The 72,089-nt window shown below is 36.6% G+C and overlaps 2 protein-coding genes and 1 pseudogene across 2 annotated transcripts; all 3 read left to right on the top strand.

The window, feature by feature from the left end:
• The first annotated feature begins 24,609 nt into the window (after positions 1-24,609).
• LOC125752391 (circumsporozoite protein-like) lies at positions 24,610-25,701 on the top strand. The gene is made up of 2 exons (XM_049093267.1): positions 24,610-25,067; positions 25,492-25,701. Exons 1-2 carry the CDS (start codon positions 24,771-24,773, stop codon positions 25,537-25,539), a joined length of 345 nt encoding a protein of 114 aa, XP_048949224.1. The 5' UTR covers positions 24,610-24,770; the 3' UTR covers positions 25,540-25,701.
• A 417-nt stretch (positions 25,702-26,118) lies between these two features.
• KCNV1 (potassium voltage-gated channel modifier subfamily V member 1) lies at positions 26,119-35,352 on the top strand. The gene is made up of 3 exons (XM_025450934.3): positions 26,119-26,686; positions 27,551-28,080; positions 31,406-35,352. The coding sequence occupies exons 1-3, from the start codon at positions 26,220-26,222 to the stop codon at positions 31,915-31,917; spliced, it is 1,509 nt and encodes a 502-aa protein (XP_025306719.1). The 5' UTR covers positions 26,119-26,219; the 3' UTR covers positions 31,918-35,352.
• A 1,539-nt stretch (positions 35,353-36,891) lies between these two features.
• Positions 36,892-45,719, top strand: LOC112662507 (centrin-2-like; annotated as a pseudogene).
• The last annotated feature ends 26,370 nt before the right edge of the window (positions 45,720-72,089 follow it).

Raw genomic sequence — 72,089 nt, 5'->3', positions numbered from 1 at the left:
TTAAAAAAAATAATACTCAATGTTGATGAATTTGCAGAGAAACACCTCCCTTCATATTCACTACTGATGGAATCTAAATTGGTTTAAATTTTATCACTATAAAATTGTAAAATATACATTCCATTAACTTATTATTTGTTTATGAAAACTATCCTAAATATTGATTTATGTAAATGTACAGCTATTTTTTAAATAATTTTAGTGGCATTATTTATATGGTAGTACCTCCTTATCCATGGTTTCAGTTACCTGTGATGAACCATGGTCCAGAGACAGGTGATCCTCCAATGAAGTAGAGTCAGAAGGTCAATAATAGCCTAATATCTCATCATTCACATCACATAAACTCATCCCAGTACGTATTTTATCCTCTCACATCATCACAAGAAGAAAGCTGAATACACTGCAATAAGTTATTATGAGAGAGAGACCACATTCACATAATTTTTATCACAGTATATTGTTATAATTGTTCTACTTTATTATTAGTTACTGTTGTTAATCTCTTACCATGCTTAATTAGACATTAAACTTTGTCATAGGTATGTATAGAAAAAAATATAGCATATATAGGGTTAATACTATCCATGATTTCAGGCATCTACTGGGGATCTTGGAACACATATCTTGGGGACAAGAGGGAACTACTGTAATAAAAAAAAAATTTGAACCTAAATGCCAAATGATTGTTAGTTGAACAAATAAAAGTTTACATTAATCTCTCACAGGGTTGTTTGTCCATACTTTTATTTTGTAGGAACTATTCTTCACTCATATCCACCTGTAAATAGCAAGAGAATTCTAGCCACCATTTTGTACAAGATGCTACCTTTCATCACCAAAGTTGTTTTGACCAGAGAGACCTACATGGCTCAAACCGGAGCTTTCCTTAGGAATCTAGAATCAGAACCAAGTCTAAAAAGCCATTGTCCATGCCACTAAATTATAATGTATATATTTGAGATCTATTATTTTAAATACTGTCTGCCCTGTGTACTATATAGTCAAAATGAGCCATTCTGCAGGAGGAAAATTCTAAAGGTGCATGAATAGAAACCAAGAGTATGGTATTACTCAAGTCCTGAATCCAGCTTATTCTTAAGACCACAGTTCTGTTCCCCTGTTCTTAATGATGTGGGACACCAATGTTTTCTTATAATATATTGATATTTAGCATAGGCCAGATCAAAATATGATTTTCTAACTTGCAATAAAAGGACCCTTAATTGTAAGTGTGTGCAATGATCTAGTGAAACATTGCACACTATCCCTGATGTGTGATACTATGAATCTGTCAGACAATATTATATACACACACACATTAAAATGGAAATATGTCCAAAGTATGTTAGTGAGAAAAGAAACCAGCAAAACAATGTGTAAAGCATGAGCCATTTATGTGAAAAGAGAAATTACATATGTGCCTATATGCATATGCATGTATAGTTTTTTCCCTACAAAGCAAATTTTAGAAATAATTAAATTAGTTATCTGCTAATTAGTAATCTGCTAATGATGGCAAACTCCAAGAAATTGAAAAATGGCAAAAAATTCTGAGCCCAACAGAAATATCTAGTGAAAATAATCTGAAAATGCTTAGGAAAACATCTAACATGATAGCAAAGTTGAATAATCAGGGCTTGCCAAAGATCTAAATTTTATTGAGCATATGCACCTGCACTATAAAGTGACTATGGTTGACTCATTACATCCATAGTTGTTCACCCTTCTTAGTTACCACTTCAGCAGTGGGCCTATTGTTTCCATCCGTTTTAGTACTTCCTATCCATGGACCAGTGTCTTTTGTTCAGAGAGTGGATTATTACCAATGACTAGAAAAATAGGACCATCCTAAGTTAAATTCCAGCGTATGCTTATTCAGTGTTGCTTCGAAAAAACCCTTCCATCATGTTTGGCAAGTCAAATATTTGAATGAGCATTTAATTTGATGATGTAATTGTCCAGTTATATAAGAAGCATTAGCCTTTCATAAAGAACATTACTGAAGATGAAATTTCTGAATCAAACAGCATCTGGGTATGCTGATTTGGTTTAAGAGTTCCCAAATATACAAGCAGTCTAAATGCCACATCCAAACCATATTCACCAGAAGAACTTCAGTGGGTCTATGAGGCACAACTGTTACATTGAAGCCACTTAAAATATACAAAATCCAATCTCGTCTAACACTTATAGCCCACCTTATGGAAAGACTGACTTACACCCTCCATTACTCAGGCTCACTTTGAGTAACTAAAGGCTTGACCTAACTTCCTACAGAGAATATCATTTGAGGTGCCATACTGGAGAAGACATAGATCTAAAATCTTATTCATGGAAAGGGTGGCAAATAATTGAACATAGAGATAAACACTGAAGTAAAGAGATATCTATCTATGTGTAGATCTTGTTCATAGAAAAAGTGGCAAGGAATTGAATATTTTCATCAGATCTGATGAAGCTGTGCTTACATTTCACATTATCTGTGTTGCCTGGAAACAAATCTGAAAATATTCAGAGTTTACTTCTCCTGGATGTCATACCTCTTTCCTTTGTAATTGACTTTACTATGAGATTTCTGACTGTCTTATTTTTCTCACCAAACTCCTATCCCTCTAAGACTATGATGTATATTATTATAGATGATAATATCTTTGTTATTGTTTTCTTGCCACCCCTACATTCTCTTAACATTCAGACAATGATAGTTTTCTATTCACAGTACTTCAAAGATAGTCAGTTCTTGGCCTATGTAATGCTCTCCTCCAGTCAAGCCTGTGATGTACAAAGGAAATAATCTCCTTAGATATGTGGCCTTTTGTAAAGGAGAAATATATTTCTTCAGGAAAAAGTACTAAGATGCCGAATCTGGATGAATCATCACCACCATGGTTTCAGTAATCCCAGTAGCCAAGTTATCTATACTTCTCATATACTTTTAATTTAGTCAAAGTGTGCAGCAGATATGTGCTCTGCATGGAGAGCACATAAAATAAGCTGTCATTGGACAACATCTTTGTATTACATCATCTAAATCTTATGTAAAGTCATTGTTCTTTCACCTATTTGCACAGTAGATATTTCTGGTTTTGAGCAACCTTTTCCAACTATTTCAACCCATGAAATATTTCCATGCACTTAACCACTTAGAACATCTTTTTGAATAGGAAAAAAGGTAATGTTAAAGATAAACTCATCCATTTATACATTATCCCCCCACTATACTATATATATAGCAAATACCACCATAAGATAACAATGATAAATTATTTTATGATATAATAGAAATAATGCAAGCTTGGCATCAGTCAAATTGGGTTTAAAAAATATGTTTTAAACAAGTTCAACCAAGGTAACAAATCTTTTCACCTTTCTATGACACAGTGTATTAATTAATTATAAATAGATATTATCAATGTATTAATAATAAATGGATAACTTGGGTGAGCACTTCATGCCAGGCACTGTCATAAGCACTTTTCATGTGTTAATTTATTTGATTCTCATTAAAACTTCACAAGTTATATCTATCAAAATCTCACAGATGAAATATCTGAAGCACAGAAAAATCAGTTACTTGGATTAGGTCATGGTGGTTAGACATGGCAGATCCAGGATTTGAACACAGGAAGTATGATTCCAGAGTCTATATACTGAACACAACTCTACATGACCAGTCCCAGAGTTCAAAATAGAGTTAATATTTTTTCAAAAGTTTTTTCTAAGGTGTAGATGATATAGCATATGCAAACCACTCAAGCCAATAGGCTTTAATAGAATGAAAAATCAGTATTATTAGTTGTCCTAATAATTTGCAGTTCAATGATACACAAAAATCCTCTCATCATCCTTATTGGTTAAATTATAATTCCATCAGTTTCATGATTATTTAAAAAAAAAAAACAACAAAGGACTAGTCCTAATACCTTAATTAATGGCTCTGTATGGTTTTCACGTCTATGATGTCATCTGCTCCTAATCTTGACTCTCATGAAAGAATAGAAAAGATAATGTCACTTATCAATAGCCATGAACTAAGTTAAGAGATACTAAATAATTTGCCTCTTTCTAAGAGCTAAGAAATGGCAGTGCCAGAATGTTCTATCTCTAGTTCTTCTGGCCTGAAGTGTCTACTACATTATTCTGCAAAACCTCAACAGATGACACTGAGACACTAAAACCCAGGTAACATGCAGCTTCTGAATGCAATAAAGGGCACTATCACATTACACTATACAAATGCTAAGTAGTAGGGTCTAAGTTATATTTCACTGAAATTTTAGTGCATCATGCACTTCTGACTCAAATAATTCGTAAGGGTTCATAAAATCCTCATTGCCATGAGAGTTACAATTTTTTATCATCCTATTGGATTAAGGAGCAAAACATGATTGAAACTGGGGTCAGCATAAATCACATTTTTACAACCATGATTATTGTATTTCTATAAGTTAATTTGTACAAAATACAATAAAGAAATAAAGAGGATGGGTAACTTGAGATCGAGGATGGGTAACTTGAGATCAAGAACTTGGTTTGTTTATTTCCACCCTTCAATGAACAAAAATCTGTTGCCATGGAAATGAGATAAGCCCATCCTTTGGAAACAATTTTTTTCACTAGAAAAAGATACATTCTGCAACTGGGAAATATCAAAGCAATTTTGTATTTCTGTGGTTGACTAATTTGGCTGAATTTAAATAAAACCATGGAAATAAATATTTTAAAGATTTTATTTGTTTATTTTAGTGTGAGAGAGATTGAGAGATAGCAGGGAAGGGGCAGAGAATCTCAAGAAGACACCATGCTGAGCACAAAGACCAATGTGGGACTTAAGCTCATGACGCTGAGATCATGACCTGAGCCAAAACCAAGAGCTAGATGCTTAACTGACTGAGCCACCTAGAAACCCTAATAGTTTCTATTTTAAAAATACTTAAAGATAATAAAAGAGTAGGATTAGAATTCCAGGAAAACTGAAGCATATAGCAGTTAGAGGCTAAGTGTAAAGCCTAAACTAAAAATCTTCTAGAAGAAAACATAGGAGATACCTTTGTGTTTTTGAGTTACACAGTTTTTCAGATACAACATAATAAGTCGATAAAAGATAAATTAGCTACTTGGATTTCATCAATATCTAAACTCTGCTTTTTTTAGAAGCACTATAAAGAGAAAAGAAGACCAACCATAAAACAGGAGAAAATATTTACAAACCATGTATCTAATAAAGACCTTGTATCTCAAAACTCAGTATTAAGAAAACAACACACATGAACACACACATACACACACACACAAAGATTTGGAGACTTCCCCAAAGATAGAGAGATGACAAGCATATGGAAAGGTGCTTAACATGATCAGAGAAATGTAAATTAAAATTACAATGTGTTATGACTATTCAGCTATTAGACTTTTAAAAATTATAAGACTGACCATACCACATATTGGTGACGATGTGGAGCAACTGTTACTCTCATAACACTGCTGATGGACTATAAAATGGTACAATCACTTTAGGAAGCAATGTGGAAATTTCTTTAAACTTTATTATACACTTATCAGATGACCTAGTCATTTCAATCCTAAGTATTTACCCAAGGGAAATAAATTATACACTCACTCAAAGATTTATACACTAATGTCCATAGGTGCTTTATTCAAAATAGCTCAAAACTGGAAAAATATAAAAGTCCATCAAAAAGAGAGTGGATAAATAATAATATTATTATTCCATATGTATATGGAATGGAATGAATAATATTCCACTCTATAAATGATATATCTGTAAAATGTGATATAGCTCAGCAATAAAATGAAATGAACTATGAATACATACTGCAAGATGGACCATTTTCAAATTGTTTTGCTTATAGAAAGAAGCCAAACAAATAAAAAATACATACTGTATGATTCTATCTACATAAAATTCGAGAAAACACAAATTAATCTATAGTAATAGACTATAGATGAGTAGTTGTCTGAGGAAGGGAAGTGTTAGGAAAGACCAGAAGAGAAAAATTACAAAGGGACACTTTTTAGAATAATGAATATGTTCATTATCTTGATATTGGTCAAGATTTCACAGATACATATATGTCAAATATTATCAAACTGTATACTTCAAACATGTGCAGTTTATTGAATGCCAGTTGTACTTCAACAAAACTGTTGATATGCGTACATATGTGCACACACAGCATGTAGCAAATTGTAGACTGACTCTTACCAAAGAAAAAAACAATGTCCTCAGTGAGCAGTGTGATCTGATAAAGGCATAAGAGCATGGGCACTCAGTTGATTATTGACCAGATGAGGAAAAAACAAAACAGCCATTGTAAAAACAACTTCATTTTCCTATCATCTTTTTGAGATATAATTCACATAACTTATAATTCACCCACTTAAAGTATATACATCAGTGGCTTTTAGGATACTCAGAGTTGTGTAAGCATCACCTCAATGAATTTTAGAACATTTTCATCATCCTGAAAGAAGCCCATATTCATTAAAAGTCACTCTCCATTTCTCCCAACTCCTGGGCAACTAGTCTATTTCCTGTCTCTAATATCTATAGACTTGCCTATTCTGGACATTTCGTGCAAATAAAATCATACAATTCATGACCTTTTGTGACTGATTTACTTCACTTAATATATTTTCAAGGCTTATCCACGTGATAGCACATGTCAATACTCCATTTCTTAGTCTTATTGAATAATACTCCATTGTTAAGATATACTATATTTCATTTATCCATTCATCAGCTGATGAATATTTGTGTTGTTTCCGGTTTTTGTCTATCATGACTAATGCAATGAACATTCATGTAAAATTTTTGTGTGGACATGTTTGTCTTTCTCCTCATATATGACTAAGAATAGAATTGCTGAGTCTTAGTCTTAGTCTTGTTTAACCTTTTGAGGAACTGCCAGCCTGTTTCCAAAGCAGCTTCATCATTTTATATTCTCACCAGCAGATATAAGAACTCCAATTTCTCTTTTCCTGGTCCCCTCTGGTAAACTAGCTAGCATAAGGCTTAACCTGTTGCTCTAGTGGAACTACCAACATCCTCCTAATTATTTAATACCAAAATCTCCATTTTTTTCCCAGCATACTCTCAGGCTTGAATGTACCCATACTCTGTTGCAAATAAAAGTCTGTTCCTTTTTGGTGCATTTTCCTTTTTTTTTTTTTTTTAAGATTTTATTTATTTATTCATGAGAGATGCAGAGAGAGGCAGAGGGAGAACCAGGCTCCCTGCAGGAAGCCTGATCCAGAACTCGATCCTAGAACCCTGTGATCACAATCTGAGGCAAAGGCAGATGCTCAACCACTGAGCAACCCAGGTGCCCCTCCTTTTTGGTGCATTTTCAAGCTCTCTTATGGACTGCCTCTCTGAGCCACTGCTCTGGACCTGGGGAGCAGGGATAGTGGCCTGCTTCTGTCAGAGGGAAACGCCTGGATTGAAACCCCTGCTTTAGGAATAGGGCAATAGGCAGAGTGGTATCCTGTTCTTCCTGGCTTGTATTTCCAAGCATGGACCCTCCACCCATGATGAGCTGTGGTAAGAGTGTCCCCACCCTGCAGCACCTGAGTGAGTGGGAACTGGGTGGAGGAAGGGGGCTTCTGAACTCATGATCATACCTGCTTGGAATTTGGTCTCTCAACACAGAGCTGAGGGTAATGAGAAACACTAGTGGCCTGCCCTTCCTGGAGGGATACGATAGCCCTTAACTAAGAGTTAGAAGCATAAGTAGCCCCAGTTTCCCTGGCTACAACTGTCCAAAGTGGAGTCTCCATTGCATCTAGCTGGGAATCTAGGGCCCAGGGAGACTCAAGGGATCTAGGGCCCAGGAGGACCCAAGGGCCCTAGATTCTCACTAAGCTTTAAAAGACAATAGATGCTCTCAAATACATATTTCTCCTTTTCCTTTAGGCACCCAGGACAATTTCCAGAGACCTTAAATAGTTGGATTTTTAAAATAATCTCAACAGTTATGGTAGTTTCCTTGGAAGCAATTACAGAGCTTCTCACATTACCATTCTGGAAGTGGAACTTGCCTTCAGTTTTATATGTTAAGAATTATACCTATATGGGTGATTTTTAAATTGTATATTCATATTGAATGATTGGGTTTTTTTTCTGTAAACTCACAATTAAAGAAGCAATTTTATATGGTTTATGTTAACTTGACCAAGTTTCCCATTTTTAACTGACTAAAATTTTTGAAAATATTTAGTACTCTTACATGCCACTATGTGATATATTCAAAACTGAACTTTGAAGAGAACTCACACTTACTCCTATACCGTATTTAATTATAATTTTTAAAGGAAGACCAGAAGTTCAAATAACAGTTAATTTATTCAAGTGAAACAAACTTTGTCTTTTATCACTGAAAGATGAGGTACAGAAGAGCTGCTTCAAATTTCATCTGTCTCAAAGTGCTGTCAACACTATTCTGTAGACTTCTAGGTCCTTTCAATTACAAAATCCAAATTAGCAGCAATTTAACACTAATAGCTTACTAATTAATGCACATCCTCCTGGGCATATTGTCTAGTCTATTCAAATAAACCTCAGCTCTAAAAAACATACGGGGCCTATTTACCAAATTATCTTATCATATGGAATTTCTGTCATAAAACAATACCATATGAAGCTGGCCCACTTACAAAATTCCTCTTTTCTGTTTCCTTGGATTAGCACTGAAACTCTACCCTAAAGCTAATCATAGCTAAAATTGAGAATTAGGTTAAATTTTTTCTTGAAGCTCTGCCAATTAACCTTGCTGCATTTCTTTCTCAACTCCTGACACATCTTTCTCTAAAGAGTGTCATCATATAGGCTTATCTTCCCTGGAAAATGTCTCCACATTCTAAAATGAGGCCCCCCACTGCTAAGTTCTGCCTCTAGATATCCCAGTTACAACTGGTTGATGCACTAAGTCACACTAAGTTGTAAGTAGACAACAATAGTTCAGTGCTTTATTATTCTCGAAGTTATTATTGTTTACATGCAGACACATTCTTAAATGCAAGGTACTAATGCAAAACACTGATGCTAGGAATTCCAAGATGAATGAGACAGAAAACTCTGACTTCAGTGAACTGATGAACTAGTAAGAGGGATAAATTTGTTAATAACAATATCTAACACTTAATAAGCTTCTGCTGTGTACCAGATATATGCTAACAATTTCATTGACATTATCTTTCCTAAACCTCACAGCTAGACATTACTATTACTCCATTTTATTTGTGAGAAGGCTGACTCTCAGCAAGCAAGGTTACATATCCACTAAGAAATCAAGCCAGGATTTGAATGCATATAACCTATGTTTGTCCCCAAAGCCAGAGTTACTAACCTTCATACCACAAACAAAACAAAACACCTGATATAAGAAGAAACAATTATTATGTTGCAAGCACTATATTAAGTGCTTCATGTCCTACCACAGATATTATCATGGCAACCCTCTTAGGTAAGCACCAATAGATTTTAAAATGAAGACACAAAGACTGCTTAATGTGCCCAAAGATGCATGACTGATGAGTAAGGAAATTCGGAACTCAAATTGAGGCAGAGAACAATTGTAAGCTATATCAATAATGTGATAAATTTAAAGAAAATACTAAAGGAGAATACAGATAAATATATGTACAATATCTATAAAAGCTATTCATTTATTTAAAAAGCAAATAGCCTGGGCTTATTAAACACTGATCTCTCTAGAGTAGGGGCAGAGAACAATATAGTGAACTGGAAACACTTCCCTTTAAAATGGATTTTGGGGATAGCTGGGTGGCTCACCAGTTGAGCATCTGCCTTTGGATCAGGACGTGATCCCGTGGTCCTGGAATCGAGTCCCACATTGGGCTCCTTGCATGGAGCCTGCTTCTCCCTCCGCCTCTGTCTCTGCCTCTGTGTGTGTGTGTGTGTGTGTGTGTGTGTGTGTGTGTGTGTCTCATGAATAAATAAATAAACTCTTTTTAAAAAAATGGATCTTGGTCTCCCATTGAAAAGGACGAACAGATAAACAGGCAACGACTCTGGTGGGATAAGCCCACCAGAACAGTAAAGGAGGAGCACCTAGCCTAGATTCAGCAGAGGAAATACCTAGGCTGAAAACTAGAGTCAGGCAGATAGAAATGGGAGCAGGAAGTCGTTCTATATAGAGTGTGAAGGCCTAGATCTAGAGAGAGCAGGACTCACTCTCAGAAGCAGGGCTAATTTAGGATGGCTACAGAAAAATGTGAGGGATGAAACTAAAGAGAACTCTGGATCCTAGAACACTCTGTGAGCCATGACAAGGAACTGAGAAAGCATCCGGAGATGAACCAAGAGCCCTTGAAGGGTTTTAAGCAGGAGAATGACATAAGCAAATGTACCATTTAGAAAGACCACTCTGGCTGCTAGGTGGAGAATGTGTTGGAAACTATCAGAGTGAAATTTTAGTCAGGGAATGTTTCATAATTGGCTGAATATATATAATACTATAGGTAGAGTTAATCCTCAGTAAAATAACAAGTTAGTGTAGTTTGAGAAAATAACCCAAGAAAAGAGGAAGTTAATTTACAACACAGACAAGGTTGTAATATGCACTTAGAAAAGTATAATAGCTTATAAACAGCCTACTGTAATAAAGATGCAGTTTCTAATACTTTCTACTTGATTTCCTACCTAATACATTTATTTGAGATTTGTGATATGATATAATGCTCATAAGGAAAGGCAGCTTAGTATCTTTTGCATTTTATTATACTCCACATTTTCCCACAATGACTTCAGGTTGTTTAGGCAGATAAAAAAATAAGACAAAAGTAAAATAAACTTCAGAAAAATAAGTTGGATCTATGTGAGAGACAGCCCACTTAAGTTAGGCTGTGTTCACAATTTGGTTCCAATATCTCCTAGTCATATGACTTTGGAGAATCATTTATCCTCTTTGTACTTCAGTCTCTTCATCTGTAAAATAAGGGTGATAACAATACCTATGTCATAGGGTTATGGTGAGAATGAAATGGGATAACCCACATAAAGTACTTTTACATGATAACTAATAGTAAACACTATAGTAAGCATGTGATAAATATTAATTGTGATGTTTTCAAAATAGATTTATGTGAACAAACCCTCTATATTTCAATGTCTATAAGCAACACAAATCAATTGAAAATAATTATTCTATCTGAGAATGAAAAGAATTTTATAGTGGAGATCCTCCTAGAAAGAATACCATGTAATAGAATACATATCATCCTCAACAACATATTTACAGCAAACTCAAACATGAGCTGTTTTAAGGCTCTTTCTTATGAGGTCCATCAACACAGACCTGTGAACATACACCAAAATATAACTCAGTTTAAAAACAGATTCTACACCAGACCAATTAGGCATGATCCCAATGAATTTCTTCACAGTGGTCTGACCAAATCAATGAATAAAATATAGGCTATCCAGAATAATAGGTTAGATAGTCTTCAGGCAAATGTCCATAAGTAATTTTCCCAGCATTTCTAAGCATTTAAAAGTTTTCAAGAGCATTGAGCTTGAGCATACACTGTTATAATCATTGAGCAATCTCATGTTTAAAAGCTCCTGGATATTATCTAAACCAGGAGAAAATCATTGTTAAGAAGAGGTGACATATCTTTGCAATAATCTAGAAGAGAGCAACAAACAAGTCTCCAACCCAGTCTGTCTATAGTGTGGCAATGTCCGCAGCTCTGGCTCCAAAAATTGCAATTGTGTGTGTATAAACAAATATTTCCAAATCTGAGTTTTGAGAACTGCTACACTGCACAATAGCATATTAAATCACTGTCAGCACCATCTATATTTATTAGTGCCAGTTATGTGACAAGACCTGTATTAGAGCTTGAGAATACAGTGGTGAACAGCACAGACAAGGCCATTACCCTCCTGAAGCTTCTGTGGCTGTGTGAGAGAGAAGTCATTAGGTATAAAAAATACTCTATTCTTCCCCATCGTGTAACTAATGTTAAATAAATAGGACACCGGCAGCAAGAGATTAAAATGTCTAGTCCATGTGGTTACGAATGAGTGGCTGAAGAAGTCAGAAACCTTAAAGGCCTTGGAAAGGAATTTACTTCATTCTAAGTATGATGAAAAGGGACTGAAGACTTTTAACCTGGAACCAGCACTATGTGATTTGCATTTTTTTAATGCCGTGATGCAACCTATGGGAATTTGGTAGAAATCAATAGCAGAAGGGGAAAAAAGCATTGAATGGATACCAAGAGTTGACAGCTCAGAGAAGAATAACAGTGAGGAAGTGGAGGAGTGTATGCATTCAAAAAATATTTTGGAGAGAAAACAAAGCTCTTTAATTTTTTAATGCAAACACATTTGATAAAAGAGCATACTTTTTGCAAAATACCTATTAACAGTCCAAAAGGGTTCTAGAAGTAATGTTAGTAGGAATGGCTCATCTAAAACTATATCCATTCACAGCCTTGACCATCAAAAACAAGTAGGAAGGTTTGTCCTTGCAAACACACTCCACAGACTCATCAATAATAAATGGCCTAGTCCTAAAATTAGAAGATAGGTGGCCTCAATTTAACTTCAAACCCCATTAAGTTAAAACTATGGGAAGATTGGGTGAGGTCAGGATACCCAGACACCTAAGATCTATGGTGAGCTAAAGAGAGTCAGCAGAAGGCAAAGCAAGAATAAAAGAATATTGTTTGAGATGCACTGAGGCACAGTTTCCAGCAATAAGTAAGATCCACTGGATGCTTAGATGCAACAAGCAGGTGAGTATGCCAGATGTGCAGTAATCAGAAACCAACTGGCTCTTTTTGTGCATTAGAATCTATTTTAAAAGAAGACAGATTCTGTAATAAGTGGCTAAAATCATGAAGAAAATGATTGCCTTTTGCGTGTAAAAGGCACTTGGGGGGGTGAAACTATTGAGAATTTACTACTTTTTTTGGCAAACATACAAATAGTAGTCACTAATTAGTGTTAGAGAATAGAGAGTTTTAGAGTATAGAGAATAGTAGTCACTACAGGTGTATAACACCTTTCAGCCTAGGAAAAATAATAATAATAAAATCTTTATGATTTAAAAAAAAATTTATATGTGATCTCACTTAATCTTCAAATATATAAAAAAAAAATTCAAATATGCCAGTGCCCGTAAACACATCAAGCCTTCACCACCAAAGAAAAGTTGAATGTCCCAATTGACAGACTCATTTTCTGCATTTTTGTCTTTACCTGTCTTAGGGAAAATGCTCCCATTCCATCTGTTTCACAGACAAATAAGTTAGATGAACTCTCTGCAAATGCTGTTTCTTAGTCACCTAATCCTGCCATCCCATTTAAGATTCTACCTTCTAAACATTTCAGCTGCCCATTTAGTTTGGTTGTTGTCCTCTAGTGAATACACAAAACCCTCGTCAGGTAATCATTGGCCCCCTTTTGGTCCATTTTTAAAGACTTTCTTGATTCAACTACCTAAGCTGTGCCTCGTTGCAGATTTCTGGACAAGTGCCAGAGAGCAAAATGCACTGAGTTTCCAGTTCTGCTTCACCAATGAATATTATATTCATTGTATATTATATTCATTGTATGGTATAATTCCAGACTATGCTAAAACTAATTACTCTAAATGGTTATTGGTATCTTTGAACCACAAAATGCACCCCCATTCAATTTTTCCTAAATCACTATTAAAGTGATGCCAAATGAACACCAATAGTCACCAAAATTATGAATAATGAAAATTAAATATATATATGTATGGCTAACTCAAAACAAACAATGTTGCTATGTCTTAACTTCAAAAATAAGTAAATCTCTGACAAAGATTATTTTATTTTAAATTTGATATTTTATAAAAGATAGAGAAGATACACAACATATTGGATATTGTTATGGATTTTGCAACACGTGTGCGAACACACATATCATTGTCATCTTCCTAAATTAAAATATCTCTAAAACTTCCACTGACTGTGAATCACTCCAAATTAATTCACAACTCAAGAAGTATCTGTCATGCAAGTCCTTTAATGTTCTCTATGAAAAAAAATCAATTCAAATGTGTTGCTCTCATCAGGCATAACATATGCCCATTAATGAAAGTATTTGGAAGAAAAAATATGGCAAAATTAAATAAATGGAAATGGTAAGATAGTATAGAGAAGTTACAGAAGACCTACTTTTGCAAATGTATCACATTCCAATGAAAAATATCCAATCTGAATATGTGAATTTTATGCATCATTGACCTCAACAATCATAATAATATAAGTTGTAGAGAATTCCGATGCCCAAATTCAATGCTGGGCCAATAGACCTCTAGGAATTTTGTATGATTGTTATGCATATAATATGTATTTTATTAAACAAAGACCAAAGTTTGGAATATCTTGAGTGAACAGTATCAAAAATATCTAAAGGATATTTAGCTAATTATTTGCAGTCCATTTTGTTATTTTTAAGTCCAAACTGTTTTCTCACATGTGAGGGAGTCAATTAATAACCTGGGTAATTAAAGGGAAAAGCAGATTGTTGAAGTATGGGGAAGTGAATGGAAAAGCACTGCAGAGACCTTCTGGAAACAGCAACTCTTATTTGCAACTTTGGAGGTAAAATGATCTTCTGGAAGCTGGCAAGGAAATAATTTTGGGTATTCTGTCCTTGAGAAGGCTAACCAAAGGTATTTTACAAAGTAATTTCAGGGGATCCCTGAGTGGCTCAGTGGTTTAGAGCCTGCCTTTGGCCCAGGGCGTGATCCTGGAGTCCTGGGATCGAGTCCCACATCAGGCTCCCTGCATGGAGCCTGCTTCTCCCTCTGCCTGTGTCTCTGCCTCTCTCTTTCTGTGTCTCTCGTGAATAAATAAATAAAATCTTTTTAAAAAAAAAAAAAGTAATTTCAGCTTTTTTATGATTCTTCTGGAAACCTTGCCAGTTCAATTGTGGAGTATACATGACAGGCTGTTTTTGTGATGTGTGCCAACATCTATCCATAAGGACCTGTACCGTCTTTACAGTTATGACAAGGAAGCAATGCTATTTTGTTGTACATTTTAAATAAATGCATATATATTTATATATTTAGTTCTTCTGTTTAAGTGCCATCCGTATGCAATGGTAGTGTAAAAAATGATCACAAATTCAAATATATGTACATATTTCATATAATGATAGTAGTATCTTTTGTATTTCTGGTCCATGACATTTTGTGCAGTCAGCTCAAGGCATCCACCTGGAGGATTGAGAAGACTTAGATAATTCGTGTTGTGTCTGTTATTAGAGACCATGGTTAGGTTGTGAAGCTGCCTTCCCCAGGTTCTGAGAAATTTGTATCTAGAGCAGTGTTTCTCATGAGAGCATTACTAGCATTTCTGGAGTAGCAATTCTTTATTGCCCATATATTAAAGGATACTTAGCATGTCTGACTCCCAGAGAGTAATTGTCAATAATATATTCTCCAGCCATGGTGACAGATTAAAAACAACACCCCCTCTCCTACAATCATGGCCACATTTCCAAATGTCTCTTTAATGAGGAAGTACTAACACTGAGAACCGATGACTTAAACATTAGGGGGAAAACATGAGTAATTATAAAGAAAGAAGGCAAGGAGGGAAAGATAGAGACATCAAGTGGATCAGCTTTAGGGTTCCTATATCCTCCATAAACACAAACATGTATTGATGACAAGCCCCTGCAGGTCTAGGAGAGGCATTTTGAAGCTTCTAGGAGGTATGAAAAAGCCTAGGAATGTGTGCATTAACGCTTTACCATTCATTTTAAAAGTGAGAAGCTACAAGCTCTAGGAGGTGCCCCAAAACCAACCACTTTTAACCTGGGGCAGGTATGATTATGTGGAACAAATAGTAGAAGATGATAGAGAAACCAGAAGTTGCTCCATGCATTGCTGAGGAGAGAGCGAGATGAGAGGCTGAAGGGGACTGATTAACCACTTATAACCTGAGCTAAATGAAAGAGATAAAGGAGGAGGAATTTAGAGACCAAAAGAAAATGGCCCAACAATGGCCTGAAGCAGTTCACACTCATGTATAACCCAGCAGTCATTAGTCCAAAACCTTCCTCCTAGCCCAGGATGATCCAATTGATTTCACTTAAACTACATAGGAGAATCTCATCTTCCTGGGCCATTCCTTGTCCCTCTAGAGTGAGGCATAAAGGAAGCCAAAAATCTGAGACTGAGCACAGATTTTTTTTTACCCAAAAAGGCTACCTATTACCTTAAACATTTTTAAATTATTGCACTATATTAAATTTACTTGATTAAAGTAAAAAATAAAGTTTAACTGATATCCCATAGCTCGAGCCAAAATTAATTTTCTCTTCATATCTGAAAATATATGTACATTCATATGATCACATTTCTGTGTGTGCATGTGTGTGTATAAATTTTATATTTAGGTTATGTGTCCACTTATCCTATATAGTATGTATCAGGATACAGGAAATTTTTTGATGAAACCTTGCAAAACAGAATATAAAAATCCTATACTTTTTTGTATAACTCTCAAACATGTAAACATATATCCTGTGTTTAAGTTGTCAAAATACATATATTCCCTATAACAATAGTTTTCAAAATGTGAAATCTCTGAGGTTTATGAGACCTTTTAGGAGTTCTGTTTTTGTTTGTTTTTTGTTTTGTTTTGTTTTAAAGATTTTATTTATTTATTCATGAAAGACACACAGAGCGAGGCAGAGACATAGGCAGAGGGAGAAACAATAATAAAAGTTACTGATTTTACTAAAATATTAATTTTCTTAAATCTTATCACGGGCTGTGTATTTTTAGCATTTGATTTAACCAAATGGGAAGTGTACTGAAGCTCTCTGTAGCATGCTTCAGTACCATGCTTGTCTCAAGGAAAAGCACTTGTGTAGTTATTCTGAATTATAAGCTGAACAAACCCACTTTTTCCTGAGGGTCGCCATTTTTGCTTGAAAACATGACTGTAGGACAAACTATTTAGATGCTTATGAATAATTTTTAAAAAATGAATGAATGGATCCTGTTACTGTCAAGGAAAACAGACAATATTTGTTGCTGGTAACAAAACTTGAGCTTCCAAGTGAAAATTAGAATTTTGGAAAACTTATTTCTACCACCATAATAGCTTTGATAGCTTCCTGATACTTAAAATTTTTCTCAGTTGGTTAAGCGTCTGACTCTTGATTTCAGCTCAGGTCATGATCTCAGGATTGTGAGACTGACCCCCTGTCAGGCTCTGTGCTGGATTGAGCATGGAGCTTGCAAGATTCTCTCTCTCCTTCTGCCCCTCTCCCCACCCTCTCTCTTTTCTGATGAAATTGGAGGCAATATTAACAAAAGGGATTTTTTATATTGTTTATTTAAATGTGTCACTTTTTGGAGAAACCAGCATTTTCCAAAAGAATAATGTATGACATAACAAAATCATGCATGGATTAAAAAAAATAGCAAGGTCAGGATAGGCCAATGGATTTTAATATAACTGAATATGAAAGCTCACTGATACAGTTTCAGATCCTACTTTGAAACTAACCTGTCAAGTTCTAGTTAGCACAGATATATATACAACAGTATATGCAAAAGTTGTTAAAATGTCTCTTTTTTCCAATTACCTATCTGTTTGACACTGGATTTTCTTTATAAACTTCAAAAGAAATATCAAATTGCAATAGTTTGAATGTAGAAGCACATATGAAAGTAAGGCTATCTTTTATTAAGCCAGCTATCAAGGAGATATAAAAACTTGTAAAACAATGTTATTATTCTTACTAATGATTTTGCTTTGGAAAATGTTTTATTTAAAAATTATTTATTTTGTTAAGGATTATCATGTTTATTACTGTTATTTTTAAATGATTTAATAAATAAATATTTTAAAAGTTTTTGCTTTAGTACGATAAATATCAATAGATACAGCCCACATCAGCAAAAGTTTGGGATCTTCAATAATTTTTAAGAGTGTAAAGGCGTCCTGGACCACTGCTTTGAGGCATGGGTCAGCCACCTTCTATTATAGCCATATTTGAAAACCTGCAACCTTAAAAACACATTCCTTATCCAGTACTTATTATATAAGAAAGTCATCTCCACTAAGTCACTGGAGAGAGGCCCACTCACTTTGTCACTCTTATTGCCCTAGGGACAGATTCTCCTTCGAATAGGAGTTGAAAGTTGCCATTTCTGCAGTGAGTATGACTCCAACCGTGGGCATGGTTTGCTCATATTCATAACATGAAAAGGCCACATGTTCCTCTATCATGGTCTTATCCCTATCTGTATAAATACACCCAAACTTGCATTCTATTTTACAATTCGTCATTCAATAAATATTTTCCAAAACCTTCATTGCCAGTTGGGGATACTATCAATAGAATAAAAGTGAAATAACACAAAAATTAACTCTATAGGGAGTCTTTTTGAAATTTTTGCTGAAAAATATTTGTGATACTTTCCTATTTGTTGGGCATTATTAAATGAGGAAGCAGTTCTATATTTTTGGCTTAATTATTTTTTAAAATATCAAATTAAAATACTTGATGTATACATATAAACACCTACTCATCCATAAAACTACTTGCTATTCACCAAACTTCCAAATAGTCACTAATTGTCTGTTCTTGATTTTTCATCAGCCTTTGCTCTCAAAAGTAAAACATATGTGGCCTAGAGTTGGTGAAAATTTTGAATCCATTACTAAGTTTATATTTCATAAATTCATTTTAAAACCTCTGTCTTATTTCTATTCTTTCGCAAATTATTTAACTGGGACTTTTTTCATTTCAAGTACCATAAGCGGTATGGAACGGGATATTTCTCACTGCTGTCATGAAAATAAAACATTCCAGTTGCTAAAATGGATAAATTTGACCTTAGAGAAATTAAAAAAAAAAAAAATCTGGCCAGGACAAATTTGCTATGCTTCGACTTCCCTCTGGATTCCCATTTGGTTTAGTTTTCTGGGAAATCTGTTTGTGGGAGAACTGGGAGGCCAGGTCTATAACTGATCTGTCAATCAGATGCAATGGTGAAAAGGAGAAGCCATATGGCTCACTGCTATTTTTCATGTTGAAAAAATGACAAATTTTTTATATTCAGTTCCCACCAATTTAATTACACTGCATAGAGAAAATACACTCTGCAACACATGCACTGATCCAAGGCTCTTTTTTCAAATTAACCAAATTAATGTGTACTAACTAAAAAGCCATATTTCTACTCTTTTGAACCAGCAATACAAGTGTAAGCTAAACATACAGTTAAGTTTAAAAAGCAGCAATTTTGAACTCAAACTAAATTAGGTTTTTCCCATTTATGTGCAATGATTTAATATGTAAAATATTTATTTAAATTAACGTTCTATGTATTCATACAGAGATTAGAATAATAGGTATTTTATACAGGCTTACAATCTAGTTAACAAAACTACTTTGGCATAGAGTTCAGTATATGTGTCCTAAAAAATTACTTCATATTTTTCTTTAATTAGACCATGTTTAAAATGCAGAAGGATGCTATTTAAAGGAACTACACTATGTAACTAAGAGCCATTTTGTAAAGAAAAATTGCCTTTCTTTTTCCTTATCTCTACTATTTTCCTTATATTGCTTCTGATTTTTCACTACTTCTCTTGCATTGCAATAACAATGTGACCCACTGACAGAGTAATCAATGTAAACCTTACTATATCATTAGTTTTTTATGTGTTTATTGTGTCCATTCATGTATGTGATATGAATTATGTATATGATATGCAATACACATTCCATCTGTATATACAATGACCACCACCAGCATTTGCCAAAGTGCATTCCTATAAATATTTACTGATTGAAAATCTTTTCAATTTGAGTTTATTCCAGAAAAATCAAGTAAATATGACATAAAAAAAACCTTATAACACATATGAAATGTAAAGATTATCTCCCTTCCAATTACAGAATGGAATTCAAGTTTACTGTGTTCCTTCATAATGGAAGAAAGCACTAAATAGAGTAAGAACAAGTTTAAATGCAATTTAACTTTTAATATTAATAAATCACATATACTCGATGAGAACATTTTCAACGGTTCTGTATGACTATATCTCTATCAACATAAGTGAATTTGATAAAGCTGGGTTAAAAGGATTTAATTGGAATTTTCAAATTCAATATTGGGTTCACTTAACAGCTTATAGAACCTGATGAACAGAGAGCACTTGCCCTGTGTTTGCTCCACTGCTTCTAAACGTTGTTTATAAAAATTTAATTTCAGTGTAATTATATAAGCTAATCTAGTGAACAATAAGTGCCTGGTTCTACACAGTTTCTTAGTAACTCAGGAAACATTTAACTATGTCTTTTGCATATTGTAGTGGCCTGGTGAGAATCATTGAATGACCAAATCAATCAAAAGTCTTCTTTACAATGGTTAGAAGAAAGATCCAATTTATTAAAATGAAAATCACATGCAATATGATGGTCATGGATTATAAAATATATAGTCATCTCAATTGTTTTAAATATAGAATAGAAATTTTCTGTATAAAATAATTTTTACAGAGGAGACGAGCATTTCTAACAGTGATGTCTCATCATCGCATTATGTTCATGTTAATACCCTTCAAAGCCTTTGAGTCAAACAAAAATGTTCAAGTTTGTTTCTACTATCAACATGACACTTGAGAAATTATTTAAGTACTGTGATCCCGGGTTCTTATCTATAAAATAATAACGATAATATTACTCTCCTCATTGGGTTATATGAATTATAAACGAAGTGAGTAAGTTTTTAACATGGTGATAGGTGACATCCTATGTGATAGGATCACATACTAAGTGCTCAGTAAGGAGGAATCAGGAAAACATTTCTAAAATATAATAGTAACAATAATAGTGACAACAAAAACAATGACACGGCACTAAACATTTACATGAATTATCTCATTTAATTTTAAAACAATAGCATAAGGTAAGTACTCTTGTTACCCCTATTTTACAGATGAGGAAAAGGAGATACAGAGGGGATTAAGAAATTTGTGAATGCCACACAGCTATATAAAAGAGCAGAAATTGACTAAGTAAATGTACCAGCTATTATTATCATATTATTATCCTCATCATCACCATCATCAACCCATTCGGTGATCTCTGCAGCAGACTAGGCTATAAAAATGAGTTCTTGGGTACTTCCAAAGATAATTGCCTCCTTTTGGAAGGAATCCAGAACAAGCCCACATTAAGCTAAATTCTGCATTAGAGTGGGCTGTTATGCAGTTGGGAGGATTTATTCCAAGCACCTAGAAGACTCATGGAAGATGAATAGATAGAATTTGTCAGATTTTCCTTTACCTTTAAACATATCCCAGTGCAACGAGGAGGACAATGTCCATACACAAAGGCATTTTTAAACATCATTACAATGAGCTCATCTGGTTGTCAGTCCCTGGGAAATTAAGCAGTGAGTCAAAGATAGGCATGCATACCTTATATGAAATAAGGTCTGCATTGCTAAAAGTGATAAAAATTAAAGGGATTTTAGTGTAAAGGTATGAGTCTACACTAAAGCAGTTGAAAATGAAAAGGTAGAGTCTACTCGAGTTGAAATCTCTAAAGCTATCAAAAGTATTTACTTGTTATATCTCCCCCATCTATCTAATTATTAAAAACAAATGCAAAGTTGTATTTTTTATATAAATTAATAATTAATGCACATTTTTCTAAACATTTTTCAATAACCTATGATCATATATGTATAATCATTTTAAAACATTTTTATAAAAGATGAGACAATGATTTCACAGAGCATCATAATACATTATTTAAAAACATTACAGAAAGACAAATACAATATTAATATAAATACATTCTCATTATTTTTTCAAAAACCTAGATGAATGTTCCCACGTTTTGATAAAAGAATTCCCAATATGCTTCAAGTTACCTTTAACTTTTATTTTCTTGTTATCAATAATCAGTTCTTTTTTAAAAGTTTATTTATTTATTTTTAAATATATATATACGTATAACATGTATATATATATATATAAATATATATAGCATGGTGCTAGAACTCACCACCCTGAGATCAAGAGCCACATGCTCTTCCAACTGAGCCAACCAGGGGCCCCTATCATCATCAATAAGTAATCAGACATTTGAAGTATGCTGGGGTTTTTTTTCTTTTAATCTAATTTTAAAAATGACTGTTAAGAGTACATGTTGTTCATTAATAAATTTAGAAATACACAAAAGTGGAAGAATTAAAAACCCTAGTTGAACCTGGAAATTTAATATTCAAATCAATCCTTGGAAGACTTGATAGATAAAGCCAAACACCAGGAAAGCATTTCTTAACAAGACTACTAATGGAAAATCACCTAAATATAACAACTGATGACTAGGGAAAATACACCCAAAGCCATTAGAATGTTGAGTTTTCACATCTCAGTACTGTGCTACCTCCTACCTGACAATCACATTCCTCCCATGCTTTGTAGGAATGCAATCGAAAGCAAGACCTCATCACCCCCAAGTACTTAGCAGCAATTCTCCTTTCACTTCTTGACATATTTTAGGGTATATCTCAGGTCAAGATCAGGGACCAGGAAGGCTATCCTTTGAATGGACTTATTTCCACTCTTATTTATCATTTCCTTTTCATTGGCCTCTCCGACTCAAATCTGGGTAATCAGTGGAGGAGGAGAGACAATAGATCAAAGGGAACAGGACAGGAAAGGAGGCAGAAATTTTTATTACTCAAGAGACTCTATATTTTTAAATGGGCCATTTGTGTTTACGCATTGTCGGTTAACTAGTTATCAGCTCTCTAGTTATGATTATTTTATTTAGTGGAAAGTATTTCAATCACAATTGAAGCCCAGTTGAAGATTTTAGGCTTTTAGCAGCTGAGGTGAAATCTGGAGTCAGAAATACCCCAGTTTTGATCCCTCCCTCTACTCCTTCACATAGTCACCATATAACAAGGGAAGTTGCTTATCCTTAGTGCCTGTGGGCCCCTGAGCTGAGATCTGTAACTACGGAAGACAATACTTCAGGGGATCATTATGAGAATTCAGATGCTTAGCTTGGGCTTGACACTTAAAAGGTGGTTATTATAATTCCCTCTGCAGGATGCCACTAACTACCCCTAAGTCTAGGGTCCTGGTGGAAGTGTAGGAGACCTACAAGCCTCAGCTACCTTCTGTTAACCTCTGGTTACCTGTCCAAGATCTCCCATCTCACTGAAAGCTGTCATTCTCCTCTGAAAGTTTTCCTTCTTCCTCATCACAATCTGTAAAGCCAGGGTAGACCTTTAATGTTAATCACTTGATGAAAGTTATTTACCCGAAGATATGAATAAGGCTTAGCGGGTCTGTGGACTTTTGCCTTTTTCAATGCCCAAATAATCTATAACAGAGATGGTGTGGGAGTTTTTCTTCTTGTGTAAGAGAAGCTCTGCTACCTTTTTTTTTTTTTTTATCTTTTAAGATTTTATTTATTTATTCATGAGGGACACAGAGAGAGAGAGGCAGAGACTAGGAGAAGCGGGCTCCCCATGGGGAGCCTGACTTGATCCCAGGACCCCAGGACCACGCTCTGAGCTGAAGGCAGATGCTAAACCACTGAGCCACCCAGGTGCCCACTCTGCTACCTTAAATAAATTCACACAGAACCTAAAAGTAATGATGAAGTACTTACCAAGATAATTTTAACTTCTCCATATTTTCTGTTTGGAAGAGTTCTTTACAGAGGCAAAAGTTAACCAAATGGATAGCTGTCAAAAGAACCATAACCTATAAATACTATACCGGGTTTTTTTTTTTTTAATTTTCACTAAAGTTGCTCTTTATTCTCCCAGGAAAAACTTTAGTTCTACAAGGACAAAGATCTTGTCTGTTTTCTTCATGTATCTGTCTGAAGCACCTAGGATAGTGTCTGGTATATAGTGGATGCTCAGTAAACATTTGTTGAAAGATCAGGAAAAAGATACCATTAAACTCCTGCCCTCCTTTGGAAGTTTGCAAAAATAAATAAAAAAGTCAATAAAAGCAAACACACTCTTATTTATTTGAAAGCCACGCAAAAATGAGATGTCCCAAGCATTGTATTTATGAGGGCAGCCTCTGGTAAATTAGTCCTGCGTTTAAATTGGGACTGTATGAACCTAAGTAAATCACTTGATTTCTCTGTTTTGCCTCAATTTCCTCCTTCTGTACAATGGGTATGCTTGCTACCTCATAGTATTGTTATGATGATTAAATGAGGCACTGTAAGGAGCTTACAAAAGTTGCTGACATAAAGTAAGCCCCCGCTCACTGCACGTCGGGTGTTTTTACTGAAGCGTGAACTGGGGCTGAGGAAGGCACTGAGGCCCGTGGAGTAAACGACCGCGGGGGTCCCAGGGCCGTTGGCCCAGGTCAGGGCCGAACCGCGTCGTTTCAAGTCAGTTTATGAAGTTTTCCCCACTATACCAAGCTGCCTGCTCATCTCTTGGTAGATACTTTCTAAAACTTCTTACAAGGGAAAACCCCTCTATCATCTATCTAGATGTGCTCCACGCTCCCTTGCAAAGACTCCTGAAAACTGCAGGATTCCCAGATGCTCGCTGGCAACGCTGGAGCCCCTGAGCGTCCGCCGCACGGCGCCCTCGGTCTCCCCCAGCCCGGAGTGGAGCACACTTGTGGAAAATTTTGTTCTTGCGCGTTGGTGAGCGCGCAGATCGGGGAACGCGAATCCGAGCAGCAATCCTCGAGGTGTCCTGGGGATGAATATCACACTCGGAGTCCCTCCCAGGGTGCCTCTCTCCCTGCGGTCTCACCTCCCTCGGCTCGCAGCGCTCCCCGCAGCTGGCGCTGGCAGCCGCGAGCCGCTCGCTCGCGCGGGCGGGGGCGGCCGAGGGGCCGGAGCCGGAGGCGGGGAGACGAGGCGAGGCAGCCAGCGCCGGCGCCCGGCTCCGCTCGCCGCACAGTCTCCCTCCGGGACCCGTCCAGGCGGAGCTCACGTGCACGGCGGGAGCACCCGGGGGAGGCCGGCCCCGCAGCGGCCGAGCGCGGAGCCGAAGGTGAGTGCCCGGGCCCCGGGCCCCGGACCCCGGACCCCCGACCCCGGGCCCCACCCCGCGCGCGGCCAACAGGTTGGCGGGGGCGCGACTGCAGGGCCCCGGCGGGCTTCCCCCCCCCGCGGCTCCCCCCGGGCAGGGCGCTCGGCCGCTCCCCTCCCCGACCGTCGTTACTATTTAAACTCCTGCCGGCCCACGCCCGTTCCCGTCCTCGCCTTTTTCTGCCTTCCCTTCTCCCCAAACGAGAGCTCGGCCGTGTGCCGGGGAACGAGCCTGCAGCGCCCGCTTTCCGGGGACACCTGTCCCGGCAGAAGCGGCTCCCCCGAGGGGCGCCGGGGGCGGGGCCGCGGTGACCCCTCGTTCTTAGCGACTCCCTGGGGGGACTTCGGTTAGAAGTCATCGCCCATCATCCTTGTTCCTCATCCAGGAGGCCAAAACCACGGGGAGAGAGAAGAGGAAAATAGAGCGCGAGTGACGATCCGACTTGAGTGAGAATGAATGGGAGCAGATGACGCGGCCCCCTCCCCCGCGTGCTCGCGCCCCCAGCGACCCCTCCCGGGGAGGCCTCTGAAGCCGCCGCCGAGGCACACGACGGACGAGTACGGCCCCCCGGGCCCCCGGCCCCCGGCCCCCGGCCCCCCGCCCCGAGCCGGAAGGAGCTCGCGCCCGGCCACCACGTCCCCGCGCTCTGGGCTTCGCCTCCTGTGGGTCTTGCCGTCCCCCTCGCTTCTCGCCTCGCCGGGCTCCCCCGAGAGTCACCGCGCCCTGCTCCCCGACTCCGCACCGCCCTCGGCCCCCGCCCGCGCTGATCTGCGGCCCAAACTCCGCGGGCAGGGCCGCCGGCCGGGACCGCGTGGGAGGGAGCCTCGCCCCGCGCGCGCCCCCTGCTCTCGGCCCGGCCCCGGCCCCGGCCCCGGCCCCGGCCCCGGCCCCGGCCCCGGCGCCCGGGCCCCGCGGCGCTGCTCTCGCGCGCTCGCCGCGCCCTAGCGGCCGGAGGCGACGAGCGCAGGGAGCGCAGGGGGCGGGGAGCCGAGGGCTGCGCGGGCGGAGGGCACCCCCCTCGGGAGTCAGGGAAACCCCGGCCGCCACCCTCGCCCGGCCGCGGCTTCCGGCGCGCCCCCGACCCTGTGGCGCCCTCGGGCAGCGGCGGCGGGGATGGAGCTGCCTCCCCGAGGGCGGGCGCCGCCGGACTCGCCGCTGGACAGCTGCTCCCTGACCTCGCTGGAGTCCAGCGTCTTCTGCAGCGAGGGCGAAGGGGAGCCCCTGGCGCTCGGGGACTGCTTCACGGTCAACGTGGGCGGCAGCCGCTTCGTGCTCTCGCAGCAGGCGCTGTCCTGCTTCCCGCACACGCGCCTCGGGAAGCTGGCCGTGGTGGTGGCGTCGTGCCGCCGCCGCGGGGCCCTGGCCGCCGTGCCCAGCCCGCTGGAGCTCTGCGACGACGCCAACCCGGTGGACAACGAGTACTTCTTCGACCGCAGCTCGCAAGCTTTCCGCTACGTCTTGCACTACTACCGCACCGGCCGCCTGCACGTCATGGAGCAGCTGTGCGCGCTCTCCTTCCTTCAGGAGATCCAGTACTGGGGCATCGACGAGCTCAGCATCGACTCCTGCTGCAGGGACAGGTACCGAGCGGCGCGCGGCGGCTGGGCGGGGGGGCGGGCGCCGGGCACAGAGGGAGGGCAGGAGGGCAGCGGAGCTAAGGATGATGAGCGTCGCGCTAGCCTCGCTGAAGCCAGGCCTGAGAATACGTGAGGCCACCCCTGAGCTCTGAGATGGGGTGGCGGGGAGATCTGGAAAGCGCCAAAGACAGCTTGGGATTGGACCTTTTTGAACCTCTTCCCCCTTTTTTTTTTTGAATGAATGAATGAATGAATGTGTGCCATATTCGTTTTTAAGGCAAAGGGGGTCAGGCCTGAAACACCTATTTGGTGATTGAATAAATGAGTCAGAAAACCTGGGATCCAAAAGATGCACGTATAGAGATGGAGGTTTCAATAGGGAGCGTTATCGTTTATCAGACCTACAACACTCACTAAACTTGGGTGTTGAACTGCTTTGAATACAGAAGATAGAAAATTGGTTCCTTGACCGTGAATGTCCGTGGGACTTTGATGATGACTTTGCTATCATCTTGCTATGAGTACTATTTCTCCATGAAGACCTTCCCATTACACACACAAGAAAGTTCCATATGGCAGACTTCTGTTCTCGTTACAAGAAAAATGGGTGATAAAAAGCATTAAAGTAGGTTTGCTATGTATAAATCCCTTTGTCTAAACTACCAGGAAAGCGTCATTTTAAAAATAATGATCCTAGCTGAGAAACTTTGAGTACCGTGGGCAGGAGACAGCCTGGGTGAAATATGAATGGACGCTGTCTGCCTTTTACTGAAATAAAAACCGTGACCTCATTGCTAAGTTTAATTTTCTTTTTACGTCTGTATTTTTAAAAAGTGAGACTAATCACCAAGTTGTTTTCTCTAAAAGATACTTCAGAAGAAAGGAGCTGAGTGAAACGTTAGACTTTAAGAAAGACACGGAAGACCAGGAAAGTCAACATGAGAGTGAACAGGACTTCTCACAAGGACCTTGTCCCACTGTCCGCCAGAAGCTCTGGAACATCCTGGAGAAACCTGGATCTTCCACAGCTGCTCGAATCTTTGGGGTCATCTCCATCATCTTTGTGGTGGTGTCCATCGTCAACATGGCCCTGATGTCAGCTGAATTAAGCTGGCTGGACCTGCAGCTGCTGGAGATCCTGGAGTATGTGTGTATTAGCTGGTTCACCGGGGAGTTTGTCCTGCGCTTCCTGTGCGTGCGGGACAGGTGCCGCTTCCTGAGAAAGGTGCCAAACATCATAGACCTCCTTGCCATCTTGCCCTTCTACATCACTCTTCTGGTAGAGAGCCTGAGTGGGAGCCAGACGACACAGGAGCTGGAAAATGTGGGGCGCATTGTGCAGGTTTTGAGGCTGCTCAGGGCTCTGCGCATGCTAAAGCTGGGCAGACATTCCACAGGTATTCAAATTTCAGTGATGCTTTTTAATTTGCCGTTGTTTATAAACATGAGTGCTTGACGATAGCCTAAGAGAAGTGACTGTGAATGGATACTCAGAATTACCAACTCCCATCCTTTACCCAACCATGATTCCAAAACGGTATTGGGAAGCAAAACCTTGAATTGTTGTTATCATAGGTACAGAGAAGATGCCTCTCCCATTCCTTCTTTCCATAAGATGTGTGAAAAACAACTTGACCACTTGTTAGCCTCTATTTTAACCCACTGCTCAGAAGTTGTACAAAAATTAAAGACACTCTGCCTCTAGAAGTTTCTAGATGAAATATGCATAAACAGCACATAAAAAGATATGCGTAAATTATTCATGATATATAGGGACATAAGCCAGTTTCTCTTCTGTGTCCAAGGAAGGGCTTACCAAACTTGTTCCTTGGCAAAAAAGAAAGTCAGCCCTGCAGGGCTTTCTCTAGCCATGCAAAAAGTCAGATGACCAGGCACTGGTGGCCTATCCCATAATTTTTGAAGAAACCGTGGAAATATTTGCTTTGGAAGAAAGCAGAAGACACTGACTAAATGCTTTATCTAGTATCTGAGAATTTTCTTGTCCCTAAACTGAGATGCATGAGAGAGATGGTAACAGGAATTCCTTAGCTAATATAAAGCCTTGAAAATCTAATGAACACTCTCTGTAGAAAAAATGCCAAACAACGCTCAGTTGTGCATGAAAGTTATAGTCAATGTCAGGGGAAGTCACTCAAATCCATTAAAGATGGTCCTTGTGTTCCTGAGGGCAGCGATTCTCAATGCCTGGTCCTGTGGCTGTCAGATGTTTTGAAGTAGGTATGTGTTCCCTAGGTTAGATTTTAATGAAAATAAGAACCCCTTGAAAAGCTCGTTAAAAGGCAAATTCTAAAACCTGACCCGTGAAGAGTCAGATTTTAGTATTTGGCGTTGCATCGAGGAGCATACATTTTAACAAGCTCACGAGGGAGTTTGGTGGACTGCACTTTAAGAAACACTGGAGTAGGATGCCATGTTAATACGGTACATATTAACGCTATACACAAGAATACAAATAATTTAGCTAGAGAGTCCTATTACCACCTTATTTCTCCAGATACGTGCTTGACTAGTCACCTAAAAGTCATTGCATCTCCCTATTAAGATAGGGCGAAATTAACTTCAAATATGTTTTTTTTCCCCCCACATGGCTGAAGTAATTAGGACTTAACATAATTTTGGTAGTGTATTTTCCTAACTAGTCTCACATAGCAGGGATTTGATAATGGGGTTTCCAACAACTTTTAGAAGTACCACTCTTTGTTTTCTGACACACATAATAGGATGCTTTCTTCTAGTATTTATAAACTCCTCACAAGATTCGATTTAAAAACACCCAGTAAAGACTGCATTTTTTCCCAAAGAAAGGAAAAAGAAAATAATAGTAATTTCCGCAATGTCACCTCTTCAGGGGTTTTATTTTTTTTTTCAGTTCCAGAGCAGTACAAAGTATTAATAAAGCCTTAATTTATTGAAAGGATATGAACGCTTACATAAATATTTGATGATTTTATCTTAAGCATTACATTTAGCAAAATGCAGACATAGGTGACGTATTTCCCCATGTAGAACTATAAATATAAGTTGAGAGGTATTATAGAATAACAATTAGGAGAACAATGATCGGCTAGAGAGCCAAAGTTTAAATCCTGGCTCTGTAGCTTTGTCCTAGATATGCCACTTCTCTGTCCCTTGGTCTCCTCATCTGTAAAATGGCATAAAAATTCCATCAATCTCATATTGTCTTTGAAGATTATCTGAGTTAATAGATGTAGCATGTAGAAATTCAAGACCACTTTGTGTTTCCATACAAAATGGTTTAGAACATTTCATCTTGAAATGGAAACAGTCTCCATAAACACTGCTTTTCCTTATATGCTTACAGTGTATTTCAGAAATACAGTTCAATGCAGACACATCAAGGTTAGTTTTCTAAAAGGTATTCTAACACATTCTAAAAAAAAAAAAAAAGTCTTTGGAAGTTAAACCTCAAAATTAATATTCCTTAATCTTTAAAAAATAGCTGGTAAATAGTTTAAGAATATCTCAAAAGTTTAAGAACAAACTTTAAAAATAATGAGAGCACAAATGGCATTTTAATGCAATTTCGAATAGTCTCTAGTGAATAAAAATGAAAATAATTCTAGGAGGTATTGCTTTGACCTTTAGAGACACTGTGACTTCAGGCTGATATGACTTCAAAATGCTGGATACACCTTTTGCAGTGTTCGGGAACTCTAGTGTCAGGGGAGATACCTTATTCAAATGACAGTCCCATTATGGGCTCATCTGACTCTTCTTAGAACTGAGTCTCTGGAGATGGAACTGGACTCTCTTGGGTATGTCTCCCAGGGGTTCATTGAATCCTCAGAATAGCAGTAGGGAATGCACCAATGCTTCAGAGTAAGTGGATTTCCCAGTAGCTCGAACCCCCCATACCTTCTTGCAGTGAAGGAATAATCTGTAGTCAGGTCTGTCCCCTTATGGAAAAGCAGAAACTTTCTGTACTCAAGGGAAATATTTCCCTGTAGCTTTGGTACTAGGGGTATGACTTTCAGTAGGTGTCGAGGGAATTCAGGAATGCCTCCTGATTAACCTTTAAGAATACCCTGTGGATGTGCATAGGATGTTCTCATGTCAGTGCGGTCACTGGTGCCTACCTTGCTCCTGCTGCGTCACTTCATTCTCATGGTGGACATCTTTTACTGCTTCTGGCTTTCAGATGATAATGCCCTGGTTATGTTCAGCTTCATTAGGAGGGTGAGTAGAGCAGACACATAAAATGTAAGGAGACAGCCTGAAACTGGCATAGAAAAGTGTGCCAAAGTGATGCACTGAAATGCACGTCTGGCCAAGCGAGCCCTCCGCTTGCCATGCTGCAAAGGCCTCCCATTTTATGGACAAAAGTATAATTCCTGTCATACATCCCCTGCCTGCCTTGCAGTCTCATCTTTCACTTTGGGTTTTTTGTACAAATAGTAGGTATTTAATAAATACCTAAGTGGATGAAAGAATCTAACTATATTTCTCTCAACCGTTTTAAATCTGGCCCTACCAATCAGACTATGAGCTCCCTGAAGAAAGAGATTGTGATTTATCATCTCTGTATCCCCAGGACACTGCCCAAGGCCGGAGACGTATTAGATATGAAATGCGTGTTTGTGGGCGGACAGCTAGGAAGGAAGGAGAGGGGAGGAGAGAGAAGTGGAAGGTGATGAGGGGAGGAAGGAGTGCCAGTGATTGACGGCAGTTGTTCTATTACAGGATTACGCTCGCTCGGGATGACGATCACCCAGTGTTACGAAGAAGTCGGCCTACTGCTCCTATTTCTGTCTGTGGGAATTTCTATATTTTCAACTGTGGAATATTTTGCTGAGCAAAGCATTCCTGACACAACCTTCACAAGCGTCCCCTGTGCGTGGTGGTGGGCCACAACATCCATGACTACAGTAGGCTATGGGGACATTAGACCAGACACCACCACAGGCAAAATCGTGGCCTTCATGTGTATATTATCAGGAATCCTTGTCTTGGCCTTGCCTATCGCTATTATTAATGACCGCTTCTCCGCTTGCTATTTCACCTTAAAGCTGAAGGAAGCTGCTGTTAGACAGCGTGAAGCGCTGAAGAAGCTGACCAAGAATATAGCCACTGATTCATACATCAGTGTTAACTTGAGAGATGTCTATGCCCGGAGTATCATGGAGATGCTTCGGTTAAAAGGCAGAGAAAGGGCAAGTACTAGGAGCAGTGGAGGAGATGATTTCTGGTTTTGAATTCACTTGCAATTTATTTACAAAAGCTTGTGTACAACTAACTCAACTGATAAAGCCTTGATATGGATGTCTGTATACTGTTGAAGAGTCTCTTTTGAGTACTATCCATGTTAGTTTTTACCAATCTATTGCTTGGTCTGCTAGAATAGTTCACATCTCCCAAACGAACTGCACATTGAGTCTCAAAAATAGTCCTTTAACACCACCCAGTACAAGTAGGTCAAATGTCTGAATTGTCAAATATAAAATAATACAATACCTATGACAAAGTTAAAAATTTTATGTATCACGAATCATAGAAGTTCTTTGCACCATTAACGTAAGAGAATGGGAGTTAAACTGCATAGCCCAGAGAAAAATGAATATTTAGGAACATACTGAACAACTTTGCCATTTAAAGACATTCTCCAAGTAAATAAATCATTCCTTTCTCCATCAGCTAAAGCTGTTAAATTACAAAAATTAGCTTTGCAAGCAACAATCCTGATTTGCCGACCATAGATGGTGACCCCCTCTTCCTTCTGGTGCAAACCACTGGTCACAGAGGGACTAAGTTCTGATTTCTATCATTATTATTGGAGATAGGAATCCCCAAACTGCTTAGCCAGCAACAGAAGAGTGCTGTATAGAGGCTTCAAGAATTGTGCATCCTCATTCTCCCCACTGAGTGCAGTAGTGTAGTCTAAAGCAAGAGTCTTCTGTACCCATGGGAAATCAGATGGTCTTAAAAACTCTTTTTATTGATGTAGTGTTCAAATGTCTTTAAAAATCACAAATACGTAAAGGTGAAGTAGTGAATATCCTAAATATATACACTGAAATTCTAAACAGTCTTATTTCATAAAATGAGAATGATATGTTGAATGATATCACTGGTTGAACTTGTAGATCTTTTATTTGTTAACAAAACATTATGGATAGCTTTCTGACTGTTGGGGCAAATAGCAAATGTTCAAACTTTGCACGCATTTTGGCAGCATTTGACAGTCCTCCGTGACAATAATAAAATTCCTAGACATTCTGTTATATGATTAAAACCAAAAGTTCTAAACCTAAGAATTAGTTTATGATTCCCAATATTCTAGTAAAGGATATTTTAAACTAAGAGTGATACGGAGTATCACTTTAACACCTGCATTTTCAGTGTGTTTAATAGTGCCCCCCAAGGAGCACTATTCTTGGGGGCAAAAATATCAGTCCTTTTTTTCATAAAACAGATATATACACGCAGTACCTGAACAGATATAGACTATATCTATGGTGTTAAAATTTCATGGGGTGGAAAATTAGAAAAAATGCCTAAGAAGCTCTTTGCCAGGGTTGGGTGGTGATAAGAAATACACATTGAGAAATACTGCTTTAATATATGGCTATACCATAGTTCATCAAGTCTATTTAAAATACCCTATTATATTATCAACCACCAAAAAAAAAGGGAGGGAAGGAAAAGGAAGGAAAGAAGAGAGAAGCCAGTCAATTATAAGAGGCCCCTGATTATAAAAATGCATCCAGATTTTGGATATATAAAAATTTTAAATATGCATCTTAATAAAATATCATATATAATACTTCTAGTTTTCTGGCATGCATGCTTAAGCTCTGAAAACATTTTCAGTGATGTCATGAGTTTTAGATGGTATGCTAAAATATTTTAATCCACTTGGCTTGTTTCCACTTCTCCCAAATATTATGAAAGATTTAGGAGATATGAATAGTAATAAAATAAATATTTTCCCTCTTACACAATTCACAGGTGCTGAAGCACAGCATAGGGTCACTAATTCTAGTATAAATTCCATCTGTAGTCTGAAGGTGAAACAGAAGTTAGATACAGAAGCCAAACGTACCGTGGCTTCTCTAGAATTCTCCCCACTAAGAATAGTTGCTCTGGCAGGTCTGTGCTCTATACTCATCATGTATTGTGTCATTAATCCCAAAATGTCCCTATTAAACAATTATTACTATACTATTTTAAGTATTAGTTTATTACATTTATTCATTCAACTAATATTCATTTAGAACCTGTCTGTGGAGGGCACTAGAGATTCTTATACCAGAGTAAGTCCTATTCTCTTTTATTTAATATTCTATTCGAGGATGTGAGGGGAACACAGATGATAAAAACTGAGGCGTAAGAAGGTGCAATAACCTGCTTAAATTCACATGCCCCGTATATAGGTGACAGAGCCAGGAATGAATCCCAATGTGCTGGACCCTGAAAATGATACTCCTAAAAGTCATAGCTTTCATTATTGCCACACAACTTGTGAATAGGGATTCACTTCGTAAGCAGGCAAGCCAATTTCTTGTGGATGGAGAGGTTTAATATGCCTTAAGAAAAATTTCAGCTTATTCTCAGAGGTGGAATGGTGCTTATAAGGAACAGTTGTTGTCATGCTTTATAGTCATTATTAGACAAGAAAAACATTATCTTTAGAATAATTAATAGCTAGAAAATAAAAAAGAAAAATGAAAAAACTGTATGTATTCCGTAGAGATATTTTTTCTACCACCAAAGATTCTAAACATGTTCTTCACAAATGTGGTATGTTAGCAGTATATATTTTGTCAAGATGTGGACATTTCAAAAGGAAATTTTAAATACCATTGCTTAGTCAACTTTGCTGTTAGATAAAATATCAGCGTACTTATTCAACAATGTACATATAAGAAAACCAAGTTTAATTTAAGTAACATATGAAATAATTTTATATCCTTTCATTTAAAAAACATTTGATATTTTTCATAAATGTAAGAATTATTGCTGTAAAACAATGTATTTAATTTGGAAATATAAATAATGGAATTATTGGCTTTCTTTAAGCTATTTAGAGAACACAAATTAAAAACATTTGTGTGCACAGAGGTAATGCTTGAGCACCTAAAAGAGCAATTTTAAGAAATCACTATGGCATCTCTAGTAGAAGTGGCATGATGTTCATGTTTTAATGTTTTTTTCCCTATATATACAAAGAATTGTTGCATTTATCATTTTCATGCAAATTAGTATTAAGTATAATGTATTAGATGCACAAAGAAGTTAACTGAGGTAGAAATCTCAGTGCTGTGTTTCAATGTGGAATTCTTACTCTGATTAAAATCTTTTGACTAAGCTCTTGCAGAAAATATATATGCTGGCCCAAGTTATCCAAGCAAAATATTATCATTGGGTAAAATGAATGCTTTGACAAACATTTCCGCTGAAATATTTTGTTAACATGAAAAGCCTATTCTTTTGAAATATTAGCCATTAATATCTCTGTCTTACCAATCCTTCAATTCAGGTCCAAGATATAGGTTGGCAAATGATGTGTTTTAGTGCTTCTCCTGGTGATTTTTCCTTCACAAAGCACCACCACCCCCAAGCCTCTTTCCAAGCCATGCTGATACATGAAATAAAAATGTCATAAAGGAGAATTTTACTCATAAACCTCACTGGCAGTTGCTTCTGTGATATGTCTTTAGGGCTAATGGGAAACATCCTCCTTCGCCTTATATTAGAATCACTCCCTTGCTTATCTCCTCAATCTCCTCTCTTCCTTCCTGGTATTGAATCAGTGAGACCCAAGTCCTAATGAAATCCAATCTACTGCCTACTTGTGGCTGCCCCCAAAGAGCTGATCACGAGCACAGAAAAAAACCAATGTATGCAGACTGCTTTCATTTTACATTCTCAACTACAACCCCAAATGGGTTCTTAATGCTGCAAGGCAATCATACTGCAATTCCTGAATGTATTCACTCTCTCTGGATAAATATAGACCTCTAACACCTCCTTTTCATTGCACTTTCATTCGGAAAATAGAATCAAATTTTCCACAAGGGCCGACACCCACATTTATCCACCTACTTCCACCTGTGCCTATTCACTTTGCCTTCCCTCCTATTATGTGGACTAAACTGTCCATCCTATTTCTCCTCTCCAATTCTAAGTCATTGCTTCAAAAAGCCTATCCCCTCTCCCTATTATACCATTATTTTTCCCCCTCACTACTGGATCATTTCTATCAACATATAAACTTGATTAATTTTCCCATCTTAAAAATAAAAAGCAAACAAATGAATTTTTACAACTCCTAGAATCTATGTCATCCTCTAGGAAACACCCTACTCCCTGGTCTCCTTTATGGCAAAACTCCTTGACAGCACTTTTATACTCACTTGCTCATTTCTATATTCACTGTATTTTCCCTATTCTTTCTTGAAAATCTACTCAAATTACCCCTCCACCCCTACATATCCTAAAATCATTCTTCTCAAGGTCAGCAATTACCACATCATTGCTAAATTCAATCATTAATTCTCAAAATTCTTGTTACTTGATTCATCAGCTGCATTTTCCAGGATTAGCAACTTCCCTGGAACACCTTCTTCACTTCACTTTCTGCCCGTTGCACTCTCCCAATTTCCCCCTGACCCCCAGCTCACTCATCTTTTCTGGTTGATGTTCAATCACGGCTTAATCCTCAGACCTCTTCTCCTCTCTATATACATTGTCCATCCTGTTTCATGGCTTAAATATATCACTGATAGTCAACCCCCAAATTTCTATCTACAGACTAGCCCTCTCCTCTCACTTCCTACATCTTCAGATTTGTGCATGTAACTGCCTGTTCCATATCTACACCTGAATGTCTGATGCATATCTCATGATTACCACATCCACCACCAAATTATTTATATTTTCTCAAAGTCTATGTTAATTCAAGTCCCCTGAGAGGCAGATGCCAAGATGGGTGACTATTGTAATACTGATGACATGTAAGACATTTACTTGGGGGTAAAAAAGACCTTTGAAGGATAAACAGGAGTCTAGGGAAGGTGGGAAGAACCTTCAGATCATGATGTAAATCTGGCATCTGTGAAGAGGAAGGATTAGGTAAAAAAAGAGTCTCTGATAACAGGCCAGTTCTGAGAAAATGTCAACCAAGTTGACAGAGAGTCGTGAGAAAAAGTAGTCCATCTCTTTTAGAAATGGCCCTGCACTCAGAAGACAACAGCTCAGCCTGTCAGTCAACCATGTTCCATTCAGGAGGAGATCTTAGCAGTGGATTTTTATGGCCACCAACATCAAGCCCCGGAACTGCTTGGGTCAGTTTCTCCACACATCTTCAGAAGTCGCCCCTCCATGAATACCATGGGTCTCTCTTTCCAAAGGAAAACTTAGAAAAAAAGAGTTGGTGGGTGACTAGAGCATTCATTGCTACAGTTGGTCTCAGAATAGCAGCTAGTAGTCATCCTCTACCTCCTCCACTATCCACAGCATCTCATCACAGCACACTATTTACCCCACTGGACCCTTGCATCCAAAGAGTTATAATGAGAATTCTCATCTGCTTATGCTTCCTTTTTTATCACTATTGTGTACTGAAGTGCACCAAAGTTAGTTATGCTGCACAAAATTTTTATCGCATTCGGGGTGACCGGGTGATGGGCGCTGAGGGGGGCACTCGCCGGGATGAACACTGGGTGTTATGCTATATGTTGGCAAATTGAACTCCAATAAAAAAAAATTAAAAATAAAAATAAATAAAATAAAATAAAATAAAATAAAATAAAATAAAATAATAAAATAAAATAAAATAAAATAAAATAAAATAAAATAAAATAAAATAAATTTAGGACCACACACAAAAAAATTATCACCATGCTACTTAATTTTATATTTCAACAAGGAAATAGTATTAATAAAAGGATATTTCAGGGAGAGATTTCAAAATAATTTAAATCCTCTTTTATTCGTTTCTGACAATCACACTGAATATGATAGTATTTTAATAAAGCACTAGTAATAATCCAATTATTCTGAAAAATACTTTGATGTTTATGTATTAACTCATGTAAAACCATTGAGGTAGATAAGCACATTTAGCTTTCAACATGATACAACTAAATGTGAAGTAACAGGTTAACTTTTGGATTTTCTTTTCCTGTTCTAAGTTGAGTGACATTTCTTCCAATTATATGCCATTTATCATGCCTTCTTTAGAATGTCTACAGTCTAAGTGGCTTTGTAATTAAAGGAAGATAATGGTCATATATAAACTTTCTACATTATTCTATTGTTCAATATGCAAGTTATTTTCAAGGAAATAATAACTAAAAAGTTTTGACAAGTTTGGTGCATGCACGCACACACAGAAAGAGACAAAGGGAAAGAGAGAAATAATAAAAAATTTAGGACAACAAATGAGATTTTCAAATTATGGGTGGTAGATGTTTCTTGGCACGTAGCAATAATCACACTGAATATATAGGTAGAATTTCAATCATCTAAGTAAGAAAACCAAATTTTCCTTAAAAAGTCATTTCAGTTTCTGCACACCAGGACAATTTTCCTGAAACCATGTCTTTATACACATCTTTGCTGTACAGCCAATGTTTTATCTTAAAGTCTATAATTATTATTGTCAACTAATTCTAAATGGTACACGTGAAAATAAAAGACAGTTACAGTTGCTATGGAAACTATACTTTGTAGGAAATTCATTTCAACAAGCCTTGCTCCCAAAGTTAAAAAAGAAAACAAAAAACAAACAAAAGCATTTCATATACAATAGTGCCACCTTGACCACAAGCCATCAGAAAAAGACAGAATAAATGGATGAAAAGATTTTAAAAAAGTACCTCTAGCTGTACTTCTAGCTTCCTTTCTCACATAAGCTAATTATCTTTAAGATTTCATACAAAGAAAAATAACTACTCCCTGCAAAAACTACATTGCATAACAGTGGGATTTCTTTTTTAACTTAAAAGATAGAATATTTAACTTTGTAATCATAAGTTTTAGAAATGTATCATCACTGGACATTTAACAAATTATTTAACTTAGTACTCTTCTATTCTTTTTAAATATTCGATACATTTTTCACACCAACTAATAAAATGTGCTAATAACAAACCAATTTGTTTGATTCCACATCCTCAATGCATGGACAAATAGATCTTATCTTGTCATGTGGCATTCATCATATTATCTTATAATAAATCTTCAGAGAAACTTTGATATTTGATAATTCAAGTAGCAAAATGATCTTTCTCACCCATTTCTAACAGCTATTTTCTAGAACTGTTTTTCAGAGCACAGAACAAGAGTTTTTCTTTTTTTTTTTCTTTAAGATTTTATTTATTAGAGAGAGAGAGATAACAGAGGAAGAGAGAATGGGAGGGAGGAGGGACAAAGGGAAAGAGACAAGCCGACTCCACACTGAGCAGGGAGCCCAAAGCAGGGTTCTATCCCAGGACCTTGTGATCATGACCTGAGCTGAAGGCAGACACTTAATGGACTGAGCTATCCCAGTGCCCCAAAACAAGAGTTTTTCATTTATTTATTTATTTTTTGAGTTCTTCATTTAATTTCATTTGACATCCTTTCAAGGACATTAGATATATGCAGAGGGAGGAACTAATTACCTGGTACTTGCACAAACAGGATAATTTATGATCTAGAAACCAAAAAAAAAAAAAAAAAAGTATTGCGACACAATTTATCCAATCCATATCAGAATGGGCAAGAATATATAACAACAGTCTTTTGCTTCCCTCTTTCAAATTTTGAAGACTGGTAGATTTGTGGATCAAAGAATGTTTTATCAAAGAAAACATACATTTTGGGGTCAGATAAACGTAACTTTTCTAAAATATATACTATACCCATGTTTTATACTTGTGTAGTATTTTTCTGTTATCATTTTAAATCCAAAACAATATCTCTATTAGAAGAAATTACATGACTCTTACTCTTAGATTTGGGAACAACTTTTGTTGTTTTAACGTATAAAATGTGTCATTTTTAAAAAATTTTTTTCAAAGATTTATTTATTTATTTATTCAGAGAGAGAGAGAGAGAGGCAGAGACACAGGCAGGGGGAGAAGCAGGCTCCTTGCAGGGAGCCCGATGTGGGACTTGATCCACTGTCTCCAGGATCACACCCCGGGCTGCAGGCGGCGCTAAACTGCTGCGCCACCAGGGCTGCCTGATTTCTTTAAACTGCATATCAAAAACCATTAATGGATGATGAAATAAACTGAGTTGGGACTACTATTTTTTTAATAAAGTGGATGGACTATGATGGAATGGAAGTAGAATAGAAGAATAGAATGGGATAAGATGGAATATAAAACAACACAGCATAGCATATTGTAAGCACCCCTTACAAGTCCAGAGGAAGAAATAAAAACATCATAAAAAAAAAAAAAAAGCATTGCAGTAGATTGTAAGAAGACTGGGAAGGAGACCTGGGAGGAATGCACTCACTGGAAGCACACATTGGCTGGAAAATGATTAAATTTTATTTCTTGATTTTGTCTATTATAACTGGCACATTAAGATTTCACAATTTAATTTTGTATTACCATAATTTACAGTGGCTTGTGAATCAGGAAAATAATTTTTACCTGCTAGTGGCAAAATCGTGTATTCCAAGGAGATTTTTGTTACAAACTTACTGTGCATTTTTTAAAAGGTTTATGGTAGTATGACAGTCTCTTAGTTGATGGTCAGAGTACTATTTTTTTTCAGAGTACTATTTTAATTAAATTGAAACAAATTGTCCATAAAAAGATTGCTTTATTATGTTAAATATGATAACATGAAAATTATAGGATATGTTTAAGATATAATACTGGGACTTAAAGAGTAAGTAGTGACAATAGTTGAAACAAATTACTCTGTACCTCAGCAAACTTCTATTTCATTTCATTTGAACTTCATGCTTTAAAAAAAAAATTTGATCATGACAAATTTAGAAAATAATTTTATTACATTTACAAACCTCAATAAAAAGAACAGATTACAATATATGAATTTTAATGATGTCCACAAAAGAAAGATTTAAAACTTGGAAATTGAAAAAATAATTGCAAAATACCACAAACTGACTTGTTAATATGTCCCCACATGACTTTCAAAAAAAATTATTCTTTAAAGTATGAATGGAAATCTAAAGTATGATTTTTTAAATGATATATTAGCTGGAAAATTCAAAACTATACAACTTAGTGATAAGATGATATCTAATATTTTTGTCAAAGATTAATTAAACTTCTTATATCACCCTGAAATATATTGATTGTCCCAGGACTTTTCCTGAGATTGTGTTCGAAGACAATTTGCCATGTGTCTCTTGCATTTCTGTATATCTTGCAAACAGAAACACAGATAGTTTTATTCCAGAATATCTTTTCAAGGATGTCTGGATTTCATGAAATGCTGGCAAACAGAGATGGTATCTCCTCTGAGACAAGAGAATTTGTATGATGTCCATATGTCCATGATAATAAAGATAATGCCTTCCTTTCAGCCAGAGGTTGGACATGCTTACTTGAAGCTTTTTAAAAAGATTAATGTTTCTGGGGATCCCTGGGTGGCTCAGCGGTTTGGCGCCTGCCTTCAGGCCAGAGCGTGACTCCAGAGTCCCGGGATCGAGTCCCGCATCGGGCTTCCTACACAGAGCCTGCTTCTCCCTCTACAGGTGCCTCTGCCTCTCTCTCTCTCTCTCTCTGTCTCTCATGAATAAATCAATTAATTAATTAATTAATGTTTTCGAGTTTCTTAAGTGTGACACACACATCTACTGCATGTGCAGCTTTGACCACAGCCACTTTCATGTCACCCCCATGGGATTTGGGAAGCAAGAGAAATATGAAGCTCATGCTACCTCATTTGCCATGAGTAATAAGGTCTTCATCTCTGTCCCAGGAGTCTCCTGGATTTTACTAGGAAAAGGGCAAAATCTCAGACACCTCAAAATTCTTGACAGATTGGGAGCTCAAAAGTGAATTTCACGTTTTTCTAAATGTAAAGCAACTCCAGTTGGCAGATATTTTCTATGTGGTATTTTGGTAATAAAAGTGGTATATTTAACTGGCATTTCAAGCATTCGTTATGGACTAAACTTTTGAGGGAGAAATTAACAATATTGTCAACATATGTGAAGGCTTCCAAAAGTATCATTACTATTATGGCAAACAAGACTCAAAGTCATCAACCCTATCTTCCACATGTTCCCAAAATATGTTGTATCACATTGAAGAGGACCTTAATAATGAAGGAGGTTTGAATGAAATAAAATTGGAAATATATTTACATTTTATTTATCAGTCTCAAACTTTTAATCATTCCTTTATTGAGGAAAATAGAAAAACTTTTAGAAGAAAATTCTATTGACTATTCAAAACTCTGCATAAATAATTGAATTAAACATCACACCTAAAAGGACTAAATTATTACAACTCATTCATTGTTAGAGTTCATTACAATGATTACAATTTCATTCTTTATTTACATTGAAAAGCGATTGTCAGATATTATAGTGATTTTAGATTAAGATTAATTCATTCCTTATACTGTGAAACAGAGAGAAAATTATTATTATTCACTACTTACTTGACTCAGAATTTTCATCCTTGATGAAGATGGAGAAATGGAAGGAAAAAACTCAACGAGGCATATACAGTGTACATGACTTTATCTTTGTGTATTATGGACAGCCAGACATATTTATCATGTTAAGTTAATTATTTTCTAATTTATAGAAAGTTGATTGTTTCAGAATATTTCTTATGCTCTAATAGATATTGATAAAATGATATTTGATATGAAAATGGTTTTGCAGAAAAGGCAAATTTTATCTTACATGTATATGTATACATATATGGCAGTGGAATGGTTACTGGGTCACTATATAAAATGTATTTCTTACTGCAGTGTCTTTAGTATTTGAAAACAGTAATATAAAGAAACTATTGGTCAAGGTTCTCCAGAGACATAGAATCAATAAGATATATATGTGTTTGTGTGTGTGCATATATATTTGTGTATATATATATATGACATGTATATATCTGTGTATATATATTCAATATGTCATATATGTATGTATGTATGTATGAATTATAATATGGACTTTGCTCCAATGTGATTATGAAGGCTAAGTCCCAAAATCTGTAGTTGACAATTCAGAGACCTAGGAGAGCTGATGGTATAGCTCCAGGCTGAACGCCAACAGGCTCAAGACACAAAAAGAACAATGTCTCTTTCCAAAAGCAGGATAAAACTAATGTCTCAGTTCAGAGAAGAGTTCCCCTCAGTCTTTTTGTTCTATTCAAGACTTCAACAGATTAGATAAGGTCCATCCATATTAGAGAGGGCAATCTTTACTCAGGCTACTAGTTTAAAATATTAACCTTATCCAGAACCACTCTCACAGACACACTCAGAATAATTTTGGTTAAATATCTGCATTCCCCATAGCCTCATCAAGTTGACACATAAAATTAACCATCATACCATGTAAACAAGTGAAGAAACCAGAGTACTTAGATGCACAAAAATTTATCCAAGGCTATACCATAAGGGAAGGACCCAAAAGGTACCCCTTGGTTTACTTCACTTTAAATCATTATTTCTTCTCTTTCATCATTCTGCATTAGAGCCAAATAGAATTGGGTGTTTCTCAGTATTATAGTTAGGGGAAGCATAAGGTAATGTCACAAAGAAAACATTCTTCCTAAAAAAATATGCTCCTGAATCTCATAGTAATTACTTCTGCAGTTACTAAAGAAAACTACAACTCACATAAATTGTAAACCAGCAAGGATGTTCTTTCTCTAGAGCTATGATAAAAATCTAGAAATATAATTAGACATAGCCTACCTATGTCCCTACCCCCACATACCATAATGTTGCTATCATTTTCCCTAATCTAGCCTTTGAGGTTAAGCTATACTGAGCATGGATAGGAACTACTTAAGATTGAAAAACAAAGAACACAAGAGCTATTAGCACTGAAAAAAATATATACTATAATGGGTATCTAAGTCACTGTGACTCAGATTTGTCTGATTTATAAATCATTCAATTATTTTTCATCTTCAACACTAGGACAGACAAGGGTTTTCCAAAGAAATAGAACCAATAAAGAGAGAATGAGAGAGAGAGAGAGAAAGAATGTGTGTGTGTGTGTGTGTGTGTGTGTGTGTGTGTGTGTGCAGAGAGAGATTTCAAGTCATTGACTCACACTATTATGGAGACTCACAAGTTCAAAATCTGCAGTGCAGTGTGCCATCAGACTGGAGGCTCAAGGGAGAGCTTCAATTCTCTCTTCTTCTTCTCTCTTCTTCTCTGCATACTATGAAGAAGATGGGAGAAAAGGTGCTGACATAAGTAAATTTGGAAATGAATGGGTTCTGAGACTAAAGGCAGAACGAATTGCACATGAGGGCTGCAATCTAGTGGACAAACCTGTTCCCCATGGGGGATTCCTAATTTTAGGCATTCATAATTTTAATGCTGCTATACACTTATATTAGACTAGGACAAGTAAATAAATAGATGGCAGGTGACGCAGCTGGGTTACTCATTGTTGGAATGGAACTTTACAGGTAAAGTAAGGAGCAGGGGCTAGAATGATCCATGTGATATTGATTAGTCTTAGACATATCAGTAGGAGCCCATGTTTAGCTGAATAAAGTATAGCAATATTTTTATATTTGTATACATAAATGGGTTAGCAAATACACATATACTTCTTTGCTCAGTCAGCTGGCAGAGCTAAAAGAAACAAGGCTCCAACAGCAGAGAACACACCTAGCAGACTATTTCTACTACCATTCTCCAATAAAAAGAACCATGGGTCATTAGAAAAATCATTGATTCTAGGCCTGAGGCAGGAAATACACAAGATGAACCCAGAGCACTTTACAATGCCAGAAAGGATGAAAGTAGAAAAAAAAAAAACAAGTACGTGTTGTGGGTCTATGTCAGAAGGGCACAGAAGTCAACTATAAGAGCTTCCAGTGACCAAAGTTTGAGTAATCTGAGCAACAGTAAATCAAGTAGCATTATATTATAACCCACAGTATAAAATAAACATTTATGGGTTCATACTGATATAAAATAAATGATTATATAAATGAATAAATGAGAAAGAAGAGACAAATATTCCATGCAGAAAAATTCCAAATAATGTATGTAGCTATTCTGTCCTAAAGAACAAGGGATAGAGTTGCCATAACAAAGGGCAGTGGAGTCCATCAGCAAAGGCCTCTAACTTTAAGAAGACAAGCATGGCATCATCTAACCATCGACAAAGGAAAGGATGAGTTCTAAGCTGGAGCTGACAGAAGAACAGAAACAGGAAACCCAAGAAGCTTTTGATCTCTTTGATGCTGATGGAATTGGGACCATAGATGTTAAGGAACTTAAAATGGCAATGAGGGCACTGGGCTTGGAACCCCAGAAAGAAGAGATCAAGAAAATGATGAGAGGTCACCTGGGTGACTCAGTGGTTGAGCCTCTGCCTTTGGCTCAGGTCATGATCCTGGGGTCCTGGGATCAAGTCCCACATCGGGCTGACTGCAGGGAGCCTGCTTCTCCCTCTGCCTATGTCTCTGCCTCTCTCTCTCTCTCTCTCTCTCTCTCTATCTCTCATGAATAAAAAAAACATTTTTTTTAAAAAAGAAAGAAAATGATAAGTGAAATCGATAGGGAATGGACAGGAAAAATGAACTTTAGTGACTTTTTGACTGTGATGACTCAGAAAATATCTGAGAAAGATACCAAAGAAGAAATTCTGAAAACTTTTAAGCTCTTCAATGATGATGAAACTGGGAAGATAAGATTCAAAAATCTAAAGCATGTGGCCAAGGAGTCGAGTGAGAACCTCACTGATGAGAAGCTGCAGAAAATGATCGATGAAGCTGATCGCCATGGAGATAGAGAAGTCAATGAGAAGTTCCTGCACGTCATGAATAAGACCAGTCTTTACTTAGATCAGCCTCTTCTTTTCATAATTGTGTGAAACCTGGGTTCTGAGTACATGAACTATTTTCTCCTACTGACCTCCCTGTATAACTTTAGTAACAATCTTGAATCTCTTTCAGGTATTTGAAAGTGTTCTCGGACATTAAGTTCTTTGTAAGGTGACTTGCAGATTGCTTTAATTCCCCAAAGCAAAATGAGAGCACATTAGGGTGGTGGGAAGGGTCTTAAAGCTTTCACCCACCTGCATTTCTTTCTTGTATCACTTCACTCTTGTCATATATTTCCACGTTTATGCCACCACAAAACAACTTCTTAGATAAGCACATGTTGTACCCATGCCATCAGAAGCAGGGGACATCTTTATGTTTCTAGTTCTAACCAACACCTGAGTGCAGCTTTCTCATTTATAAAACCCAGTGAACTTACTCACTTGTGTTCGGATGTGTGTTTGTAGTATTTGTTTTATCTTAAAAATAAAGTTTTTCTTATTTAAAAAAAAGAACAAGTGGTATAGCTCCACACTCATTAAGTGTTAGCTAGGCATAGAGATAGATGTTCTTGGAAAGATTACAGCATGGACAAGGGGAGACAAAAGATTTACAGTGGAAAAATTTGACAAACACATCCATTAAGTGTCAACATCAATAATCACAAATCCTATTGATAGTTTGTACCCTTGATATGATGTGATGAAAATGAAACTTTACTTCTATGATCTGCCTCCCTCATAACCCCTGCCCAATCATGAGAATAATATCAGGCAAATTGAAAGAGAAGAGCACCCTGCAATATCCCTGACCAACCCTCAAAATGCTCAAGGACATCAAAAACAAGGGAAAATATGAGAAACCCTCACAGCCAGGCAGAGCCAAAAGAGACATAATGATTATGTCTCTCTTTTTTTTTTTTTTTTGGACCCTCAACTTTATGGTCAACTAATATTAGATAAAGGAGGAAAGACTATCCACTGGAAGAAAGACAGTCTCTTCAATAAATGGTGCTGGGAAAATTGGACATCCACATGCAGAAGAATGAAACTAGACCACTCTCTTGCACCATACACAGAGATAAACTCAAAATGGATGAAAGATCTAAATGATTATTGTCTCTTTTACATCACTAATGTAATGTGGTATCCTGAATGCAATCCTGGAACACAAAAGGGTAGTAGATAAAAACTGAAGACAAATGAGTAAACTATGAACTCTGGTTAATAATATGGCGTTGATATGGGTTCATGAAGAGTAACCATGTGCCATAGTAAAGCAAGACGTTGATAATCAGAGAAATTTGGTAAGGCTGCATGTGAGCACTCTTTACACTATATTCTTCATTTTCTGTAAATCACAAACTGCTCTTAAAAAGGAAGTTTATGGGACTCCTGTGTGGCTCAGTAGTTGAACATCTGCCTTTGGCTCAGGGCGTGATCCCAGATTCCCAGGATTGAGTCCCGCATCAGGATCCTTGGATGGAGCCTGCTTCTCCTCCCCCTGTGTCTCTGCCTCTCTATCTGTGTCTCTCATGAATAAATAAATAAAATCTTTTTTAAAAAGGAAGTTTATTCTCAAAATGAAGTGATTTGAAATATATGTCCATTTGTTTCTGTCTTTAACAATATCTTGCATCAAAATATATATTATTTCTCTTCTATAGAATAAAGAAATTGAGTCATGCAAAGGAGATATACATGATTCACTGAAAGTCTCAGGTTACTTCTCTAAATAATTCACTTGATACTTAAGGTGATCAAGATATGAATAATGCTTAATAATGCAGTCTTTTAAATTGCAGAGATGGGAAAGTCACAATTTCAATGAAATATAGGGGTTATCTAAAATTTCCTTCCGAATTACATTTTAATTATTAAAAATAAAATGCTCATTTAAAATTTTAATCAAATTCTATATCCACACTGCATGTAATCATTTGATTCTAGATGGATTTCCTCTTTCAGGCTTACTTGGTCTGTCCTTATATCAGTATAATTACAAAGGGCACTCGTTACTTCTTTGCTTGTATTAAAAGAGATGTATCTCCAAAGAAGCTCACAAAACTGTTACATGGATAAATGTAGATCAGTTTCATTTGGTCTTTATATTTAAGAAAATATTCTTATTGTGTTGTTTATTCAACAACACTGTAATCCTCCTGATCAAGATCAATAAAAGTTCTCATCTATTTTCCTTCAGAGGAAGATTGGAGTTTCGTCATCTCATTGCACAAAATTGATGAATTAACATGTGGTTCTGTAAAAAGCACTTGCTTACCTGAAAGACAATTCTCTTTCGGAACCTCCCTTTTTCGCTGCTTCTTTCCATGTCATTCTGTCAAAGATTAGGTTTTATTTTCTAGGCAAGATGGAAATTCTAAAATGCCATACAAATACAATGTATTATCATTATATCATTAGTATTCTCTTTTTTCATTTCTTATTTATTTTTTAAAGATTTTATTTATTTATTTATTCATGAGAGACACAGGGAGAGGGAGAGAAGCAGAGACGGAGGTAGAGGGAGAAGCAGGCTCCACGCAAGGAGCCCAATGTGGGATTCGATCCCAGGACTCCAGGATCATGCCCTGGCCAAAGGCAGGCGCTAAACCGCTGAGCCACCCAGGTATCCCTCACTTCGTATTTAAATAAATGTTTGTTTCTATCTATGTAATCTACCAGACTGGGGCTACCACACAGAGGCATTTGGAGGAAAACAAAAGAACAAACAAATATCTGTACAGGATTTTTAATCATTTCCTTTTTAGTGCTTTTATTTTTGTTGTTGCTGTTTGTTTTTTTCCTTTTCCACTCTTTTCCTCCTGATTTTAGCTTTTCCCTTTACTGATGCCATCATCCTCCTTGGGAGCCCCGGACATTATAAGCAAAAACAAATTCTGCACAGACCTACACCCTGGGACACCCCTCAAAGTATTCTTACTTTGGATAAACCTGCCTAATCTGAAGTTAATATTTTCTTTTTTTTTAATTTTTTTTATTTATTTATGATAGTCACAGAGAGAGAGAGAGAGAGAGAGAGAGAGAGGCAGAGAGAGAGGCAGAGACACAGGCAGAGGGAGAAGCAGGCTCCATGCACCGGGAGCCCGACGTGGGATTCGATCCCGGGTCTCCAGGATCGTGCCCTGGGCCAAAGGCAGGCGCCAAACCACTGCGCCACCCAGGGATCCCCCTAAGTTAATATTTTCTAAAGAGAGCAAAGGCTAGTCAGGAATAACTAGATCTTCACACCAATGGAGTGACCAATATGCAACTTGCATGATTAATATAACAGATCTAATATATATAAGTAATAAATCATAGCATGCAGATATAGCTAGTGTTTAATTCTATCATTATCTAGAAAGAGAACCCTTAGCATTTGCAATTGCCCACTGCCGGAGCCCTTGGATTCCACAGGTACCTAAATATAACAGTGGATGACAAGGCAGTAACACAGATGGAACCTAGGTGCTTCAACGATCTTGTGCCACAGAGCCATCTAGCCACCTTGCTGGACCTACCTCCCTATTGTTATAACAGAGCAAAATAAGTTTATCTCTCACTTGAGCTTCAGTGCCTACTGGTTATATTCCTACCTAATAAAGAAATCTGTACCTAGAAATGGGATAAAACAGTAACAAAACCTAGGATAGGAAGCATGAGTCAGAATTGGACAACACATAGTGAGAAACAGGAGGGAGACCTGGCAAATCTGATCACGCCATGGCAGACCATTTGGTAAAATGGTTATTTGGAAAGCTGGTAATGTTATTTCCTGCATCTCTAGATCTAGGGAAAGTTATTAGAAAATTTCAGAGAACTTTTTTATGTTGGCTACTTACTGTTGCTTTTTGCAAGGCACGGAGGAATGGGATGAAACTAAGCAAGACTTAAGGAGTCTGCAAGCAGAGATGGACCAGCCCTGCTCTGAGGCACTTTCTGACCACTAACCACAGTAAGATATTGACAGAGTCCAGTAAGCAAGGGCTTTAGAAGATTGGACAAGGCAGCAGCATCTGTAGCTTAAATAGATGAAGATAAGGCTTCATGGTGACCTTTCTTTATTATCTCACTTTTAGAGTTCTCTGTCAGTGAAAGCAAAGCTTTTAACTAACTAATGCTAAGTTTTTTCAGCTCAACTGCTGAAAGAATGAAGGGCCAAGGACAGAGATCAGGAAATGAAGAGATTCTCCAGTAAATTGACAAGATCCTTGGCTATGGAAACTTTTTCACATAACTCACAAGACCAAACAGACTGGATGTTCTAAGTTTTTAAGAAAATTGTATGGTAAATGAATTCACAAGCCTGGCTTGCAAAAGCAAATAATTACTTTAAAGCAATCCCAGATTCTAATCCTTGCAGAAAGGAATTTCTAAGACGTTCCTAAATTTTCTCTGATGAGTATATCATAATTCTATCGTCAAGCAATAGAATAAAAAGGATTTTCTTGTGTTTAATTGTGTAAATATGAAAATTCAAAAATCATTGATGTTTGTAAGCATTATTTATAGTAAATAGTAATTCTTGAAGGCTTGGCTTCATAAAGCCAGGAAGCAGATATTCTGCAAGAAGCACAGTCTATAAGAAACAATGCATATGAACAACCAAGTATATAAAATATAATAATGTTTATAATAATGTTCCAGGAAAAGTATGTGCAAAATGGTATGAGAGTATTCTAAGTGAAGAAGTTAAAGGGAAGAGTTAAAAAAAAAAAAGAAAGAAAAAAATCAAGAAAATCGGGAAAAATGTGTATATAATAGGAAAAAAATAAAGATAGAAACTGAGATGAGATTATAAAGAATCTGGCATGTCTTGGACTCTGAAGTCTGGGTTTTACCTTTTAAGCCAATGTGTCCCACTGATCAATCAACATCCCACGGATGATTCATAGAAAATTTCATGAGGAGTGTGACAGTATTGTCATTTTAATGATTTTTTATTTTATTGGATATTATAAAAATATGACCAGCACATAAATGCTGTACTTTTGTGACTACTATTATTTAGGATGGTATTAATCTGGCTACTGCTATTGTAACCCACCTTATGCAGAAGTAAAGGTTGTGTTCACACAAACATAGAAATGTTTCACACTTTCAGTGGTTAAGCCATCCATCATAACCAGTTGGAAATCATTACTTAGGTGATCAGTTACTAGAATGTGAAGTATTAGTTTCTATATAAATGGCCAATTTAAAATTTCCAGACACTGACTGCAATTGGACAAGGAAATTTTAAATTCTGACAAGGGTTATGGCAATTAAGTAGACAATATGGAAAAGAAAAAAACCAAAATTGCTTACCATCTGTCAAAATAAATGGACCCTGTGTATAGATTAATCCAAAAGTCCAGAAACATAAAAAGGAAAATAGTCAATCATTCAACTGGATGACACATTTAAATGACCCAGCTCTCAAAATCAATGCAAGAAATTTGTAAAAGGGTGGCAAAGGAGGAGAAGTTATCTGAGAGCAGCCTTGGATTTTAAATACCAAAAGTTCAATCTTCAATGGAAAGGTTCTATGTCAAAAATTCATGTGGAATGGAAATAGGAGCAAGGTCCCTATAAGGATGAAAGCCTGCCATCATGCAGGAAAACACTCTTACACATGACTGAACTCTCCATACAGTGGGGAGACATATCTTAGCCATAATTCATTCAACTCAAATGTTTTGCTCATTTTTTTCAGTATTTACTGCCTTTCTGAGATCTTACCCTCCCAATAAAACTATTTATATTTGGACTATACTAAAAAATCAAACTGAGAAGTTCCTGTTGCAACTATGCTCTCCGATATGTGAAAGCTTACAAATCTTTCAGCCTTAAGGGAATAAAGCCATATCATTTTAAGAATATGCAAATCCAAGTGAATGTCAGGGGGAAAATAGAATCCTCTTTTCCAAATCTAATCTTTGAAGACTACAGATTTAAATACATCTTTAATTTACTATTCCAATAATGTGAGGTAATAGAATTATATGTAATTGAATGTTCTCTGTATTCATGAAAATTAAGTGATGTCTTAAAATAGTTATTTTTAATTTGAAATCTATTTATGCTGCTAGAAAACCTCTACTGGATTTCTGGATGGAAATGAACATATGAGACCATCACCACAGCAACCAAACCTGTAAATAATATTGTGCTAGTCACAAGGAGTACAATATATGCTGTTTCTAATATTTCCACCTTTACCTCTTATCATCACTAATTTATGTGCAATCTAACTCTAAATTTCGCATGTGAAAATTGTCCTATTCAAATTAAAAATTACATAGAAGTCCTAATCTTTTTCAAATGTAGATTCAAATTTATTCCATAAGACGCTAAGTAGTGACCTTTGCTGATTAATCATAGTTATTAATATAATACTTTATTTTTTTAAAGATTTATTTATTTATTTATTTATTCAGAGAGAGAGAGGCAGAGACACAGGCCGAGAGAGAAGCAGGCTCCATGCAGGGAGCCCGACATGGGACTTGAACCCGGGTCTCCAGGATCACACCCCAGGCCGCAGGCAGCACTAAACCGCTGTGCCACCAGGGCTACCCAATATAATACTTTATTGAGATGCAGCTTGGTGCCTTGAAAAGTAACAGTCTTTGGAGTTAAGATAAATCTGGAAACTAATCACAGTTCTGCCATGATGGCATTTTTCCTCCTCTGAAAATATGAATAAAAGTATAATCGTTATGAAGAGTAGGGATAATATATACAAAAAGAAGGGTACATATTGAATACTTAGTACACAATATATTTCATTATATTGATAGAAAAATAAGTATGCAGTAGTTTTTAAAGTACATGAAGCAACTTCATCGACTATTATGATTCTGTTACATTATTCTCATGTATAATTTTTAAGTTTGGGACCAAAAATTGATCTTTCCTACTTTCTTTTTAAACTTTTTTTCCTAGAAAATAAGAACCACTGTCCCACTTTAATTCATCCCTGTGGAGCAGTCAGTCACAAGTACTGTCTCACCATGGGAACATAGTTCAGGCTCAGCCTATCAAGGTCCTCCTCTCTCAGACCTCACACTGTATCACTGTGGATATATGAATCAAGCCCAGCAGTCAGTACCTGAAAAGATCATCTCTCAGTGGAGTTGCCAATGATAAAGGATCTGAGTCTGGCACTATTTTAGGCCATCTCATCCACCTGCAAGAGTGAGCCTATGCATAAAATAAAACTGAGCATGAGCTAGCAAAGTGATGGAGATAAATGTGGTACATAGGATATTTGAGGTCTATAATCCAGATTTTTCAATTATATTAACCAATAAAGGCCTCTTTGCTTATGTTCATTTGAGTTGAATTTCTGTCATTCACAATAGGACATGATGGTTCTTTCAAAAAGCTTTGTTACCAGTTGACATAGATTTACAGTCAACTTGGAATTAATGTTTACATATGATGTGAAGTAGGGTAGGTCAGAGTGATGACTTTATTTTTTACAAAATATACAACAGTTCAAAACATTATTAAAAAGACTCCAGGGGCACCTGGATGGCTCAGTCGGTAAAGCATCTGATGGGCTCAGGTCATGAACCCAGTGTCCTGGGATCAAGTCCCGTGTGGGGCTCCCTGCTCAATGGGAAGCCTGCTTCTCCCCTTCCCTCTGCCCCCAATTCATGCTTGCTCTCTCTCTCTCTCTCAAATAAACAAATAAAAACTTAAAAAAAAATACTCCATTTCTCTGATTTCTGTTGAGTTTACCGTGTTCATAAGAACATGAGTTGGTTTCTTTGCTCCCTTCTCTGATCTCTAGGTCTAATTTGCCCATCTTCTGTCAATACCACCCTGCCTTAGTTATAGTAGGTTTATAGTAATTCTTGATACCAACTAGAGAAAGTCTTTTCATTTGTTGTTCCTTAGGATTACCTAGACCATTCTTAACATTTTGCATATTCATATACATTTTGGGATTGTTTTGTCAATCCATTATTTTAACTTCTGGAATGTAATGAGCATCACATTGAATTAATTTATCAATTTGGAAGAGTATCTTTAAAATAATGAGTTTTCCAAGCCATGCACGAGCTCTCCACTTATTTGGATCTTTTGACATCTATCAATTGTATTTTATTGTATTTTATAAAGAAGACTTATGTTAAATTTATTCTTGGGTATTTTATGTTCCTGAGGCATTTTATAAATGCTGTTTATTTTTGTATGTTGCTTTTCTGTCCAGAAATCTTGTTAAATTCACTCAATAATTATATATTTTTTTATTATCCATATACCTAATCATATTACCTATAAATAATGATGTTTCCAGTCTTTCTCTGTAATGTTTATATCTTTTATATCTTCTTCCTTTTTCAGTGCACTGGATGAAAACTTTTGTTCAACATTAAATAGCCGTGGTGATAGTGAACATCCTTGTCTTGGGTAGCCTGGGTGGCTCAGCAGTTTAGTGCCGCCTTCAGCCCAGGGCCTGATCCTGGAGAACCGAGATGGAGTCCCACATCGGACTTCCTGTATGGAGCTTGCTTCTCTCTCTGCCTGGGTCTCTCTGTCTCTCATGAGTAAATAAATAAAAATCTTAAAAAAAAAATAAAGAAAAGAATACCCTTGTCTTATTCTTTTCTCAAATGAAAGCCTAATTTTTTTCAATTGTTGGCTCTAGGGAGATACTACCTAGGACATCCAAAATAAAGAGGAAATAATTTTTATAAGGAAAATATGGTAGGTAGAGTATAAAGGAAAATGGATGTAATACATTTAAAAAAAAAAAAAGGAAAAAAAGAACATAGAACAAATTTAGTTTGGGTATAATTACTAAAAAGTAAAAAAGTCCTTTCCAGTTCTCTTGAACATTTTAATACTGATAAATGTTATAGCTTCCAGGCACCATGATTTAGAAAACAGTATTTTGGGGCAGCCCGGGTGGCTCAGCAGTTAAGTGCCTGCCTTCAGCCCAGGGTATGATCATGGAGATCCAGGATCAAGTCCCAAGTCGTGCTCCCTGCATGGAGCCTGCTTCTCCCTCTGCTTCTACCTGTGTCTCTCATGAATAAATAAATAAATAAATAAATAAATAAATAAATAAAGCATTTTTTCATGCAACTTTCAATCAATTTTTTCTGAACAAAGACTTCTGGTCATTTCAATTACTATAATCCAGGATATGTAGAGATGTTCACATAATCAATCCAAAAAGAGTTATTAAAACAATAAAGTCTTAAAATCAATTAGTTTTCCTAATATTTTTCATCTTCTGTGACTCAAATCTCACTTTCAAGACTAGATTTTTAAGCCACTCTCTTCCATCCAAATTAGGCTTAGTAGTATCTTTGGTAGCCGGCTTCCCAGATGGTCACCGATGACTCTCACCAAATGAGAATTCACACTTTTTAATAACACTGACCCACTCAACTGCATTGAATAAGACTGACATGTAACAAGCAAGATATTTCAGGAACTAATGGTGTCCTACTTTCAGAGGTAAGTCATAGAAGGCATTGATATTTCTTCTTTGCTCTTTCTTAAATCACTTATTCTGTGGGAAGCCAACCACTATATTGTAAGGAGACTCCACAGCCTTATGGAAAGGCCTCTTGCTAATAGCCACTACCAATTTGCCAGTCATGTGAGTAAACTGTCTTGGATGTGGACCCTCCAGATCCACTTAAGCTTTCAGATGACCCAGCTCTGTCCAGTATCTTGATTATGATTTAATGAGACTCTGAGGCAGAATCATAGAGCTAAGCTGGTCTCATTCCTAATACAAGCAAACTGAGATAATAGATGTTTTTTAAATACTTGTCTAAAATTCTGAAGTAATTTGTTACAAAGCAATAGATAATTAATTCAAAACTCTTCCTATTTTCTCCTATGTATATATACATATTTCCTATATATCTCCCATATATATAGAAAATATACATTTTCTATACATTTTCCATACATTTTCATATATACATTTTCATTTTGTATATATATTTCATATACACACTTATATACATTTTCATTTTCATTTCATATATACATTTATATGTACATTCATATATACATATATATTGCCTTTATTATAACACTTTATTTCCATTTTTTATTGTATTTCTCTCTACAGACTTAAAGCTATGTGAGAAGAGAAACTTTCTCTTTTGTTTACAGTGATAAATTCAGGCTACAACGTTGATTCTCACTTAGTAGATGCTAAATAAATATATGTGGTAAGAAGGAAGACAGGATGTTTAGAAGGTAGGAGAGTAGGAAGAAGAGATAAAGACATTTCTATTTGACCAAAATCTCTCAAGTTTTGCATCAATGAATATGGGTAGTCCTCATATCTTTTCCACAAAATGCATTAACCACTTCTTAAAGTAAATCTAACAGAAATTAAATGTGATTAACTAACACAAAATTTATTCCAAAGTTGTTCTAAAATTATGCCATGATGCTTTTACTTATGACTTAAGAAACAATGATATTTGTAGTTCAGTATAGAATCAAGTATGGTTTCCAAAAGAACCAATTGCCTACACCAAACCAAGCAGTTAGTCTTCCAAGACAGCGTTGTTGGTAAGACCCCCATTATCTCCTATTTACAACTGTATTATTAGCTTATAGGGAGGCTTTGAATTTATTTCTTGGGAGCCAGGGTTGTAATAGCAGGCAGATCCAAGATGTAAGGTATTAGAGAGATAAAACTTGGGAACTCTGGCCCCAAATCACCTGACAGCTCCCTAGATATCTACAAGGATGCTTAGGTTTAAAAATCTATGTAGAAAAAGAAAAAAAAATGATGTAGGATGAAGTTTCCATTGAAGGTACACTACTAAAAAAAAAAAAAAGAAGAAGAAGGTACACTACTGGTGAAATGTCAAAATGTCTTTTAATATCCTGTGATGTTGACATTTTAATTGAAGTCATTTGCAGTTCAGAAATACTGGAGAAAGTTGCAGAAACCAAGTAAGATGCTTTGTTTAACTGGAGGGACAGTTTGCCATGAAAGAGAACTTCCATGTTCTCACTTCAATGTGAAGCAATTGAAACACTGAATGAATTTAGTGGAAGGAAGAGTTGAAAGCCATAGGTAACCTTGAATAGGTAAAAAGCTCTACAGAAATTCACATAAAGCTTTGGGAATTTGAATCAATTTTATATCAGTCATAAAGTGCAGAAACATCCCAGGTAACACATTGAAACAGATGATAAAAGTTAGTTGATTGCAAACAACATATGCCATTGTCTGAATGGTGTGGTTAGGAAAAAAACCTGTTCAAAACAGGGAAATGGGCAAAAGACATGCCTGGGTGTCTTTTCAGTGAGATGCTTCAGTAAAATGTTGCCTACGGATCCCTCCAGGAATTATCTGGTTGTATAAAATGTTCTCCTTTGATTGCCTTTCCACTGACAAGGGAATTTTAGGACTTCCTAGAGACAGAAGTTAAACTGTAAAAGACTTGGTAGTAATGCAAATGATTCGTGTCCGTTGCAATGCAAATGTGTTATTTTTCTGGTAGAGATATAATTGATTCTCATCAGATAGAAAAGATCACCTCAAAGAGTACATTTTACTGCTCTATAGGTTGATATTAACCAGCCTGCTGTATACACACACTCACACACACACACACACACACACAGAATGGAGGTAACCAAGAGTTTCTTAGTCACCTTAGTCTTCATATTTTTCTGTGACATCTTCCACATATGTTTAGCTTGAGGAAAATGTTGACTGAAAAAGAAAAAATAACTCTTTTGAAAGGAAAGCAAAGTTTTCACATGTAACTTTATTAAAATCAATGTTCTAAATACTAATCGATAATAGATTGACATTCCTTTTTACACTAAAGTAAGTTTTCTTGTCACGTAGCCATTTTCTTTACTTTTTAAATAATGTTTACTATCATGAAGTTGTTTTTGAATGATTAAATAAATGTTGCTTACTGTGTTTGTTACATTCTATTTTTTATTTCTGTCTATAATATTTAGTATCAAATGCCAAATTTTAAAAGAAGGTTACTGTTTTCTAGAAAAAAAAAGAGAAGTCTTAAACAATCAAAATCTAAACCCAACTTATCTGGAATGCTTTGGATTAGTAGCTTTGGGATCACATTTTTTTATGTTTCTCATTCATTGTTAGCCATAGTCCACATTAGAACATTAGATCTTGAAAGGATTGTAATTGTACCAATTCCTAGCTAATACACCTGTGAAGTTCAAAACAGTTCTTGAGTACAAACAGTCTAACAGCCTAAGAGATGTGACTGCCATAGTGCTCTGATTTAATGAAAAACCGTTCTTTAAGAAATACACTTTTTCCTGCAAGGTATGCTAAATTCCAACTATTTCCTTCACATTTGCTTCTTTTATCCTCACAAATTTTATTTTACACCCTTATCCCTCCATTAAAGAACAGACATAAAGATGGGGAAATAACTAAAAAGCTTCTTTTTAATGAAACTTTTAATTAATATTATAATTAGATTAGCCACTTTACTTGCTTTAGAGAAACTTGTAACCTTATCTGCCTATAACATGACAAATTAAGACTCATCCTTTTCTTAAACTATGTTTTAAAAATTATTTATTTATTTATTTATTTATTTATTTATTTATTTATTTATTCATGAGAGACACAGAAAGAAACAGAGGCAGAGACACAGGCAGAGGGAGAAGCAGGCTCCATGCAGGGAGCCTGACATGGGACTCGATCCTGGATCTCCAGGATCACACCCTGGGCGGAAACCAGCGCTAAAACGCTGAGCCACTCGGGCTGCCCAAGACTCATCTTTTGAAGAAGCAATTTACATGCAAATAATGTTCCAAAATTTCAGTCTTATTTCCTCTTCTCTCCTAGTAATTAGAGAGATGACTTCTCCCTCTTCCATATTCTCTACCTTTTTTTTTTACTCTGCCATTTCCATCCTCTCCCAAACTAAAGTCTTTGATCTAATCACTTCTGAGCTCTCAAGATAAACCTATCTTATTATAAAATTATTTTATTTCCCATTGGAGTCTTGAAAATTCCTTTTTAACTTTTTATAAAATTGTAATACCAGCCTCTAGATCTAATTTTTCCATATGTTGGTTTTTTCTCAAGAAAGTAAAGGTATACATTTGAAATCTAGATTAAAAGGAAAAATTATATAAGGAGCTAATAGCAATTCTATCACTACAAGTTTACCCATCCATAAATGGCATTTTGATATTAATGCAGGAAAATATGAAAAACTCATGTATTGGTCAACCATCAACATCTATCAGAACTATGGGTCTCACTACTGGCTACCACTATAAGTGGTTTAACTAGAGTGATTTAGAATAAATAAGAAGCATATAGATCTTAGGAGGTCTACTTTGAGTCATACCAATTAAAGAATACATGCAATGATGCATCAATAATGGTCACTTTGAAAAGTTAAAATACCAGAGTTATTGAAACAGGCAAATAATAATTATACCTTTACCAATAAAAAATGGATAATTCCACACTTGTGATAGAAAAAGAAAAGAGAATCAAATAATAGCAATGAATTATGAGTCAGATTTTTGGCTCCCAATTATTCTTTCAGTTTATGACTTTTATTTACAACTTCCAAATGTATTAATACCTCAGTAAGAATACTTAAGAGCTAATTCCATGGCATTAATTACATTCTTACAATAACATTTGAGGAAAGAAGAGATAAAGGGCTGCTTATATATCTTATATATGCAGTCATGAGAAAAGATGAAGGAATGTCCAGTGGTACTGCAACAGAAACAACTTCAGGAAAAAAGTGAGGAAAACTCATTATAGAATTTGATAAGTATAGTACTGGAAAAATCTAGTCAAAGATTTCCATAGAGATTAGTGTTCATAGATTATTTAATTCTAAAGCTAGAAACTGTGGACACAATTGCAGCAGGACCCAACTATAAAAGAAGAATATTAATAGGACTTCTAGCCTTCAACTTTGCTCAAGTCCTGAAAGCACACTTAAATTCTGACTACTACTGCATAATTGTGGCTGCCTAGGCAGGTCTGTGAATTCTGAGACTCCTCTATGATGGTTAAATCATCCTAGTTTCTCAGATTTCATCCAGGGATTAAAGAGAGCCCAGGGAGAGCCATTTCATTAGGCTTCCAGCATAAAACTTGGAATCTTGGGTTCAAGATGAGCACTAAAATTTAACATTTATTGGGCACTTTATGTTCTAAGCACTATGCAGGGGATATACACATAACTTAAAATTTTTTAAACTGTCAACAGTCCCATTATAACAATTACAGAAGAGGAATCCAAAACTTAGAGATGTTAAGTAACTTTCCAAAAGTTGGTGAGACTGGAATCAAGATTTAAACTCAGGACTGTCTGACTTCACAACGGTTGTTAACCTTCCCTGTAAATTTGGGAGGGGTAGGTACTGAGGGCAGTCTAAACCAGTGTTTGTGGAAGAGCCTAGACCAAGGTTCCCAATAGCCAGGCTGAAGTTCAGTACCAGAGTGGCACAATGGAATCACTAGAAATCCTCATTAAATATACAAATTTTGACACCTGAATGCCATTTAATTGATCTAGCCTAGGATATTATAATTATCTGTAATCCTGGGTTCAGGCAGCTTTGGGTGCCACTGGTCTAGCACATGGCAAGGAGAAATGAGAAATGAGAGACTGATAAATATGATGCCAAATCCAAAAGATTGGGAAAGGGTGGAACATGGTACAAAGACTTGGTGAAGTTGAGTTCTTACTTTCATGTCCATGAACATTGACAAAGGAGCTGGAATTTCCCCTTTTGTAGGTTAACACAAATGCCAATACTTGTTTAAGAGAACTATGATGGAGTAAATTGCTGAGTAGATTATCTTCACCAAAGGAGAACAAGATGCAATAGCTCTGATTTTTCAGGTTTTTAGTTTTTAAAATCAGTCATATTTCAGGATACAAAAAGAACATGAGTCTGATAGTAGTTTTGATATTGTGGACTCACTGAAGGTAGTCAGATGACTATATTTTGAGAAATTAGATCATTGGTTTCCATTACCACAGGAGCAGAACTTAGACTTGGAATTAGACTGTTTCATAAGAGCCAAATACATAATGTTGTAAGCCAGGAAGTCAATTAATTAATTTCCAGTGGAAGACATTCTTTTTAAGACAACAGTTTGCTCAATTATTATATTCAGGATATCTTTTCTGTGACCTGGAAAAAGTACATTTTTTCACAAGACCATGCTTGATGATCCTAGAAGTAAAACATAGGTTGATAAATAATCCTTAAACAATGTTCTGTAAATCATGGAAAAAACTCAGAATAGAGTACAGGTATCTGGGAATGTATTTGTGCTGGCTAAATCAGTGCTGGATAAACAAAAATCTTTGGATCTGGGGCTTTCCTTTTCTGTCCATGTCTTACATTGGCATTCTTTATAAGGTATAGTCAAGTGACTATTGCTACTAAGCCACAATCACACTGCAGTTCTACTTCTATGAGATTATACCCAGGTTTTTGGAATTTGATTTCTTAGTGTAACTAGACTCATTAGCTAAAAAAAGTAGTGTTATTGTTGATTCCTGTAAGTAGCTAATCATGCCTATTATGTGTGGATTCAGGTTAATACTTAAAGAAAAATGTAATCTTTCTTATTTAGTTCCTTCAGAGCCATTTCACTGTTATCTCTGTGTAACATCTCAACCATCTTATTAGATATTATGTCACTTCCCTTAGAAATCCTTTATTTCAATTATCAGAACTGTGCCAGGCTATTTTTGGTGAGAAACTGTCGGCAAAGTCTCTTTCTTTATGCAGCACATCCCCCTTGAATGAACTGAAAATTGTCACTCCAATCAAATGAAGCCATATTCTCTTTCAATTTACAGTTTAGCTACTCAGTCTGTCTGCTATTTTCACTTGAAAATTACAAATGCTGACTTGTTGTTCATAGAATCATGAAAAATGAAAAACAGCAATACTAAAGGAATATTTGAATAAGAAAGCAAACTCATCTATGTCAGGATTTTACCAACACCTTGCAAAAAAAAGTTGAACAGTCACATCTTGTTTAAAGACTGTGTTTTAAAACTAATGGCACCAACAGCTATATATACATGGATGAAAGTTAAGAAAATTATTCAAATAATAGGCAAGTCTGTGAATAAGAGATATGGTAAAATGCAGCTCTAAAAACATGATCCAAGAAAGTAGAGAAGCAATAGAATCTTTTATCTGTGAATCAATCAGATTAAGAACTAAAGCATCCATATTATGCTAATTTCACTAGGCAGTTAAGAGAAAGGATTACAATAGAACAGAATTAGGGTTTCCATAGAAAAGAAAACAAACAAAGATCATAGCAAACTGGAATTCAAGCTGCAAAAAAGGCAAGAAATATTCTTGGTGGTCTGCTAAGACAAAGACACAAAACAGCTTAATAAAATTAAAAAAAAATAAAACAGGAGACAAATGTAGCTGTGAGAAATAAAGTAACTGGTAGAAAAATGTTTTCTACAGATACAGATAACAAGATATATTAACAAAGGGCAACAAACAAGATAAAAGTGAGGCCATCCATGAAATGAATTTTTACCTTCCATCAAAGAAAATATATCTTATAGTAAAATTGTCCCGTAAGTATATAAACCACTTAACATAAATTTTCTCATTTTAGCCTCCTAACAAATCCAGAAGATAAATATTCCCACTTTATATGTGAGGAGAAAATGTTAAGTGACTAGATGATTTTCCCAAGGTCTTCCAGGAATTTAAAGAGTTAGAACTCAAACCCAAGATTTGTGTATATTAGTTTTAATGCCCATAATGCTTCATCTTTTTATATTTAGTTTTTCAGAGTCAATATTACTTGCTCAAGTAATTGTTGAAATATATCTCAATTTCTTCTTCAGACCTAGACTCCACATCCATTTCCATTTCTTCTGCTTTAGGAAGAACATTTAGGAGAGATTTTACATTACCATGGTGATGGGCTGCAGTACAAATTTACAATTTCCAACCTCAGCTGGACCTTCACTGTACCACGACAATTATTTAACATCACTAGTTGGCTTCTTATCCCATTTCTCAGCACATAAACCATAGCAGCTACCACTTTCCTCCCAAGTCAGTCCTCTCCCTCCCCTGCCTGCCCTATTTCCAGCAAATTAGTTCACCCTCTGCTCAATTGGGACAATAGATGCCATTTGGTATACAACTTTCCTCCATTAAAAACTTAGTTACCTTTCCCCTGCTCTTGTATCTTGTTTCCTGCTGACCTAAGGAAGAGGAAGAGGTGCCATTGCTCTGTCTATGCCTCTTATCTTTATTCTTCAAAAATATTCCTTATCTAACTCCTTTCATATAATCACCTCTTTCCCTTCAAATCTGTTCCATTTCCTTCGCTTTGCCTCCACCTCAGCTGCCATCTATATTTCCTCCTTCCTTTTGATGGGGGAACACAGGGCTAGCCGAGGACAAGGCATGAGCCCAGGGCAGCATATTGACAAGTCCTTGAAACAGGCAAAGGGACATTCCTCTACGGACTCAATTGCCGCGATGTTAATACTTTGCTAAGGGCAAAAAAAGCAATCTTAGCCTGACCCTCAGGATCCTGTAAGTCTACTTTAACATTTAAAAATTCCTTTAGAAATGTCTTGCTATCTCTAAACCCCCAAGATACATGCTGATGATCATCCCCCAAGCACATGGCCCACCGATATACATCTGTAGGGTCTCATGATTCAGGTTTTATTAGACAGTAATAAGTGACCTTTTCCCAACCATAGTTAGCCCCCTCAGGGTCCTGGAAACCTTGCTTCCAAAATTCCTTAAATAGTACACTATCTCAAACTGCTCTCAACTCCTAGATATATAATCAGCCACCCCTCACAGGCCTGGGGCAGCAGCTCTTCCTGCCCACAGGTCCTGTCCCCGTGCTTTAATAAAATCACCATTTTGTACCAAAGAAGTCTTAAGAATTCTTTCTTGGTTGTGAGCTCCAGACCTCACCCCACCAAACCTCACCTATATTCCAAAACTTCATCACTTTTATCATCATTGTTGTGGAAAAGTGAACAACATAGCCCAGCTACCTCACCTGTTGGTCACATCTGGCCCAGAGCATTGGACCTTGCAGCAGTTTAGCAAAACTTTCTTAAATAAGTATATGAATGAATGAGTGATCTTCTAATTATAGGCTCTATTAAAAGATTTATAAGCACAGACTTTGAGGGCAGTGGTGAAAAGAAAATAACTTTGCAGTCCAAAAGGATTTCTTACATGGAGAAAGCATCATTTACTACTACACCACTTGGTTTTTTGAATTGTCCATATTCTCCATGTCTTCCATCCTTCTACTCCCTCTCCACCATCACCCCCCTCCCTCACCTCAGATGGGAACTCCCATCCTATACTCAATGTCCTGTACTGTACCTTTATGTATTGCTACATAACAAACCACTCAAAGCTTTGTGGCAAAGCTGGGCAGCTCTCACATCTGCTTGAGCCAGGCGGTAATTAAAACTGGAGTCATTTTTGGCTTTTTCAGTCATATATTTGGACAAGATGGTTAGAATATATGGAGTCTTACTGGGCTTTTCTCTTCAAGGTAGTCCCAGAGTGGCTGGATTTCCTCCATGATTTCCTTCATAGTAAGACTTAGAAAAACTAATGCAGAGCTGTAAGACTTCTTCTGACCTAGCCTTGTAGGTTATGCACATCAGTTCTGTCATATTCTGTTGGTTAAGAGTAAGTCAAAGTCCAGTCCAAATTCAGAGGGAGAAAACTATACATAGGAGCATAAATACTGGGAAGAATAGTTCATTGGGGATGAGGGCACCCGGGTGGCTTAGTTGGTTAAGCGTCCAACTCTTGATCCTGGCTCAGGTCATCTCAGGGTCATAAGATAGAGCCCCATGTCAGGCTCTGAGCTCAGTGTGGAGCCTGCTTGAGATTCTCTCTTCCCCTCTGCTCTCTCTCTTTCTCTCCCTCTCTCTCTCTCAAAATTAATTAATTAATTAAATATTTTAAAAAGAGTAGTTCTTTGGGAGACTGTGCTGTGAGATACTGTCTTTGGAGTCCGCTACATATACTCAATTGTTTAGGTATATTTCTTCTAAACTTAGCTATTAAAGTACAGAAATTGAGATTTTTGAGTACCTACTAAATAGTAAATCATTGTTGAAGAGGTCAGTATGTCAGTCATTCACCAAAAATACAACTAAGTTTATATAAAACCATTTCTAGGTGTTCAGACTATTCTAATTGAAGAGAAAAATTTATTACATACGTAGAACAGCAATGTTAAAGTGAGTTTGTTATACAAGTGATACATCTTGAGAACAGTTTAAGAAACATTTGGTGACAAGAACCATAGGCCCAGCAGTGTGCTTGCCCCTGGACCCAAGATACCTTAAGAATGAATTAAAGACAAATTAACTTCTTATATGCATATGCATTCTGCTGGATCAATAAAATGGTATTTATAATTGAAACATACAATTTAATTTTAAAAGTGAAAGTTTATTACCAAAATTATAGTAGAATCCAAAGGTTGAAAGGATTAAAGTAGAATCTTAATTCACACATAGAATTAAGAAATATACATTGGGCAGCCTGGGTGGCTCAGAGGTTTAGCGCCATCTTCAGCCCAGGGCATGATCCTGGAGACCTGGGATCGAGTCCCATGTCGGGCTTCCTGCATGAAGCCTGCTTCTCCCTCTGATGTGTCTCTGCCTCAATCTCTCTCTCTCTTTCTCTGTGTCTCTCATGAATAAATAAATAAAATCTTAAAAAAAAAAAGAAATACACATTTATAGAGTTCAAATAAACACACATACATATATAAATATGTATAGAGAGAGAGAGAGAAGGAAGAAGGAAGGAAGGGCAAACACATGCTTATTCATTCAGAAAATTTACTCTATACAATTATAAAGTAATGATTCAGCAGAGATGCTTAAGAAATCCTTATGAAACCTAACAAATTTTAATCCATTTATCAAAAAATGATTATAGAGCTTTCAAGGCTTTAAGACAACTAAAATGACAATGTAATATTAAGCAAAGAAGCTAATCTGAAGAACTTGATAAGTTGCATAATAAACTATTAAAATCCAATAGGATTTCTAAATTCATATGATTATGATTATTTCATCTGCATATTTTCAATATGTATAATATGCATAAACATAAACTACATTTTATGTTTTATAAATGTGTTACTTACATGAAACCATATTCTCAGAAAGAATTTCCATTTACTTTGCAATATTATTATTTCAAAGCTGAAAAGCCGGAGTATAATGTTATATAAGAAACACCAGATGGTAACCATATCATGCTATAATGAAATTTGCAAATGAAAACTGGAAAGGGAAATAATATTCCCAATGGTTGATATGCTGAGATGATTGTGTTGCTAAAGAGAAAAAAAATTAATCAAATCCGTATATAGAATGCATCTTAAAAATGTTTAGGGACGCTTGGGTGGCTCAGCAGTTGTGCATCTGCCTTTAGCTCAGGGCGTGATCCTGGGGTCCAGGATAGAGTCCCGCATGAGGCTTCTTGTGGGGAGCCTGCTTCTCCCTCTGCCTAAGTCTCTGCCTCTCTCTCTGTCTGTGTCTCTCATGAATAAATAAATAAAATATCTAAAAAAAAAAAAAGAAAAGAAAATGTTTAAAGTCTCATTTGCCAATTTTTCTTCACCAAGGTACCTGCATGGTATTTATTCTCTGGCATACCCTTCTTCTATTTTTTTTTTTTTTTTACTCTCAGCCTAAGTCTTTCATTTCTAAATAGTCTCTTAATCTACCCTCCCAAATCTCCAACTCCCTTCCATAAAAAGTTGTAAAAGTTTTGTAGGTTCATTGGTTCTCTCTTAGCCATATCAATCTTTCTTTGCATTACATATTGAAATAATTGAATACAGGGAGAGCTCCAAGATCTACTTCATACTATATGATTTCCATGGGTTATAACCCAGTAGTTTCCACAGCTTATCACAAAATACAAGTTAATACAATGATGATTAAAATTCAGATTGTAAAATTAAGACATAATTTTTTTAAAAAATTATATATAGTCCTTTTATATAAAATTTCATTCAGACTTCTTAAATATACATGTTCTCACCAGACAACAAATCCATTAACCCTAATCTCATAAATACTTTTTTTAAGATTATTTATTTATTTATTCAGAGAGAGAGGAGGTAGGGGCAGAGACACAGGCAGAGGGAGAAGCAGACTCCATGCAGGGAGCCTGACATGGGACTTGATCCAGGGTCTCTAGGATCACACTCTGTTAAACCGCTGAGTCACTGGGGCTGCCCTCAATAAATACTTCTTAATGGTGATTGGCATATTGTCTTTATATTTATATTCAGTCTATTGATTGTTGATTTTAATGACTTTTCCCTTCTCTCTCTCTCTCTTTTTTTTTTTTATAAACCACATAACACAAACCATTCCCAACAGGGCTCTTAATAATTTTCTGTAGAAACTGAATATACCAAAATTACTGCTTATGTGCATAGGTCCCTTAATCATGTCATTTACAAATTTGCTGGAGTATTTTTTTCCACCATTTTTAGTAGAGTAGCAGCTAGCCTTATAAGAAATTTAATATCTTCAATAAATGCTCAGTAATTGGATGGTGGGATGTATGCATTTATTAATATTATGATATTCATTTTATTTTTTTTTAATTTTTATTTATTGATGATAGTCACAGAGAGAGAGAGAGAAGCAGAGACACAGGCAGAGGGAGAAGCAGGCTCCATGCACCGGGAGCCTGACGTGGGACTCGATCCCGGGTCTCCAGGATCGCACCCTGGGCCAAAGGCAGGCGCCAAACCGCTGCGCCACCCAGGGAGCCCGATATTCATTTTATTTTAAACAAAAATTACTTACAAATTAGGAAGCCTCACCCATCGATGAATTCAACTTGTCATATTGACAATATCTGGATTCTTACTGCTCTGAGAAACATTGTGTTTGATTAGAAGGAAACCTAATATTTTCTTAGAATCATTCTAATTTTTCTCTTCATGCTCTGGGTGGGGGGCTGGAGGGCTGGAGGACCATAAGGACATGATCCTTCTACATAATTAGAGCTGTGGGGGATATCTCTACAGCCCTAGCTCCAATTGTCTTTGCCATCCCTATGTTCCATTGACCTAGTTGATCTGTGACCCATGCTGCTGCTGATTTTCTCTGGACAACTGACCTATGATGCTCTTCTCCCTCTCTGAGCATGTAAGGATGTTTTGTCATCTTCTCATCATCAGTTCTTTGTTTGTTTGTTTGTTTGTTTGTTTGTTTGTTTTTAAGTAGGTTCCATGCCCAGCCTGGAAACCAATGCAGGCCTGAACCCATGACCCTGAGATCAAAACCTGAGCTGAGATCAAGAGTTGGATGCTTAACCAACTGAGCCACCCATGTGTCCCTCATCAGCTCTTTATTATTTATTTTTTTAACTAAAATTCAAGTAGCCAACATATAGTACATCATTAGTTTCAGGTATAGAGTTTATTAATTCATCAGTTTGTCATCTCTTTTTTAAAGAGCAATCCCACAGCAGGGCTTTAGGATGCCTCAACACACAGTTCTTTCATTTAATAAGGATCACAGATTTGAGATGCTGGAGGAGATAACCCTATAAAGATGTTTCATGTGGCCAGTGTTCAAACAAACAAACAAAAGCAATAAGACCTTTAATCGCAGCAGATACCCTCCATTTTGCAACCTGCCTTAACACCTTCTACTGTTTTCCATCTCTCCTCCTTCCTCCCTGAGCCTTGAAGTGTTCACCTGAAGCCCAGGGTTGGTGGTGCCTAGCAAACAGCCAACAGCAAAGCAAGAGTGCAGTTTGTAGAATCATCAGTCCTTTTTTTTTTTTTTTAAGTTGGAATAGTCAACACTGAGATCATCATCCAATCTAAAACTCTAAAACCTAAATTCAACTTGACATAAAAAATTTTAAACATTCTGCTATTAGCCTTTTGTGGTTGCTGGAGCTATTTTGATTTCCATATGCAGAATGTCACTGCAAATATAAACTAGCTAGTAAACATTGGTTCTTTTCAAGCTGGGTGTATAATTCTTTTTTATTTTTTAATCCTAGGATTCTTTTGATAGTCAGAAGTATTGCAGAGTCTTATCCTTTAATTTAGTTAAATAAATTCAAAACTCAGTACTGCTTTTAGAGGGTAGGGAAATGAAATAATGCTCATAAAAATGATGATTAACACAGTTAAGAAGAAACTTGGCACCACTGAAGAACTATTCAGAAATCTAAGATTGAGAATGGTAATGGTGTAAGAATAACAACTTGGATAGAAAATGCAGGCAATAAGTTCACTGTGGGAGAAAGTGGCATATCTTAGGGTGTTCTCGGTTTCTCATTAAAACAAACATCCCTGATCTCTTTCCATGGTTCCCAGAGAAAACTTGAAAATCAATCACAGTGATGCAAGTGTTACTGATTATCTTATGTTCTTAAAATCTAAAAGTACATATTGAAATGAAAGAAGTTCCTACTGGAACAGCTATAAAAGTAGCAGTCATATAATCAAATGTAGCAATTAATCAAGAGTAAACATTTTTTCAAAAAAATTCTACCAGATAGCCATTTATTTCATATAATTATATTAACATAAATGTGATGAAATAAATTCCATTATATACTAACAGCTTTCAAAACTATAGTTAGACTTACTCAACATAGCAAATGTCAGTGTGTCAGCAAATTAAGTGACCCCCCTGCCCCCGTTAAATATATAGAAATTGTTACTGGAACACCAAGAAAGGGTAGGATGCACTAGTATTTATTTAGCATCTACTGCTGTTTCATGCTTTACATTATGTTGTTTAGTTTTCACAACATTTTAATACATTTTGTTCTTATTATTCAAAGTTTCACTTTATATGTTAAAACACATCAGGCTTATGGAATCAAGTAACTTTCTCAAGGCCAAGCATCTTGTACATGATAGAACCTAATTCTAGACAAATGCTCTTACTACTCTATCTCTGCCTTATAATTGTAACTGTAGAGAAAAGAGTAAGTTTCTCCTCATCACTTCTGATGTTCAAATAGTCTTGCCACCTCCTCAAATGTCTCTTTATTTTAATGGTTACTTGGGATAGTGATTATCATTCTATTTCAACACTTTCTCCTGTTGGTAGTAGTCTTATATTTCCTACCCCTCTTTGCCCCTTCTTCTTGATCTAATAGGATTACACAATTTGTGAATTTGTTGAGCAATACTCAGACACACCAGCTTACCAATCAAATAAAGTATCTGAAAATCTTGAGACAATCTTCTGAAGGTTGACAGTCATACAAGGCTTAGAAAAATATTATTCTCTTTAGATGATCAGATTAGTTCATTCTGAGGTTCTTTATTATAAAAAATAAATGTCTCATTGCAAATTTGATATATCATATAATTTTCATAATCATTAAACATTCATAATTGCACTCTGGTTGCCCATACACCATTAATTTTTTTTCACATTGACTACTATGTAATTATAACTACTATGTAAACTGTAATCATTCTGTACATAGAGCATTCACATTAAGCTGTTTTTGCTAAATTTATAAGTCAATAACCGAAGAGGAGGCTAAAATGACCTCAGTTATTTGAACAGAGAATTTAATATATATTTAAAAGTTGGCTCATTAAATTGGAATCGTTGTTAACTGGTTGGAGGAACAAATGGAAAATGTTGGAATTATGAAGACTTGCCATAGATTGGCCTATAGATCTCTTCGAAGAACTTGATTTTTATTTACAGATATCCCCCAACTTTTCAAAAGTTCATTAATACCACTTCACTTTTATGAAAGACCCACATTAGTATCTATTTTCAATAACCTAAAAAAATCAAAGACCAAAAACAAACATAGTGTCCACACTTGTTTTGTAGTAAGCCATTATGAAGGCAGCCTACACCCCAGGCAGCAACAGTGGCACCACCCACTCCTTCCCCGAAACTACACTCAGTATCTCACCATCAAGCTGCTGTAGCTTATGTTTGTGTCTGTGAGCATGTGTGCTTTGTCTTTGTTCTGTGCATCCATTAGCAAGATGTGTCCTAAGGTACCAGAAAAGCCTAAGAGAGGTTATTTTTGGGTCTGGGAATGCTAAAATAAGTTTTCATAGGACTTAATGGTCATGGTTTCTTCACTTTAGGCCATTTCAGGATGGTAAGATTTTCTTAGAAACGCTCCACTTTCAGATAGCAGGGGGACCTATGTGTAGTTGCATTTGTATAATCAATTTACTCTCTTAACATTACTATTATCATTCCTTTGTATTTGCTACATTGTTCTTTTTCTAACTTCTTGAGCTCGATGCACACGTCACTGATTTCTCAGCCTTTCTTCCTTCCTAATCTTTGCACATATGAAAGTTTCCTTATAACTTTAGATATATTCCATTCATCTCTGCTGAAGAGATTTTGTCCTGTTTTTGTTTAGATTTATATATGATTGAAATTCTGTTAGACTTTTTTCTTTGATCTGAAAGGAATTTTCTGATTTTGCTCCAGAATGTCAGGGTTGTGGCTATAATTTTTATGTTGATTTCTAAAGTTGTTTTTTTGTGTGTGTGTGATGGGAAACTGTGATCAGCTTAAACTCAGGTTCTCAATCTCTGTTGGTATTTACTTTGTCACTCAGTACACACTTTCTGATTACTGGGCATAAAGTTCCCAAGATATAGCTGTCAAACTGTTTTAGTGTCATTTAACTCTAGAATTTTCTTGCTAATTTTTTGCCTTTACTATCTATCAGTTTTAAGACGTCTGTTTTAATTTCTCCACTGCAATTGTGGATTTGTTTATTTCACCTTATAACTTGTCAGATTTTTAATCTTTATTTTGTTTTTCGTTTAGGTACACATGGATTCAGGACTCTTACATCTTCTTGGTAACTTGTTCCTTCTATGATTGTGCCGCTATCTTTTTTTTTTTTTTAAGATTTTATTCATTCATTTATTTTAGAGAGAGAAAGAGACAATGCGAGTGGGGATGGGGAGAGGGACAAAAGGAGAGAATCTCAAGCATACTCCCCACTGTGCACGGAGGAGAGGGGCTTGATCTCGCTACCTTGAGATGATAACTTCAACAGAAACTAAGAAATGGACGTTCAATGACTGAACCATCCAGGCACACCTCCAATAATTTTCACCTTAAAATCTATTTCATTTTATTAATATATATCAACCTTTTTGATTTCATATTTATCTGACATTTACTTTTCACTTTATTTCAAAACTTTGAAATTGTTTGTTCTTATATTTTAGGGATATATCTTGCAAAAAGCACATGACTTGATTTTGTTGTATTAATTTGTTTTAATCCAATCTGAAAATCTTTGTGTATTAACTGCTTAATTAAAGCATTTTATGTTTGTTCTAAATGCTAATACCTTTGGATGTATTAATACTATTTGCATATATTCCTTCTA

The sequence above is a fragment of the Canis lupus genome, chromosome 13 (genome assembly GCF_003254725.2).
Source record: "Canis lupus dingo isolate Sandy chromosome 13, ASM325472v2, whole genome shotgun sequence".
NCBI classification, from domain to species: domain Eukaryota; kingdom Metazoa; phylum Chordata; class Mammalia; order Carnivora; family Canidae; genus Canis; species Canis lupus.
The sequence above is the reverse complement of the archived record's forward strand: the minus strand, read 5'-3'. Positions and strand labels throughout refer to the sequence as shown.

What these genes read in the sequence shown, in the direction of transcription:
- LOC125752391 (XM_049093267.1), top strand. Translation starts at nt 24,771, where the DNA reads ATGAATATCACACTCGGAGTCCCTCCCAGGGTGCCTCTCTCCCTGCGG. An exon ending in GGCCGAGCGCGGAGCCGAAG is followed by an intron (nt 25,068 to 25,491) that starts GTGAGTGCCCGG and finishes TTCCTCATCCAG; the next exon opens with GAGGCCAAAACCACGGGGAG.
- KCNV1 (XM_025450934.3), top strand. Translation starts at nt 26,220, where the DNA reads ATGGAGCTGCCTCCCCGAGGGCGGGCGCCGCCGGACTCGCCGCTGGAC. An exon ending in GACTCCTGCTGCAGGGACAG is followed by an intron (nt 26,687 to 27,550) that starts GTACCGAGCGGC and finishes TTTCTCTAAAAG; the next exon opens with ATACTTCAGAAGAAAGGAGC. An exon ending in GCTGGGCAGACATTCCACAG is followed by an intron (nt 28,081 to 31,405) that starts GTATTCAAATTT and finishes GTTCTATTACAG; the next exon opens with GATTACGCTCGCTCGGGATG.